Source organism: Ictalurus punctatus, chromosome 20 (genome assembly GCF_001660625.3).
Source record: "Ictalurus punctatus breed USDA103 chromosome 20, Coco_2.0, whole genome shotgun sequence".
Classification (NCBI taxonomy): domain Eukaryota; kingdom Metazoa; phylum Chordata; class Actinopteri; order Siluriformes; family Ictaluridae; genus Ictalurus; species Ictalurus punctatus.
Window position 1 is genome coordinate 6977172 of NC_030435.2, and position 72089 is coordinate 7049260.

General features: G+C 37.7%; 4 protein-coding genes across 11 annotated transcripts in view; 1 reads left to right on the forward strand and 3 right to left on the reverse strand.

Annotated features, from left to right (window-relative positions):
* The first annotated feature begins 4226 nt into the window (after positions 1–4226).
* Positions 4227–16737, forward strand: meis3 (myeloid ecotropic viral integration site 3). Its single transcript, XM_017495069.3, has 13 exons — positions 4227–4954; positions 5405–5498; positions 9219–9358; positions 9470–9644; positions 9727–9777; positions 10482–10532; positions 10625–10774; positions 10902–11010; positions 11783–11928; positions 12641–12717; positions 13297–13355; positions 13470–13556; positions 14425–16737. The coding sequence occupies exons 2-13, from the start codon at positions 5487–5489 to the stop codon at positions 14613–14615; spliced, it is 1248 nt and encodes a 415-aa protein (XP_017350558.2). The 5' UTR covers positions 4227–4954; positions 5405–5486; the 3' UTR covers positions 14616–16737.
* Positions 16738–22844: 6107 nt separating this feature from the next.
* On the reverse strand, positions 22845–46593 carry rinl (Ras and Rab interactor-like). Of its 5 annotated transcripts, none has more exons than XM_017495952.3 (12): positions 46286–46593; positions 42932–43064; positions 41215–41374; positions 36366–36474; positions 33914–33986; positions 32527–32615; positions 31976–32067; positions 31467–31689; positions 27780–28400; positions 26423–26740; positions 25204–25335; positions 22845–23538 (listed from the first exon to the last, which is right to left on the reverse strand). In XM_017495952.3, exons 2-12 carry the CDS (start codon positions 42970–42972, stop codon positions 23183–23185), a joined length of 2214 nt encoding a protein of 737 aa, XP_017351441.2. In that variant the 5' UTR covers positions 42973–43064; positions 46286–46593; the 3' UTR covers positions 22845–23182. The 5 variants fall into 5 exon arrangements, with proteins under 5 accessions (XP_017351441.2, XP_017351440.2, XP_017351442.2 ...); XM_017495951.3 differs by having other exon boundaries at positions 42932–43090; XM_017495953.3 differs by having other exon boundaries at positions 27780–28397; positions 42932–43090; positions 46286–46592.
* Positions 46594–49168: 2575 nt separating this feature from the next.
* On the reverse strand, positions 49169–65661 carry sirt2 (sirtuin 2 (silent mating type information regulation 2, homolog) 2 (S. cerevisiae)). Of its 4 annotated transcripts, none has more exons than XM_017495955.3 (16): positions 65537–65661; positions 63439–63485; positions 59872–59923; positions 59584–59694; positions 59415–59456; positions 59197–59303; positions 57970–58026; positions 57811–57879; positions 57602–57731; positions 57425–57484; positions 55616–55671; positions 55436–55512; positions 53583–53634; positions 53411–53478; positions 52227–52293; positions 49169–50249 (listed from the first exon to the last, which is right to left on the reverse strand). In XM_017495955.3, exons 1-16 carry the CDS (start codon positions 65601–65603, stop codon positions 50109–50111), a joined length of 1203 nt encoding a protein of 400 aa, XP_017351444.1. In that variant the 5' UTR covers positions 65604–65661; the 3' UTR covers positions 49169–50108. The 4 variants fall into 4 exon arrangements, with proteins under 4 accessions (XP_017351444.1, XP_017351446.1, XP_017351445.1 ...); XM_017495957.3 differs by lacking the exon at positions 65537–65661 and adding an exon at positions 64129–64202; XM_017495956.3 differs by lacking the exon at positions 65537–65661 and adding an exon at positions 63657–63928.
* The window catches only part of dmac2 (distal membrane arm assembly component 2), a 10986-nt gene continuing 1168 nt past the window's right edge, over positions 62272–72089 (reverse strand). The window contains exons 3-8 of the mRNA XM_053673505.1: positions 71232–71312; positions 68848–68987; positions 67258–67420; positions 65537–65813; positions 63439–63485; positions 62272–62740 (exon numbers count right to left, since the gene is read on the reverse strand). Coding sequence (XP_053529480.1) covers positions 65627–65813; positions 67258–67420; positions 68848–68987; positions 71232–71312 — 571 coding nt within the window. The 3' untranslated portion in view covers positions 62272–62740; positions 63439–63485; positions 65537–65626. The remainder of the gene's footprint in view (positions 62741–63438; positions 63486–65536; positions 65814–67257; positions 67421–68847; positions 68988–71231; positions 71313–72089) is intronic.

Below are 72089 nucleotides of genomic sequence, written 5' to 3' on the forward strand. Positions count from 1 at the left end.
TGAGAACGGTCTGCATGTAGCTTAATATAGCTAAAAAGGCAAGCTTGATTGGCTTCCCTCTGTCACTCCAGCCTGCTAAGCCACTAAAGTAGAACTAATTAGTACGTCACAAGCACAGACAATCGGGTTTGTTCAACTCAGTATGTAACAACACAGTTATAGAGTTAACAGTAGTGTAGCTTTCAGTCACTAGGTTAACTTACGGTCGCTTGGTTAGCTTTGGGTCAATAATTAACTCTCACTCACTAGTTTTCTCAGACTCCAGGGACTGTCCAAGCATGAATGTTTTGATAAAAGCTGTGTGGGTGAGACAGGCGAATCAGGCAGATGATTGGTGAGGGTCAAACTCATGCAAGCTTTAGCTAAGATTAACCACTTTACAGTGAAAGGGGAGATATTTTGCTGAAGTATATGGAAATATTGAAAAAGTCACTAATTCTTCTTCTTTTTTTAAGAGTAGATTGTGGCCACAAAACCAACATTAACTCTACATTCTCTTGTCAATTGTTTATTTGAAACCTCTGACTCAAGGCACTGATTGCATTACCAAAACTGAAACCACTGTAGTGTTACATATCATTCACTTGTATTGTATCTTTTATTTTATTAGGTTGTTCAGTTTGTCTTGTAGAGCACTGACTATAAAAGATTATGTATCGTTAGAATTTATACCACAGCACTGTTGAATTCTCGCTTCTGATTGTTCAGAAAGTGTTGATTCATTTTCTACAATAGCAGCTCTGACAATAGTGCTGTCCGCAAGTCAAATAACAGGTTTGTATTAATATGCTCCTTCTAAAATGCTATCGTTGTATACCAACTGATGATGCAAAGGCACGTGTATGGTGAATGCTCCACATAAAGGCAATTAAAAAATGTGTTTTTATTTAACAGAGAAAAACATATAACCATTGATATGATTAAGCTTTCTGTAAAGGAGACTTTTATTTAACATTTATGGAAGGCATCTACAGTGTCAGTACTTGGTGACAGTCAGTAGGTTTTGTGCTATGGAAAATGCCAGAGACCTTGGCACATTTTTGGTAATATGACAAGTTGCATAAAAAAGGTGAAGAAGAAAAAAAGGCTGGTTGACAAAATGTCTTTTCATAGCTGTTATAAGGTAAGTGATAACAGAAACTAACTTACTAACAATATTAAATGTAACTAGGAACTATGTTCAACAGCATGACATCTCATTCTTTAAAGTATACAGAATGTCAGCATACTGCTGTTGTATAAGAAGAATAAAACCCTTTGCGATGTGCTGTTGTAGGAAAATAATCAACTTGGTGCACACCGTTTAATTTATCATTCATCCATCCAGAAATACTGAGCAGGTTATATAAATAAGGCATGATGGGTTGCACTGTTATAGGAAAATAATCAACAACAGGATGGTGTAAGGCATGGAATACTCTTAGCACCCCGTTGTTGATTATTTTCCTATAACAGTGCATCCGATCATGTTTTATTCCTTATTAAACTGGATTATGAATTGTGTGAAATGTGGGCTATGAACATGGATATTGTAGGGTAAGTAGTCGTCACTGTAACCTGCTCAGTGTTGAGTGCCACTTGAAATGATGGTTCAAATAACTCACAACACTGAACTTAATTCATGTAGACAGGTAGTGAGTCAGTACAAAACATTTCTTCCTACCCAGAGAGGTGTGCTGCACTACACTCATAAAAAAGCACTCTACTTCTCTGAGTCAGTATTAACCCTGGCTCTTTGTTGAACACAGCAGCAGTTCATGGGCAGCCTGCTCGTCTTTGATGTCCTACAGTGTGCTGGGGCATGCAGGGGTCACGGCAACCATTAGAGTTTACAGTCCAGTCAACAGTGTCAAGTAGCCTGGGTGGCCAAGGTTAGCCAAGCTGGGACATGAAGAACTTACAGAACAGCACATGATCTGGGTGATATTATGAATAAGATTTTCATAGTAGTATATTTCATAATATTTAAAAATATTTTTTTCATATTTATCCTCTTAAAGTCATAGAAGTCCTCAGCTGATTCAGATTTACATTCCTCACTCTTGTAAATATATATATTTCCTATACATTGAACTATAAAATAAGCATTAAGATAACGTATTAGCAGTAAACTAACTCCTTAATATTTCCAACCCTGATCATGGTGATCTACTGGTCAGAATCCAACAGAGTTAATCTGGCTAATCTATGAACTGGGATTTGAGCTGAAATCTGAAGAAAGCTGAAAAAGGTAGAGCTCCAGGAACAGGCTGGGTGATCATTGGTGTAGGCCGTTCATCAGTTCCTCACTTTAGAACAGAGGTCACCAACCTCGTTACTGGAGATCTACCTTTCTGAAGACTTTAGCTCCAGCCATAATTGTACCCACCTGACCATCTAATCATTTAATCATTGCCATAAGAAGTTCTTGATCACCTAAAACAGGTGTGTTAGATTTTGGTTCTAGATAAAACCTGCAGGAAGGTAGCTCTCAAGGAAGAGGCTTGGTGACCACTGCTTTAGATGCACTCAAACACTTACTCTGGTACTAATGCTGTTTTTTTGTTTGTTTGTTTGTTTTTATCAAACCTAACAAAACACTCAGATTAACCGAATAGATAAAGAAGACAAAGATTGTGAATGCGAAAATTTAAGATGGATGTTTTCGTTTTATTTTGCACCAGTGTGCAAGTGAGAACATATACATTGATTCCTGTCATTTGCCTGCCCCTGTCTCCTTCGTTAGTGTACCTCTATAGTCGAATGTTAGCAAAAAGACACACAGTACTGACTGGCCAGTGAACAGAGAGAAAAAGGGGGTGCTCAGGCGAATACTGAACACTCCATCCAAAACAAACATTCACACTCTGACAGTGGCTGACAAACTGGCACATAAAAATAAAAGCATTCTCCATTTCTCAGACCCCTTTCACACCCACGTCCTAAATGGGTTTATTCAGTCACATTAGTGGCCTGCACCTTCAGCTGTGGACACACACACACACACACACACAAACACACACACACACACACACACACACACTCACTCACACACACACTCTAAAACTGGGTCAGTTCAACAGCATAAATATTATCCTAGCAAACAACTGCCCAACTGCCTCTGTTTAAACTATGCATAATGTATAGATGTTTGTGTTCGTTCTGGTTCCACTACCATATTTCATAATCTTCGACGTTTGCAAATAAAACCACCAGAGTGAATAGGTACACTTGGAAACAATGCTGTTAATCCGGACATTCAAAGGGCGTTGCTCCATTCACGTCCTTGTTAAATCGCCGTTGTTTGGCTATTAAAGGACCTTTTCTAGCTATGATCATCTCCATCGGGAAGCCGCCTCCCGGGGAGTTAAAGGGAAGCAGGTCGCTTGATCTCACTCAGCCCACATTGCGCATGCGTGGGCATGACGCGCATGCGCGCTGCACACCGGGCCGCGCGGTTAGTGACAGTCGCTCATGTTCCCCTGGTGTGTAAAATGCGTGTGATTGTGCGCGCCTGCCGCTTTCTGCTCATTGAAGTTCCGACTGCCTGCTGGTGTTTACCGGCGGGAGGCCAATAAAGGAAACGTTTTGAATAATTGTTGCGTTAGTTAGGGGTAATTTACAACACAACGCTGAGCTTCGGGTTTGCTACGACGCTGTCAAAGTGTTTCTTTCTCTTTTTTTCCCCTCATGTCAGACATAAACTGGGGGGGGGGGGGGGGTAAACGGGAGTTGACCTTAACTCAGATTCATCAGGCTGATTTGAGATAACAACGTAACGAAGTAACAATTTAGTTACTAGTTAGTTACTTAAACCTGAAGCAAACTTTGCTATGTAGAAATAGTTGCACTAATTTACATGTAACCCAATCAAATAGAAACAAAACAAAAACAACGAAGCAAAACAAAAACCTATGGCGTCGGTGGGAGCAGGTCTAGCTAATGTAGCCTCAAACAAACAAACAAATAATAAAAACAAACCCCAAACGTCATTTATGGCTATTAAGAGACAATTGCGAATGATAGTAGGGAAGGAGGAGGTTTTTTTTCTTCTTCCAGCAAATGTGTAATGAATGAGAGGCCATATGTTACTGTCACTGACCCTGACACATAACCGAGCCTAATGGAGTGGTGGAGTTAGAACAAATGGAGTGGTCTGTTTACATGTTTACAAACAAAAGTTGCGAGCTATTTAGAGTCTATATAGCCTAAAGGCTTAAGGGAATTAAAACAGAATAACAGTCTTGATGTGTATATGAAGTGTATATGTGAGGGTGTTTATTTGTGCAGCTCTTCAAATCCTCAGCAGGAATATTTCATAAATTTCAGGAACTATACGACATAAGGGTGCTTGCTATGTGTGTGTGTGTGTGTGTGTGTGTGTGTGTGTATGGGGGGGAGGGGGGTGCGCGAGAGCGTGCCGTTCAAGATAAAACGCAGGGGTCTTGCGTTTGTAATGCGCGAGCGTGTGTGTGTGATAAGAAGGGGGGCGCGAGAGACCCCGTCGCGTTTTGACCCCAGAAACGACTCCCGATCTCCAGCATCGCTCCCGCCTCCATTCGGCTTTTTAAACCGGGCCCATTGCTCGCTTCCCATACACATACACACTCGCGCGCGCGCGCACACACACTGTCTCTCTCTCTCTCTCTCTCTCTCTCTCTCTCTCTCTCTCTCACACACACACACACACACACACACACACACACACACACACACACATTAAGACACGCGCATATCCTTTTACAGCTTCTTGTCTCGGTCCATGGATGTAGTGATACACCGAGCAGATCGCTACACTGCCGCCGGGATCGGCGTCTCTCCAGCCCGCCAAGCAGCGCCGATTCACCGCGGAACAGCCTGAGATAGAGAGACGAGGAGAGAGAGAGAGAAAGCGAGAGAGCGAGCGAGAGAGAGAGAGCGCGAGAGAGAGAGAGGGGGAGAGCGCGAGCGAGCGAGAGGATCCCCGCGTCTCAAGGTTTGGTGCGATCTATAGGTTACACCACAGAGTCGAGTTAACGCGTACAGTAGCGTACAGTGAGTCCAGATGGGAATTTAAAAGCACTGAAGGTTCTGCTCTCTTCCATGTTTTGTTGCAAGCCTACATTATAATCAGAGTTATGCGTATCCAAAACGAGCAGATCACTTCAAAACTTCATTACAGTCAGTGCTTTAAAACACAGATTTTGCACTCACACTCACACACACACGCACACACACACGCACACACACACACACACGTGTTGGCAGTTGTGTTTTTGTAGATTACAGGCCAACACGCGAGATCTGATTTACTGAATCATCTCGCGCTTCATTGCGCTTCCAGCTCTCATCTACTGACGATCATAGGCTACATTTCGCTCTCCATGCTTGTACCTATTTTGATGTGCATTCTTTTTTTCTTTCCTTTAAAAAAATAATCTCTTAGTGATTGGGACTGGTGTTCTGTCCCGGACTGCCGGATCGGTGTGTGTCGTCTTCCGCGAGAAGAGCGCGGCTTTCCGTGGCGCATGGAGAAAAGGGTACGTTTCTGCTCATGCATGCTTGCTTTAAAAAGAATTAAAAACACAAATTAATAATAACAACAACAACAATAATAATATCTTTAAGGCATTAGTGTCTTCACTTGAAGCACGACTGTTGATCTCGGAAGCAGGCGGTGTTTGGGTGGGAGTGAGATCCCGGATCTCTCCCAGTTTTGTTCAGCATCCTTCCTGCTTTTCTCAGCGCGCGCACACGCGGAGCTCAGGGCCACGTCCCAAATCACATATTCCCGTATTCGACACTATGCCAAAATAGTAGGGGCGTGTTATTTTGATATCTAGTCTAGTACTGTACTGTGGTTCTTTCTAAGTGTAAATAGAATGGCAAAAATATTAGTGAAAAATATAGCCTAGCTCCTAGAATTTGACATCTTTATAGTTTGGACGCATGTGAGAGCAAATAGCTTTCAACAAATAAAATATTTACAAAAAAAAAAAAAAAAAAAAAAAACAAGAAAAAAAACAAGGGCTTTACAAGGCCTGTCTTTATGACAAAAAGTATATAGAAGTAAAAAGTGAATTCAGTTTAATGAACGATCCGTGTATGGATTTTTTTTTATGTAAAATGTAATTTTATAATGCATTATTGGCACTCAGAATATTACTGCATGACAAGATGGTAATATGAGCATTTAGGTCGTCCGGAAAAATGGCTTTTTCTTATAAAACCGCATTACTATATAGGCTATATAACCATAAGCAAACTGAAAACGAAGTGCACTCCTTTCTCAAAACCTCCCAAATATCTCTTCACAGTTTATAATTTAAGCTTAACCATCAGGATCAGAAATAATAGGCGCAAACAGCGGAAGGAAATAATAGACAGGGCCGAAGAAAAGCAGAGGAAGTCAGTAAGTAGGTCAACTTTTTTGCTAGACTGAGCTGGCGAGTTGAGCGGCTATAAGGGCGAATTGGCTCAGACCTTAATGCAGCATAATTCTGGCATATTTCCTTATTATCCATCCATAAAACATCTCTATATATCTCTAGCCTATCTATTGCCCTATAAGTATAATTTTATGTTTATGATGTCATATAAACTGCTAGGCCTACTTCTTCTGATCAGCGGGCAGCTAATTCATTTCCAAGTCAATCAAAATTACAAACGAAAGTTTCTACACATTTCTGTTCTTTCAATCCAAGTACAAATACGGATGTTTACTTTCAGAAGTGTAGCTGTCTTAAGCTTGGAAGGCCTGTGAATTTACAAGTAAATATTTGATCAGGTAGGCTACAGATCGTATCATTTTAACTTGGGGAATTTTTTTTTCTTGGAAATGTTGGTGCACAAGAAAAGGACGAGTGTTGTTACTGTTTTTTATAGTCTGAAATAGCTGTTATATAGACTGGATCATGGAAGTAAGAATTATTTATTTATTTATTCAGCTTTCTGCACAGTAAAACATGAAGTATAATTTATGATAATTTTGTGTGTAATAGAAAACGTGTAGTGCATAATAATAATAATAATAATAATAATAATAATAATAATAATAATAATACTCTAGTTATAACTATATATAGTGTCCAAGCTAATAAATAGCCTATATTATTGAACCCCCCCCCCCCCTCCATTTTTTGCCCTTTTGACTTGTATGCTATTGTGAATTTGTAATATCAGAGTTAGAAGTCGCGCATGGGTTTTTAAAACATAGTAGCCTACTAGCCTACTATATTACATAATAAGACTAAATAATAAAATACGTGTTTAGATAATTTTTTTGTGGATCTCTGTAGAATAACACACTATTTATACTCGTCTAAGCTCAAAACGTAGGAGCTCGTTTAGAAACGAAACCAATCAACTTTTTTTTTATTATCCACAAATGAAGTGAACTAATTAAAGCAGCAATACACTTATTAAAGAATGAATGCTCACGTGCATTTTGCGCACCGACGTTTAAGCAGTAGGCTACCTAAAGTGCGAAGGGAGTAAAATCAAACGCAGTTAAAGTGTATTTAATACTACTTATTAGCACTGCTGTTATTTCTGTGTAGTTGTCACTTTAACTCTGATTATTATTTCGTCGTGCATAATACAGGCTGCTGCGTATTAATGTGATTGCTGTCGCCTAATTATTTCAATTTGTCAGCCTTCAGATTGCAGATTGGTAACAAGCAGGCCTAGAAGTCATAATGATGATCAACAATTGTATCTGGATCAGGCTCAGCAGTTTATCTGAGCTTTGGTTTGATCACTTTATTTTAAAAAAAAAGGGCGCAGATTGTGAACTAATATTTATCGAATGATCAGATGATGATGCTCAGGGATTAGAGAGTGATTACAGAATATTCTGGAATAGCGATCCTGTTTATAGCTCACCATATCCCTAAACTATTTATATGTAGCCTATATTTAATTTAATTTATACCTTTTAAATAACAATCCTATAATCGGTCATTCTTTTATAGAGACTTTTCAGAAAGATACACATAGTCCAGTATGGCCTGTGACAGAATAACCATAGGCTAATATTTACTAAATCAGCTAGTGCACGTTTAAACCAAATGTCTTAAAGCGCCTTAATGAGGCTTAAGAGGCGAGACGATACAGCGCATGCGCAGATTTACATGTTTACCACGCCACATTGTCGTCGTCCCTCCTAAATGTTCATGAAAAATCGCACATGAAAGCAATTCCTTTAATCAAGTATTACTGAAATTTACCTACAAATATGATCTAAACAGTATGCATGGTGCTGAAGCGTTTATATATATATATATATATATATATATATATATATATATATATATATATATATATATATATATATATATATATATATATATATATATACATAACTGATGAATTACACAGAACATACCAATGAAGATCTTTCACACAATATAAACATTTATGGTAGAAAAAAATATTCTTTTCTCCTGTATGGTAACCCTAGAATATTTAAAGATTCCAGAGGTTCTTTAGATAACTAAAAATGTTTCTTCTATGGCATCGCTCTGTAGACCCTTTCCCAAAATCTTTCACGAGCATTTCATTATACAGTATATTTGTACGTTGGGTTTTACTTCTTATCATTTGTATTCTAATTTAATCGGATTAGTTTGAGTACATCGGCTTGTGTTTATTGTAATGTCTTTTGTACTCAATTACCTGTAATAAGCGTTCTATGTGCATTTTAATATACTGTACACTTATCCAGTGACATAAAATAAGGTACATGTATTCTCTGAGGTACAAAAAATGTCAATTTACTCAGAAAGGAATCTTAGTGGTCCTTAAGGTTCAATTATGTAACATAAAAAAAAAAGAAATCAAAACTAAACATCTTTTGTTGTTAGTTACTAGTTACTTCATGTCTTACTGTTCATGGTCCTCAAGTGTCAATCATTTTTACAGACAAATATTTTTTCATTGTACTTTTGCATCCTCACCTGTAAACATTATCAACACATCATGATGCACATGCAGGCTGGGGAAAATAATATTAACCAATTATATGGTAAACATATTCGGGTCTAAATGTATGTTTTGTAATGCTCACTTTTCATTATCTGGTCAAATTTCTATAGATAAAAGCTGTACATTGTTTCTCATCCATATATCTTATTTTATGTTATTTTTAAATGAATGTGTAAAAAGGTCTGTAATTAAAGGTGCAGTGGGTCAATATATTTATTGACAATATATGTAATCTGAAAGTTGCAGTTCAATACTTCTATTTCTTTTTTTCTCAGTATGAAGAGCTGGTGCAGTACCCAGGGTCAGAGGTCATGCCCATGGGGGGGTACGGCGAAGCGATGAGGTCGCTACCGCCACATCACTATGCCCATGGCGTTCCTGACTCTCTCAAACACTACCGTGATCAGATCTACGGGTGAGACATACATAAACATGATACACTTATGTCACATGTCACATGAGCGCTTCCTGTTTAAACACTGGGATGTTAGAGTGTACGCTCTAAAACTTTATAATATGTGTGCAGCCACCCTCTGTTTCCACTCTTGGCCTTGGTGTTTGAGAAGTGTGAACTGGCTACGTGCTCACCACGTGACTCCAGCTCCCTGTCAAATGCATCTCATCATCCCAGCATGACGGGTCACAGCGACGTCTGCTCGTCTGAATCGTTCAACGAAGACATCGCGGCCTTCGCCAAACAGGTGAATGGAAGCACTGACCGCCAATCGGATTCCTTGCACTTCGATAAGTAACAGACATCAATATATTTGTTTGTGTTTTTAGATCCGTTCAGAGAAACCCATCTTTTCATCAAATCCAGAACTGGACAATCTGGTGAGATGTACCGCCTTAACAAACACACCTAGACAAAGCAGGGTTCATATATGTTTACATTTTTTTAAATAGTAGCTTTGATTGGTATTTGCTCATATTTGAATTCCAGTGTAGTATTAAATGTGGTTGTGATAGTCTGTTAGTTTGTTAGAGATATTTCTAGTCTAGTTTTTGTATACTCCATGTTGGCTCTTTTATTTTATTTCATTTCATTTCAGAGGCAATGTTTCTTGTTTTAGTTTAATGGTAAAAAATTTTTGGTTCCTGAATGGTGCAATAGGAAAGCAGGTGCACTATTAGCTCATGCCGCATTTTGCTAGTTCAAATCCAGATGATGCCAAAGCTGTCCGTGACTGGGAGTCAAGAACGCTTAATTGGTGGAAGAGACAGCATTACTCTTTTTCTACTGTCAATCAGTGCGACACTAGCCAATTGAGCGTCTGTGAGCTCATTTATGTGGAAGAGGATGGATAGCGTTTTCCTCCGAGTGTGTTACGCTGCCCTATGACAGCATAAGCAGCAGTTTGAGATCTGGTGTCTCTGAGGAAGCATGTACCTGTGAGCATGTGAGCTTTGACCCATAGCTGGTAGCTGGCATGGGCAGGAATTGGGAAAGATACAGTCCCATGACTTGTGATTAATCAGATTATCAGAAATCAGAATTTTTTTCGAATTAGTACTTATATGTTTTTAATTTTCTGCAGATGATCCAGGCCATCCAAGTACTACGCTTTCACCTACTAGAACTAGAAAAGGTACAGTGATATTGCAGTTTTCTTTGTTTGTTATTAACTAGTGACTATTTTATTACTTTTCTCAAGAATCTGTTTGCTTTCTGATCTTGCAGGTTCATGATCTGTGTGATAATTTCTGTCATCGCTACATCACCTGTCTTAAGGGCAAAATGCCCACTGATTTGGTGCTAGAGGATCGCGAGTCCGGGTCCAAATCAGACATGGAGGATTTCACAGGTTCTTGCACAAGTCTTTCAGAGCAGGTGAGTGAATAGGATGGGCGGATGGGATTCTAAGTTTCCAATTCAGTTTTGCTCTCCTCTATAGGTGATTAGTGAAGATGGCTCTCAGAGTGTATATGTTTAACTGTGAGTCTTTTGCATAATCTAGAATCAGTCTTGGTTGCGAGACACAGATGACTGTTTGTCAACACCGTCAGGCACCCCGAGCGCCTCCTGTGGACTTGCCACACACAGTGTGGACACTTGCAGCGACGTTGGTATTTACAACACACAGAAATACACACACATTTCGAAAGGCTTTCAGTTCTCCAGAAATTTTGAATGTCTAATATTGATAATTCAAGGTGACCTGAATGTTTCACCACATTATTTAGTGTTTCTTTCTGATGTTGATCTAATGTCATCAGTATGCACCTTCAAATCCTGACATGCCTTATAATTTAATTACTGTACATTTAAACATTATTTGCACTTTCAAAAGTTTTCTATGGTTATTTTCTTCTTTCTCTCACTGCTATTATTTATTCTTTATTTTATATATATTACTTCACACTGCATTTAAAATGAAAATTTTTAAATTATTACTATTATTATTATTGTTATTATTATTATTATTATTACAGCTAAAAAGTAATGAGATAGAATGTCATTAGAATCCACAATTAAATCAATGTTAGCAATTAAATATTTTCAAGAGTTAGGAACTGAAATGTGGAGCTGGAAATGGGCTGGTAGATGAGGAAATTTAAAGATCTGGAGTGAGAGAATTCAGAGGGGCGCACTGATGACATGAGTAAAAGCAGTGTAGCTCCAGGAACAGAAAGATGTTGCAGGAACGTGTTCGACTTGCAGAAAACATGTTAACCTACATGAGATTTGACATAATGGCACTAAACACACACACACACACACACACACACACACACACACACACACACACACACACACACACACACACACACTTACTTCAACAAAAACAAGAAACTACAGCATTACAAAGACTAATTTTACCCTTGTTGCATCTTACAGGAGATGGACTGGACGGAGCTGTAGCATCTCCTAGCACAGGAGAAGAGGACGAGACAGACCGAGACCGAAGAAACAACAAGAAACGAGGGATCTTTCCCAAAGTGGCAACCAACATAATGAGAGCTTGGCTTTTCCAGCACCTATCAGTAAGTCAGACACGGAGGCACTGAAAAAAGAAACCCCAACAGAACTGACTTAGTGTTTATTATAGTAGAAAGACAAATAAGAGAAGTATATTAGGGGAAGATAGTTTCAAAAAGAGATGCTGGAGATCTAATAGAAGATTCCAGAGAGCAAGTCATGGCGTCTCAAACCAGTCGGTGTGAAATCTGAATTTTATGAACTCGCAGCCGGGGAATTATTGCACAGCTGAATGGAGTTGAAATGAGAGGTGCCGGCGCAGTACAGTAACGAGCATATGGTAATTAGCCGCTAATGAAGCTGCTGTAATTACGCACATAATTGAGCTCCGGCACATTGACTATAAATAAAGACAGGAGAGGCACTGTGCAGACACCATTGGCTCTGTCTAGATCGAAGATTCCTTGGTGCCTGTTCAATTATTACAGAGTCGGATTGTACTTTGTTATACGGTGACTTCATGTGCACTTTTAAAATGGTGCGGTCTATATATATATATATGGCATGAATGAGATTTGCAAGTGGTAGCATTTGTTGCTTTGGGTTTTGATGCTGCCTTCACATGCTTTTATGGCCAATACAAAACACATTTCTTTAATGTTTCATTCCAAAAATAAAGACCTACCCACTATTGACCACTAAACCTGTCCTTTCCTCTGCTGTCATGCCATGAAGTTATAATTACTTGTCGCGTAAAATTTTTTTGTCCCGTAACAGCATCCATACCCTTCCGAAGAACAGAAAAAACAACTCTCTCAAGACACAGGACTCACCATCCTTCAGGTCAACAACTGGTAAGTACACCTCTAACCTCAATCAGCAACTTCCTCTTTCACACTACACTTCCTACTGCGATTGTTGATGGATGGCAGCTGATGAACCAGCTACTGCACCACGATCAATACTCACTTTTAATTAGGATTTATGTTAGCTGTGGAAACATTAATAATGCCCATGCTTATCTGCGTATCTATTTATTCAGGCTTTATGAACATTTTCATTTACTCAACATCAGTTATGGATTTATTAATCCCATTCTTTCCAGGCTGGGCCTATGTATTGCATTACAAGTACAATATACTGTATAATAGCAGCGAGCCATTTTGTTTCTTATACAGAAACATCTTATACATGTCTATTATTTAAATCTGAGTAATGTTTATGAATCATTGAATTTCTTGTCATTCATTGTATTAACATAATGATCATTAGTGGTTCTTAGTCATGTTAAATGACCTGAACTACCAGTCTCTCTATCTATGTGAAATTGAATACTTAAAAAAAAAAAAAATCACCATTAGCTCTCATTTGCAACATATCTGCACTATATTTCTGTGTGTAATGTGTGATGTCTGTACTCTCATCTTGCTCAGGTTTATAAACGCCCGACGCAGAATAGTCCAGCCCATGATTGACCAGTCAAATCGCTCAGGTAAACAACAACATCTAAACTAAATAACTTGTATAGCATGCCATTTTATTTCAACTGGATTTGTGTCTAAGTGCTCTGAATCAATTTTGTATATATGTGTGTGTGAACACACAGGTCAAGGTGCCCCGTACAGCCCAGAGGGAGGCGCATTAGGAGGTTATGGATTAGAAAGTCAGCCTCACTTAGGCCTTCGGACAGCAGGTAAATGTGTATAGTGGCTAGAAGAAAACCATTCCCAGTGTGTTATAATCCATGTAATATATACGCCAAGGATCATACTGTGTTCTGATTGGTCTTATTTGATTATATTGGGATGCGGCTAAATTGAAGCACACATCTAATTCTAAGTTTTTGGACATAACAATGACAACGAGTGTGGTTTAATGATTTAGGCTGGACCTATATTTATGTCAGTGTAGTGTAGTAAATAAGGAGTTTTTAAACATTTCATAGACAGAGACCCCCTCAGTAAAGATTTATTTTATGAACATAATTCAGCGAATTATATATTAGGCTCATTAATCAAATGTGTGCTGAAATATTTTGGTGATTGATTGAATTTTGGCATTATTTATAATGATTTGGGGTATTGAGCTTTGGATTAAAGACATTCAATTCAAGGGAGCAGTCAAATAATCTAATATAAAAATCTAATAAGTTTAATAATGTTGGTTGCTATTTTCACCACTGCAACAAAATAAAACAAACAAACTAAAAAAATCACAGACTCCCTGACTTTGTGAACCATACGACTAAAAAGTGTAAAACACACACACACACACAAACACAAAACAAATGGCATGAATTTTATGTTTCAGTTAGTTTAAAGAGAAAACTTGGGAGGCAGCAGAGGCAGCTTTAGATATGTTCCACTTACCTTCAACTTTTTAGTAGACATATAGTTTTATTAATCATAAAATTAGCACTGATTATTAATTCTATAAGTAATGACAAAATGAATACAAATCAATTCAACAGTACAGGAAGGACAGCTATTAATACGAGTTCAGACTTGAATCAATAATTATAGACTCTCACCATCCTTCATCTTTCTGTTTCCATTCTGCAGGTCTTCAGGGAATGCCGTCTCTGCCTGCAGACTACCCCGGTGCGCTCTTGCCCCAGCCGGGTTACACCCATGCGGCACCGTCGCTGCACCCATACCCCGGCCCCCACCCTGCCATGCTACTGCACCCACCCCCCCATCCGCACTCCGCCGAGCCTCTAATTGGACAAGGCCTGGACATCCATGCCCACTGAGAGCGGGGGAGGGGAAGGGGTTAACAGGAAACTGGGCCCACGCACTCCGAGTGCACTAGTTTCACCTCAGTAACACGACGGCACGATTTCATAAACTTTGTCATGTTACGACACTAACCCTTTATAATCACCGTCTTAAAAACTGTCACAAAACCTTCTATGTCTTTTTTTTTTGTTACATTACAAACTGATATCAGCGTCAGCACAGTGGTATGGTTCAGGCTTTTTCCTACTGCACAAACGACTGGAAATTTTGCCAACACAAAACTGGATCTGGATTTTGCTCCATCAGCCAAAGTGCTGGGCCAAAATTTTCCAGCTTTATAGTTATAGATAAGCATCAACAAAGAGCTGATGGTACTCGGGGACGAGCTGTTCATTCCATGCAGAGTATTTTGTAGATTTGCCCACATTGTGCTGTGCTATTTCTTAACCCGTGCCAATGTTTAAGTTTAATTTCTTTTTTTTTTAAAGTATAAGCACAACAAATTTTTTTTTTTTTTTTTTTTTTTTTACAAAAAAATGAATTAAACAGAGGTTCTAATGGTGTTGCATATGTCCATTGTACAACTCTGTTTTCATCATATTTTTGTTGGCAATCTGGTGAAAGTTAATGAATTTTATCATAGTGCAAATTTATTGATTAGTTCTTATTGTTGATGAAATGTAATAATCCATCGGCAAGCCTTTTCAGGCTCGTAATTTCATTCATTTAATCATGTATTCCATGTTGAATTTGAGCGTGGTGCTGTTCACGCTCAGAAAAAAGGGTACAAACAAGTGTTGTTGTTGTTGCTAGGCTGGTGCATCTTTTGTATGTATCATTTACCTAGAAAGGTGCATATAGTGTATCTTTTATACACAAAAACTAAATACGGTTCATTTTATGTACCTTAAGTCATTTTAAAAGGTGCACTATCTGGGTGAAAGATACAAAAACATGCACCCTTGGTTCAGGGTACCACTCCTCCGACAAAAAAAAAAGGTAGTTTAATACTGAAAGTGTTGCACCATAAAGACAGAGTAGTCATTTTTATGTTATGTCTATGAAATTGGTAGAGAATGTCCCAGAATCCCAAGTTCCATTGGGTCATGGATTGGCTTGTCCTCATTTCAGATTGTGCAGTGGAAAAATACCCAGACAGCCACACTGCCTGAATGTTGCATTTCTCACACATTAACGTACACAACATACATGTTAAAAAAATCGTCTGGTTAGACTCATGTCTTCCTATGGCCTTCCTGCTTCCTGAACTGAAATTTAGGGGCTTTTGGAGCCTCTCTGCCTTGCCCAGAGACTGCTCATCCGGAACGTGAACAGAGGAGCACACCAGATATCTGCAGTCTGGTGCCTTCACAACTGTACCAAAAAGTCCTGTAACTGTCTCCTTGAACCAACGTATTCAAGCCTTCCCACAAACCCAAAGACTTAATTGCTGGATCTGTTCGACGAAACGAGAGCTTGAACTGTGAAAAATAGCTGGGTTCCTCAAGCAGTCCTATATGCTATGGACCAATCCTAGTCTTCCCATAAAGAGGGCAGTTTAACCCCTTGTCATTAATGGCACTCTTGTCATTTGTACACCATATTTAATTTAATTTTTCTTTAATGTTTAATCTATTTTTGTATTTATGTCTGCCAAAAACTCTGTATCACCAAACTTTGAGTTGATGTTAATCTTCAGTTGTTTTTTTTTTTTTTTTTTCTTTTTTTTAAAGTTTGTATTAAAAGTAGCATTCACCATGTCCTAACAGTCATATGTTAAGTTTGCTGTAAAGGATCAAACTAGTGCAGTGTCTTTGTTAATCACATGTATTCTGTGTTAACATTTTTTGGTAAAGTGTTCAAACAGAGTAAATTCTGTGATGAGTTCTGCAAGTACTGATGTCGGGTCCATTTGGTTTCTTATACAGAGGGATATGTTCCTGCCTGTTTTTAAGTAACTTGTCTAATATTTGGAAGCTATCTTGTCAAGACCTTGTCCCTCACGTCTGTAATAATAAAACAAACATAAACCCAGTGGTAAAAATGAGGATAATACTTATGATGATAATTTGACGATTACATTACTATAGACCAAAAGTTTCTTTCTCTTGTTTTAGATATAGTGAAATAACATACTTCCTGTTGAATATAATTATGTATTATATAAAATATAACACAGTCCTGTTGAATATAATTTATATTCTATTTGCATCCAAAGAAAACTAACTAAAGCCGATAGCAGCATAGTAATATTTATTTCTATTTTATTTCATATTAATATTTACATATTTATTATTTGTTGGTAACATACAACTGTCACAGTGATCATTACATGGGCTACAGAGGGTTGCGGGGGAGCCTGGAACCTATTCCAGGGTACTCGTTGCACAAGGTGGGGGACACCCTGGACAGGGTGTCAACCCATCGATAGGCACAATCACACAGATTCACACACCCATTCACACATTACAAACAATTTTGGAAATGTCAATCAGCCTACAACACATGTCTTTGAATTGGGGGAGGAAACCAGAGTACCCAGAGGAAACCCCCGAAGCACAGGGAGAACATGCAAACTCTGTGCAACCTCCAACCCCGGAGGTGCGAGGCAAACGTGACCAAAGCACTGTAGCACCAAAAACTTACACCATCCCACTTTCTCAACCACACAAAAACATTAATATTGCACAAAACATACATGACTAACATTAAAATAATCTTACATAATGAATATATATTTGTAATTAGATATATTCTTTATATTCACAGTATAAGTCGGTACAATAAAAATTCCATATTTGTTCATATTTTTGCTGAATCCATTAAAAAAGCTTAAAGAATCAAATATTAAAGAATGCAAATAGAATTAGTTTTATCTTTGTCTGAGACCACATTCCATTTAAAACTGAAAATAAACAGAAAGTTTAAGAATTTTCAAAAATGAGTCTGATCCCTGTTATGTTCAGATGAAACTCCATTGGACTTGACCTAACATGAGTCATCAGCTTTTACACAAACTTGTGGAGTCTATGCCAGCTCGAGCACATGCTATCATTAAAGTAAAAGAGCACTAGGAACTTTTGAAATGCATGTAAATACTTCTAAGAGTGCTCATTTCACTCACGTTAATGATGATAATATAATGAAGGATTTTGTATTGCATTTGAAAAGAACATAAAACAAAAGCATCATCACTACTGGTAGACTTGGACCTTGCTGTATTCTAATCAGAGTCCAGAATAAACTAACCCTAGACCCTAGTTACTAGATTTGTTATTTGGTTGTCTAAATTGCTTTGTTGTTCTGAGCAGGTTGTTAAACCCAAAACTCAAGTCTAAAAATGAGACTTTTAGTCTAAACACTAAGCAACATTACAGAAACAAAAGCATACCCATGGGTTTTTGCTTTACCCATGAGCCCTTGCAATCCTGGTTAAAAGTGAGACTATTCATGCCTAGCAACCTTCCCACTCTTTCTTTCATCCACTCGCTTCTGCACTTTTCATGCATTGCGACCCCTAACCATGCTAATGTGATGAATGCAGCTTGCAGCAGGGGTTAGAGTTCGTCCAGGGGTTAACAGGAAGTGGCATCTCTCTTTGACCCCTGCAGCTAACCCTGAGCCACTTTAGATCTTGGTTGCTTTCACTGTTTTCTTCTTGTATAATAATGGATGTTTACCCTGGGTGCAAGGCATTTTAACGGACATTGTGGACTTGCTCCATGTTGGACACAAAGCTTCGGAGGAAAAAGAAGAAGAAGAAAAGCATTCAGTGTTTTTGAATTTCCATGAATTAAAATGAAGATGTAGAAAAGATATGCAGACATATAAAAGGAAAACTAAGGGGTAGGGGTAGCCTAGTTCCCATCAATTGTATCCTATAATTGCCAGTGAGTGTTGAATGTTCACTGGTGTATATGGATGTAGTAACTTCCTGCAGCAGGGAGGAACCATGGACACACAATCTACGCAAATTCGCATTTATAATATCTCCAGCATCATTATACTTGTACAATGTGTATGTGATCATGTGTGCATGTGTGTGTGTGTAGCTTTGTGTGAGAGGAAGGGGGAGTGGGAGGACTGCGAACGGACATTAATCATCCAATTACACACCTGTCAGAATATAGACAAGGGAGCTGAGGAGGGAGAGAGGGAAAGAGGGAAAGCGAAAAAAGAGAGAGTGGGGTAAAATATGCTAAATTGCAAAGAACTGTGGTTTTGTTTAGAGAACGGTAATGGACAGAAAAAGCAATGAGTAAGAGGTAAAGCTAGAGATTAAAGACAGATAGTGAAGGCTCCTCAATATTACAGTGGAAGCGTTTTGGTCGTTCTTTGCTTTGTCTCAAATCACAAACCTACAGCAAAAACGTGAAGATTCTACTAACTGCTTTTAAAATGCAGGAGTCGTAAACTTATATTATATTTATACTGAAGTGATTTAGAAATTATCCATGTTATTGAATGTCTTAAAGAAAAGTCATATGATTCAAATATGAAATTTACACATGGGGCTTTTAGACATGTTCTGTTTCACACAGGTTTCACATTTTTATTTTCCCATATGATATTCTCCCCACTACATGATTCATTTCCATCCATCCATCCATCCATCCATCTATTTCAGTACCACTTATCCTACAAAGAGTTGCAGGGAAGCCTGGAGCCTATCCCAAAGAACTCTGAGCACAAGGCGGGGGACAACCAATCCATTGCAGGGCACAATCACACACACACACACACACACACACACACACACACACACACACACACACACACACACACATTCACAGACTACAGAAAATTTGAAAATGCCAATCAGCCTATACCGCATGTCTTCGGCCTGGGGGAGGAAACTGGAGTATCCGGAGGAAACCCCCGAAGCACAGGGAGAACATGCATGCTCTGCACACACAGGGTGGAGGCGGGAATCGAACCACAGCTGTGCAAGGCAAACATGCTAATCACTAATCCCCCGTGCCCCACTCATTTATTTTCACATGCAATTATTATTATTATTATATTTTACATGAAGCATACACAAGGTTGTTTTTTTGTTATTTTTGATGTGCAATTTCAGGGCATAAGATGGCAAAATGCACCGTTATTTGCTTTTCACATTTATTATTCACATAATAACATGTGAAAAAGATGTTCCACACAGAACTCCACGTGTAATTTACACATGTGGCGTTTAGGCACTTCACATGCTTTGTTTCACATATATTATCACATTATTAATTTATTTTGACATCATCGCACATGCTTTTTTTTTCCACATGATTCTTTGAATTTTTATTTCCCCTATGGGGGATCAATAAAGGTACATGTTATCTCTTATCTTATCTTTATGTTCACATGTGATTTTTCCCCCCACGATTTGTTTAGTTGATCACATCTAGGCCATGTGGTTTTATTCTTTGATCTGATTTCCTCATTCCTCATAATAATACCTCTTTTTCACGTGATCACATCTTGTTCACATCATGCCCCGTGCAATTTCTGGGCATAGCATGCTGAAATACACCTTAACATGTTTTTGATCCCAGGATGTGAAAAACTTCTAATCACACGTGAAATGTAAACAAAAGGCAAGAAAAAGAAAAATATGCACAGTAGATTGTTTATACTGCATCCACCAGATTAACTCAGGGAGTAAATTGGTTTGAAAGTGTTGGAGAAGGTTTAGCCACCGATGTACGTTTATTTATCTCCATTAATGGCAGCACAGTCATTAGAGCTGACACTCATTAGCGAGCTGTCAGTCAGAACTTTCCCAGCAGAGGAACGCACAGCGGTCTTTACTGATCCAAGCAAACAGAAGAGTGTGTGCAGGCGTGATCGGCGTGTGTTCATGGGCTCTTCTCTTTTCCCTCCCTGTAGGAACGCTGTCCCTATGTTTCAAACGCCTCAGGCCTCCACCATCTGTGTATTCACTAACTCACACGTGAAGGCCATATATCTAATTTACAGCCCAGCTGAATGCATAATATTGTTTTATACTGGAAATCACGTGTTCAAATGCACAATCATGTATGTTAAAAAGAAATGTCATGTTGTTAACTGGGTAGTTCACAGAGGCTTTCAGATTCCAGTTGGATTTCACATGAGGGGGGGGGGGGGGGGGGCAGCCCAGATGTTTTATTAGCAACGCTATGATCATAAATGCAGGCGGAATGCCAGATGCCTCATTAGGCAAATGTGATTAGGTTTGCAATTTTGACTTTTGACTTCCATATGTACCCTGCGAATGTGTGTGTTTGTGATTAAGGACGATGGATTACCGTGTGTGCATGATCAAGCATGTCTATGCATGTACAAGCATATGAGGGAGCATGCATGAGCAGTAGCATGTGTGCATTTCTGTGTACACACATGTATGTCATGCTCCTTGTATATGGCTTAACTAGTCTCAGCTACAGGAGAGACCTATTTATAGCATAACTACAGTTTCCTGTAATGACCCAGCTCTGTTCGAATGAACTGGATGGAAATAAAAGGACAGGTCAATAAAATTATCAAGATTATTTTATTTTAAACATGAATGCACCATAATAATCAGAAACAACAACAACAACAACAACAACAACAACAAAAACAACAACAACAACAACAACAACAACAACAAGGACTAGCTGTGACAACTTAAGTAGACTGAATTTGATATTTTCTTACTACTAGACATAAATATCTGAAACAGGCGCAACAGTGCCCCCTGGTGGTTTAAATTTTCAGCCGTGTTAATTTTTTTTAAAACAAAACAAAACAAAAAAATAAATAATGAGGTTTTTTTGTTGTTGTTGTTGTTGTTTTAATAAAGAAGAAAAAGTGTAATCAGTGACGGAAAGACTATAGAACACACTGACGAGTTAATATACTGCTACTGTAGTAATAATTCACTTGAGTAAAAGTGGATTTTCTCAAGTAAATCAGTCATCTGGTGAAAAGCTAAATGAGTAATTACTTTACAAATTACGTTATATATGTCTACAACTGACGCAACTGAAAATGTTTTCATGCTAACTAAACTACTGAGCTACCCTGAAGTGAAAACTATATTTATTCTGCTTTTATGTTAACTCAACAAGTCAGTTCACTAGCTGGCTAACTAACTAAGCCAAAGTACTGTTTGGGTTTCAGTAACTTGCTAGGTCTGTTAGCTAGCTCATTCGAATTAATGCATGTTTTAGGCTGTAGCAACACTTGCAGTAGATACATTAGCAGCACTTAGATAGATACACGACAGGCAATTGCTATGGAATATTGAAACTTTAATACAACGCGTTCATGTTGTAAAACATCCAAATATCTAGCTAGCTAGTCTAGCTCACTCTGCTTGCTAAAAACTAGCATGTAGATCTATCCACAAGTTAGACATTGAGCTGTGAAATGCAGATATCTCCACAGGTTTTTGGCTTGCATCATTTGCAGACCATAATCACACTGTTTATGTCAAAGCATTTTAAACTGAATTGGGCCAGGGATGCTCATCTGTCTCCACTATCTCAGACATTTCTGTGGCTAACTAAGAATTTGGTACCTGAAGTGAAGACTTGGGCGTATACAAGTCTGATCTGTGAAATTTAAACAGTTTCAGTACTGCTATGTTACTGTTGATTCCAGTATTACATGGAACAGTGTACAACGAATTACACCGCAGTGATCACATATCAGATTTATTTCAATTAGACTGTTGAAAAAAGCAACCCTTATTTATTATTTAGTCTGTATTGGAAAATCCTAATAAATCTGCAATTCTACCTAATAGACTTATAATGAAAAAAGTGTAGCCTACTTGTACAAACAAATACAATGCTATAAAATGTTTCTATTTATCCAGAGCAATTTCTTATCTCAAGGAATAGAACTATCAATAGAATGCTATCAATTAGTTTTCTTAGGATTAGGTTAAGTTTGGTTTCTCACCATTATTTTCCCACCTACCTCATTATATTGCATTTTATTTGTATTATCATCTTCTAAAATCACGCCCACCCCAACTAGTAAGTTGTGTGCCTTAAAGGAAGATAGAGCAATTCAGTTACATCTAATCCAGGATGTGTTCACACTTCAACAGGAAATTACATTAGATGTGGGTTTAATTGCGCAGACTAAAATAGTTGGTAGTTGTAGTGCACCATCGTCTATAGTGCATGGGTTTAAATTCTGTGATGCATCGTGGTAAAATCCTATGTATCCTATGCTGTAGCTCCTTTTCAAATGATACAGACTGTAGATGGAAATCGGTACTCAATTGTGCTTGGTTTATTCAGCTTTTTGATTAGTTCTGACTCTATTACTGCTACAAATTAAATTAAGACACTTTAAGACACATTTGAATATATTACACAGCATTAAGTCTGTAGACTTCACCAAAAGACGCATTAAGGCCTCAATAAATTGTGATATTGAGACACACAATAAGAAATAAGAACCCCAAGACCAACAATTGTGTAGTTTTGGACAGGGGGATTGTCCACATTTCTGGTAAGTTTTTCACAAACTGTTAAGGCAAAAGTGCAAGGCAGTTTTAATGTTAACATTATTCCTCTATTACTCAGCCTCAGAGGTTTTGTTTTTGCTATGAATCCTCTGATTTTCCATTTTGCTCCTCTTCTTTTTCCTCTCCAGAAATCTCAGTCAAACTCTGCAGTGTCTCTGTCACATCACCAACATGCATCCAGTGTCCTTCTCTTTCTTTGGATGCACTTGCATTCACTTCCTCTGAGTCCTCGTCAACTCTTTCACTACTTCTGTGCCTCCTGATGGTCCTGCGGTTCTTGCTGCGCCGTGATTGGTTGCAGTGGAGCGTGCGTCTACGACGCCATTGGCTGAGGGACTCCTGGGCTTCGGCGCTCAGCTGGCGTGTTACCAAACGAGACCGAAAGCTGCTAATGTAGAACAAGGAGGCATAGAGGGACGTCAGGTAATATCCACCTGGAGCAAGAGAGGCGGGTTTTAGCAGACAGAAATTACCAGAAAAGATTCAGTCACTTTTGACTCGTTGCTCAATGTGGTGAACTGCCGGAGTGTAACAACAAATACAGTTGTGCTCATAAGTTTACGGAATCTGCAAAATGTTAATAACAATATTAAACAAATAAGAAGGATCATTAAAATTGCATTTTGTTTTTTTATTTAATACAGCCTAGAATAAGATATTACACACAACAGATGTTTACATGAAGTTCACAAGACACAATAATAACTGAATTTGCACAAATGAATCCGTACAAAAGGGTACATACCCTACAGACCCTTCATTCTTAATACTGTGTGTTGTTACGTGGATGATCAACGACTGTTTTTATGTTTTGGTATAGTTGTTCATGAGTCCCTTGTTTGTCCTGATCAGTTAAAATGCCCACTGTTCTTCAAAAAAATCCATCAGGTCCTGCAAATTCTTTGCTTTTCCAGCACCTTCTACATAACTTACCCCTTTCCAACAGCGGCTATATGATGTTGAGATCCGTCTTTTCAGATTGAGGACAATAGAGGGACTCGTACACAACTATTGGTGCAAACATTCCCTGATGCTCAAGAAGGCAACACAATACATTGAGACCCATGGGGGGTGTAAACTTTTGAACAGGATGATCTTTGTAAATTGTTATCATTTTGTTTTCTGGGAAACATGTAAACATCTTATGTAGCTTCAGCAGGGCACAATTAAATAATAATAAAAAAAGATCTTTAAACAAAATAATAACAATTTACACCGATCATCCTGTTCAAAAGATTACAGTGGCAGTTTAACTGTTCAGGACAAACAAGGGACTCATGAACAACTATCACAAAATATAAAAACAGTCATTGATCATCCAGGTAACATCACACAGTATTGAGAATCAAGCGTGTATAAACTTTTGAACTGATTCATTAGTGTAAATTCAGTTATTATTGTGTCTTGTGGGCTATATGTTCTGTTATCTGTGTATCTGTTAGGTGTAATAGCTTATTCAGGGCAGGACTAAATAAAAAACAAAGTGCAATTTTAATGATTCCTCTAATTATTTCTTTGTTTTATTATTAATTATTAACATTTTGCAGATTCTGCAAGGAGTATGTAAATTTATGAGCAGAACTGTACATCTCAAAAAGCATACATAAAGACCTTGACTAGCCCAATAAGTTCAGGTATACTGGAAAAGAGAGACACATGCGTTCTTCTTTTTTCTCAGTCTTTGTTGTGGGAGATAAGTTCAGCATGGTGCACTCAATTTTTTTTCTCACTCAATCTTTGCAATATATTGTACTGTATCTTACAACAGAAATGTTTCTGTACATCATAGACACACTGCACTTACACGTTCTCTTTGTTTTCATGAAGCATATTTTTTGGGGAAATTGATCCGATTTAATTCTGCTTTAAAACCTAATTAATTCTAGTTGCATTTTTTTTTTTTTTAGCTAAATTTAAATTCAAATACATTTGGCAGTAAAACACTGAATTACACTACAGTTACTTTATATACACTTTATTCTTTTCTATTCTATATTCTACTTGTAAATATATTCTAAGATGGCTAAAGGGACTCCCCCCAGGGGAAAGTATGACGTTTAAAAATAGTACTGAAACACCCCCTTAGTATGGCCTCCTACCTTCTCCCTGTAACTGAGAAGGGTCCAGCAGCTCCATCATGTAGTCCGTGTCTATTTGCAGAGTAACAACATCGCTGCGAAGTAACACCCACGTCAGACAGGGCAGGAAGTCATCTGCTCCGAAAACCACACCTGTCAGAAAACAGTGGCATCAGCACACACACATGCATACAATTATTTGGTTACAAATTAATGAAATAGCCAATAGGTGTAGATACACGGTAGGTGCATCTAATAAACTGGCATATCAGTGCATATACTTAGGGTGGTATTCAGAGGCGTGCGAAATAAGTCCAAAGGTTTCTTTAATATTTACGCGGCAAAGTTACACATATTCAGACTCGGGTTATGCACATACTACTTAAGTCGATTTTCTGGGTGCGGCATTCAAATTATGCCAATTACCTGCTTGCAGTTCATGACCATATTTTTCCTGAGTAGAAGAAGGGTTTTGCAGTAGTGCCTAGACCACCGCCTTTAAAAACAATTGCCTTTAATCCATGAAAAAAAAAAAAAAAAATCAGGGATAGAAAATTAAATGACTGAAGGAGGAAGTAGCATTTTTTTTTTTGCTTTGGTATCAATATATATATATATTACTATATTATATTATATTATATTATATTATATTATATTATATTATATTATATTATATTATATTATATTATATTATATTATATTATATTATATTATAATAATATTAATATTATTATATATATACATTGCCAAGCTACCACTTTTGGGCCCTTAACCCTGAATTGCTCATTTGTATAAATGGGATAAATGTAAGTTGCTCTGGACAAGGGCATCTGCCGAATGCTGTAAATGTAAATGTAGTTGCATCAGGTGTGCTAGAGACAACACCTGTTTTGCATATTTGTGCTGTTGTGAAGGATTCTACTCGGAGGGTTAGATAATTTTGAAACTGGAGAAGTCATTATAAGCTGCATTTTCAGTTGAATTTGGGGAAACTACTTGAAGCATTCATTGAGTTGAATGGCAAAGGAATGCCATTGGCAAGCAGAATTGCGCATAACTGAGACACGCCACACATCTGTTTTAGGCAAACTCCACCCTGTGTGCGTAACACTTGCATAACCTCTGAACAACTAAGTCTGAGGTCTGATTACCAATGTGCACAATTAAATCCTCACTGTGCATGCTTAACTCAACTCTAAGTATTGATTTCTGATGTAGTCCTTAACTCTACTGTACTCACCAGGCTTGGCGTTGACAGTCATGCTGTGGTAAATGTTTTTGCAGACTTTGAGCAGCATGTCCACCTTATTTTGGGGTGAGTATTGTTGGTGCATGGTAGCCCAGCGTTGCTGGATCTTCTCCAGCATGGCAGCATCAGGCACACCTGCACCCGCTGTCCCCTCCAGCTCCTCTAGGCTTCGGTCCTTCAGCGTGTGCTGGTTTGCTTGCAGCTGCTGCAGACTGCCATCGTTCTGCCGAGCCATCTTCATCCACTCGTACAAATGGGAATACAATGGCTTCAGGGCCACTTTATGTAAGGCTTGCTCCAGCATGACATCTAGCGTGGAAGAGAAGATGGTAAAGAACTGAAGTGTGTGAGGCAGGAAATTAGGTTTCAGTGTGGACATGCATTTAATTAAATACAATTTTTATCTCTGTGTTGGTTTAAGGAAGTTTAGACAGTGGTTCTCAAAGTGGGCTCTGTGAAGCATAGCTAGGGGGGTCCATGATTACTTTAAAAAATGTGTTACAGTAGTGGAAATCATGACCCACATTGTCACAGTTATCATATTTAGGGGTCCAAGCACCAAAGTCAACTCATACCTAATGTGTTCTATCTGTGGAAAGTTATATCTATATGTGGAAACCCACATATTGGGGCATCTGTGTAAGAACCACTGGTCTAGAACTATCACCGCTGAAGACTTTTAAATGTTTACCTGTATGACAGTGTATTTTGCTTAGGAAATTATATATATATATATATATATATATATATATATATATATATATATATATATATATATATATATTTTTTTTTTTAAATGTGTATACCATTACCTTATGTTCTGATCATGAACAGAGATAACAAATCTCATCATAAAAGATGCTACAATTTTTTAAAGGGTCTAATATATAGAGAAAATGAGAGAGTTCTTGTCACATGTAAATTTAAACAAAGATTCCCCACAGACTACTAACTAGTCTGGTGCAGTGCCTGTGGCTACCTGGTTCACACCCCATGCCCAAGTTACATATTAGTATGTGATATGTTGACACAAATATGTAGTGCACCAATTTGAACCAAATCCCACCCACTTGCAAGCATCTAACATCCTGCCTGAGGTGCTCTGCCCATACTTGGCCAGCTGTGGTTAGGTAAAGTGTTTGACGAGGTTTGTAGCAGGGTGCTTATATACTGTGATGTGCTGAAAACCACAATATTTTGGTTGTATGGTCATCATACTGTAAATTTTCTCTTTTGTCTCAACTGTACTAATTCTGCTGAAACAAATGCACTGTATATCCATTGCAGAGATTGTTCAAATTATGTGTACAAGTGTGTGTATGTGTAATTCTGCTAATTGTATTCTTACCCAGCTCAAAATCAGGCACATCTCCCAGGGAGTCTACGATACTTTGGATTTCAACAGAGTCGTACAACATTTCCCTCAGAGCCGTCAGGGAGGAGCGCACTTCCTGCAGCATCTCTGTACTTGTCACACCACAAACAGGTCTCATTTTCAGAGTCTGCTCCACAAATCCCCTTAGAGCCTCTGCAAAGGAACCGCCCTTACGTTCACTCATTTCCTGCACACGCTTACTCAGTCGTTTCTGTGGATTCATTAAGCCACCTAGAGCCTGGCCAACTGCTGAAAGTCTGTTCTTAACCTTGTCAGCCAGTGGGAGGCGTGGTGAGTTTAGTACTTGGAAAGGGCTTACAGATGGCTCAGGATCAGGCTCCTCTTCTATGCTGCTAATTGACAGAGAATCAAATTCTAGGCAAGGAGGGTGGAGCAGGGAGGAAGGAGCAGGTGGATTCATCCATAGTTTATCCTCAACCCAAGACACTCGGTGCGGAGACTGAGGGATGGGGCTGCTGATTGAATCCGAACTCTCCCTCTTTTGAGGATCTGATGTCCCAGAGCTGCTTGCTCTGCGCAAAATGACTCCAGTTGGAGTCACCGGGGAAACCGGGTTCTGAACAAGAGAACCTGCTGGAGAGAAAAAGTCCATTAGTGGTACTGCAACAGTATGTGAAACTAACCTAATGTATTGTCTTTTGGTTTATGACAGTACCATCTTCAATGCAGATGACTTTAAAAGCTACAAAGCTATGACTTTAAAGAGGTCGGAGTTAGGAATACTTAGGGGTATTGGTTGCTATTAGCAAGAGCCTTAACCCTCTCTGCTCCAGGGATGCCTTGTCATTGCTGACCCTGTGCTCTTTCATTACCTTCCAGTGTCATGGTACTGTACTTACTATGGTAAGAAAGTCATGGTACTATACTTGTATATATATGTGACAATAAAGGTTATCTGTCTTCTATTTTCATGATTCTATGGTGAATTTACTATCGACTGCAAAAAGAAAGGATGGCTGCATCATTTGAGAGATTTTTTTTTATTATTGTTCCCACCAAATTCTTATGGCCAGATTGATGTGGACATGGCAATATTATTAGTAGGTGGCATCAGGTAACGCTAAATAAAAACTAAACTGACTTCTTTCCTGTTTACTTGGGCTTGAGCACCCACAGTCCAAACTGTATATAGCTAGCATTTTTCGTATTCCAAACACACTATTTTCAGGGCAACTGTTTAAACATGGTGTGACAGCATAAGCACAATTTTCAGCAACCTATACAGTATGTCTATGCTCAGTGCTGTAAACCGTAAATCTCTTGACTGTTAACATGTAGCCAATGCAGTGTGTCAATTAAATGTGAGGACAGTAAAGCTCATTTTAAGTTGCAAACACTAAAAGTGTTGCTGCTCACATTGGCAGACCCGGGTGCAATCCAATACTAGTGTAGATTTTAAAACCAGATTGATATGAGCACACTAAAATGTTAAATTGTCTGTATTTATAGAGCACCTTTTAACCTTAGTGGTTCTACAAAACGCTTCACACACACTCACCCACAATGGCAGCAGAGCTGCCATTCAAGGCGCTAGCCCACCATTGCGGGAAATTTGGGGTTCAGTGTCTTTCCCAAGAACATTTCGGCATGTGGAGGCATGTGGGCAGGGAATCAGACCACCAACCCTGCGATTAGTTGACAACCCACACTGCCATCTGAGCCTGAGCCACTAGCACCAATCAAGTGCATAAATATTTCCTGTTTGTTATTTGGAAAATTTATTTTATTGTTTCTACCATTTCTTATTTTCTCCCATTTGTGATGTCATTACCAGTCATTGTGCGTCACCGGTCACAGTTCTGATTTGGTCATAATTTCTATTTTTTGTAGAATGTAACTCAATTTGTTTGGAATGGGGAACTATTGATATTTGTTAAACAGAATTGTTTCAACATCGCCCTTAGCATCCAGTAGTTTATCAAAGAAAAGTTTTATCTAGAATCTCTTTCAAGACAATTTCTAGCAATATTCAAGGAAAATGTTGCAATCATATGCCTTCTTGACATCTTTATGCCGACTGTTTCACAAAACTGCAGCACAGGGAAATGTTCATGATGTCACATGGGTGAATCATACACAGAGTTTAAATATCAGGGAATTCCCCCCTAATCAGTAGAACTGCTGGAAGATGTGTGAAACATCTTAAAAGTTATGACCCAAGTTCAGTTTCCTAGACTTGAAAATACGTCATACAAGGTGGCAAAAAACATTTAACAGAAATATAGATGCTGATATACAGTTCTGTGAAAAAGTATTTGACCCCATGGTGTATATCTTATGCTAAGTAGTTTTAGATCTTTAACCAAAAAACAACATAAAACAAATGCAACCTGAGTAAACACATAATACAGTTTTTATTTGTTTATTTGTTTTGTTATCCAACACCTATCACCAATGTGAAAAAGTAATTGCCCATTAAACTTAAAATCTGGTTGTGCCACCTTTAGCAGCAATAACTGTAACCAAAAGCTTCCGATAACTGTAGATCACTTTCACTTTCACTTACTTCTAGGACTAGGACTTACTCCTATGCCTTGGATCACTGTCTTGCTGCATAATCCAGTTGCACTTTAGTTTCAACTTACGGATTGAAGACCAGACATTCTCCTTTAGGATTTTCAAAATTCATATTTCCCTCAATTATTGCAAGTTGCCCAGGCCCTAAAGCAGCAGAGCATCCCCACACCATCACACTTTCACCACCATGCTTGACCGTAGGTATGATGTTTGATGTTTTTTTTTTTGTGGAATTCTCTGTTTGGTTTACGCCAGATGTAACGGGATACCTGTCTTCCATACAGTTCCACTTTCAACTCATCAGTCCACAGAAGATTCTCCCAAAAGGTTTGAGGATCATCAGTTTGTGTTTTGGCAAAATTCAGATGAGCTTTAATGTTCTCCAGGGTTAGCAGTGGTTTTCACCTTGACACTCTTCAGTGGAAGCCATTTTTGCCCAGTGTCTTTCCGATAGTGGAGTCATGAACAGTGACCTTTATTGATGCAAGAGAGGCCTGTAGATCCTTTGATGTTGTCCTTGGCTCTTTTGTGACTTGCTGGATGAGCAGTCCACTAGTGGTCGGCCACTTCTGGGAAGGTTCACTACTGTGCCGAGTTTTCCAGTTGGAGATGATGGCTCTCGCTGTGGTTCTTTGGCATCCCAGAGCCTTTGAAAAAGTTTTGTAACTTCCCAGACTGATGCATTTCAATCACCTTCTTCCTCATCATTTCTGGAATTTCTTTAAATTTTGGCATAGTGTGTTACTGGGTAAGACCTCTTAACCTCATGCTGTTGAAAAAGTTCTATGTAAGTGTTGATTTGATTGAACAGGGTTTGCACTAATCAGGCCTGATTGTGTCTAATCCAGCTGATATCCATTATGAATAATGGGGTTCAGTAAATAACATTATTAAATAAATAACATTATCATATGAAAAGTGTAAAAATCTTGCATTTTGTTTTAATTTCTGAAAAAAATAGTATGAGGTATACACTTTTGTGTACAGAAGAAATCAGGCAAATACTTTTTCACAGCACTGTACCTTAATGTCCTGAAGATTAAGGTCTGCTAAATGAACATAGTAAATTTGTAATGTCCCTACAATGCACAAAGAACATTGCTGCCAAGACGTTTGTGTCACCTGAGCTGTCCAAACTGGCAGATGAATCTTCCACTGACTCGGTTCGCTTCTTAAGCCCCGCCCCTGACCAAGCTCTTGCTGCACTCAGCCGCCTGTCTCGCTTGGAATGGAAGGGGCGATTGAGGAGATTTGGGTTGACCGAGGAATGTGTCAGCCAATCATCTCCATGCTCTTGGAGATACAGAGGGTTGATAAAGCAGAGTGCACCATTGGCTGCTGTTAACTGCAATAAAACATAAGGGATCTTATGAATGAATTCATGAAGGACAAAAGGATGCTTCTAACAGTAATTTGTAAGAACTGTTTCATAACATGAGGGCTGTGGTAGCTCAGTGGTTAAGATGTTGAATTACTGATTGGAAGGTTGTGAGTTCAAATCCCAGCACCCCGTCTGCCAAAGGCCTTAATGTAATGTAAATGTAATAACATAACAACCTATTGTATATAGTATATCTGTATAATAAGCCAATATAACATAATGAATGGGAAACAGGATGACAGCAGCTCACCTGTATGGTGCACATTACAGTGTCCTGAGTGTCTGGTGTTCCTGGACTCATTGTGTCTGGCAGCAGATCTGATGAAGGACAAAGCCAGGCCTCTAAAAATATCACACATACGTTTGTATTACTATCCGTGTGAGGACCTTCCATTGACATAATTACTAATGCAGCTAATTAATCCTAGGCATCCACCTAAATCTAAACTTAATCTCAGTAACCAAAAGGAAACCATTAGGCTCATTTAGAAAAAAATGGCTGCAAAATAATAATAATAATAAAAAACTTTTCTTCTGGAGACCAACATGCTTAAAACAGTCAGTTATTCCTATCTTTGGGGATATTTGGTTCTTTGGGGACAATGTTTAATGCAGTGACAACATTGACAAGATCAGATAACGGAGATCGGAAAATGTTAAAAAATCTTTAAAACCATATGATTACTACAGGTCTAAAAACACTTTTATCCAATTCGTTACATATTTAAACATTACATACTGCACCCTTAAAAGACAAACAGTAACTGAAATCAGATTGGATGATGATATGAGAGGACTAACTTGGACCGAGTTGTGAAACAAGATGCTCTGGTCCTTTAGTTAAACCCCACACCCATGAAGGAATCGACAAACACAAAGGCAACACATCCCTGTGGGAGAGACAGAAAAAAATGTGATAATACATTACTAATAATAAACACATGTTCCAATAATAATAAGTTCAGTTCCGTTCAAGTTCAATAATAATAATAATAATAATAATAATAATAATAATAATAATAATAATAATAATAATAAAAGCTGCAAGCAGCGTTTAAAGGAGCCAAGCACCAAAGGCACAGCAAGCACAATGCAGAGCCTGAAGAACATGAAGAGGAGAAATAGAATGTACATGAATGAATAAAAGATTCAGAAACACACCTGAGAATAAGATTGAACAGGAAATGAACCGAACAGAGGCATTTATTTGCATGCCAAGAAGTTGAAAATTTAGTGCAATGCTGAACCACAAAAGAAAGGAACAAAATGACACAAGATTACAGACACTTTAAAGAACTTGAACCACATGGGAATCAAACCCAGGCCCTTTATAACTGAAGCTTGTCATTTATCACAGTGCGATACACAGAAAACGCAGGTTTGTTTTGATGCTGAGGAGAGCTTCCAAGGTGAGATTGAGCACACAAACACATTAGTTAGAATATTAAAAGATACTGGATCATAACTTTTGAACAAATATGAATATCAAAGTTCTATTCAGTCATTTTTGTGTGGCTCTGCCCACTGGTCATCTGAGACAATTTTGTTAAGAATTGGACAACATTTGAAAGAGGAATAATGAAAAAAACTGTATACTATATTTCAAAATGTTAATGAATGGAGTCTTAATGTAAGATATGGCTTGTGATCAGCATGAGGAGAGTGATCTGATTAACTAAATTTATTTTCTTTGGAACAAAGTGTTCAACAATTATAATCATTTGAAAAGTGAATATTTGAACTAGTGGTGGCGCTATAGAGTTGGTCCTAAAGATCCCATAATTGGTATAGATACTATTCATGGTCATATTCATGGGTGTGCCAAATTTCATAATTTTCCTTCTTATGGGGGGGGGGTTATAATAAGAAGCGGAATAAGAAAAGGAAGTAGATGAAGAAGAAGAGGAAGAGGAAAAAGAAGAAGAAGAAGACGACTGACAGAAACAATACGGGCTACAGCCCTGTGGAGGGCTTGGCCCATAATAATAATAATAATAATAATAATAATAATAATAATAATAATAATAATAATAATCAAGTTTGTGCTTGAGCACCTTCTTTCTTTTCACACTTTGAGCATTCAATCCTTGTCCTTACAATAATTACATGCCTATACATACCCAACTTCATAGAAACTGAAGTTCACTGATCGGAAAACAGAAAGCTACTGTAAGTGGATATGCATTACCTGCTTAAAGTGTAGAAGATCACCAGTTGCAGCAGGTCAGAGAAGGCCAGGTGAGATGTATTCAGGCGCTGTGCTGAGAAAGAATCAAAAGGAAATGAGAAACAGGATGAGAGCTTGCATGTGAAAGGCTTAGGAAACCGGACAGACTGGTTCTGACTACAGACTCATACACGAGGAAGTAGGAAGAGTTACTGGTGGTTAAGTTATATGAAATAATTAACATCATTAAGCTTGTATGAGTACAGGAAGAAAAAAAAATGTTTTATCATTAATGGGACATTGTTTTAACTTGCATTGAACTGTAATGGTACTTTCTAAACAGATTCAAAGTTCACTTATGCTTTTGCAAGCATGCTGACAAAGCTATTTGTGTTTTTGCAAAAAATTTTTCTTCCATTTTCAGTTTCATAGAGAGCCATCATGACCACCAGTGACTTCTCCTTCAAACTTAAGTAACTTGCTTCAAATTTTTATGTTGAGACGGACAGACAGACATGTCTATGTTTGTAGTGTGTTTAAGTAATTTACAAAAGTGTGTGTCATACAACTGGTAAAACATATGCACAAAATAAATACCTCATGCAATTACTGATATTTAGAGCTTCAACATATACACTGTGTAGATACTGTGCTATCATATTTTTTTTAAAAACAGATTTTTTTTAACACTGTGCTATACAGTGCCAACACTGTAGAGACTAACAACACTGAGTCTGATTACTAGGTTCAAAATCAAACACTGCAATCACTCTTGCCAAATGCAACTGGATTTTCTACCCTTATTCTATTTCAGTGTTCATTTCTATGTTTGTTTCGGGGTTTATTTAAAAATTATGTTCAAATGACAATGATTTATTGATTTTTTGTTAAAGGAAACGTAAGCAGTAATTTCCTTTACATTATTGTTATGAATGTTTTTTTTTTGTTGTTGTTGTTTTAATCAAGAATGTTGTGTGTGAAATTCCCAGGAGATCAGCAGTTTATGAAATACTCAAACTAGTCCTTTTGGGACCAACATCCATGCCACAATCAAAGTCAAAGATATCACACATTTTCTTAATTCTGATGTTTGATGTGACAATTAACTGAAGATCTTGACCTGTATCTGCGATTTTTTTTGCATTGCACTGCTGCCACATGATTGACTGATTAGACAACTGTCTGAATGTGCATGTGTACAAGTGTTCCTAATAAAGTGGATGGTGATGGTATACATACACACTGGTGTAAAAGAAGACCTGCTCATTCATGCAGTTATCCAATTAGCCAAATGTGACAGCAGTGCAATGCATAAAATCATGCAGATACAGAAATCACCTGGTCTTTTTCCAATCTTCACTTTTTCCAATCTTCCAATCTTCAGTTTGAATGAGCCTGTGACAACTGTAGCCTCAGATTCCTGTCTGACAGGAGTGGAACCTGATGTGTTCTACAGCCTCGAGGTTTGACAAGCATTCTGATGTGCTTTTCTGCTCACTACGCTTACTGTAGACTTTCTGTAATTTCGAACCACTCTAGCCATTCTCCACTGATCTCTTTCATCAACAAGGCAGAACTGCCACTTACTGGATGTTTTTTTTCTGGGTCAAATGTAAAGATTGTTTTATTAAGGAGCCCAGCAATTTCTGTAACACTCGAAATAGCCAGTCTGGCAACGACCAACATGCCAGTCACTGAGATCTTCATTTTTCATCATTAAGTTCTTGTTTTTAAAACTCTTAACACAACAGTGTTCTATTTAAACTAAAAAAAAAAAAAAATTTAATTGTTTCACAGAAATGCATTTAGTGAATACAAACCAAAAAATGTAAATGAAAATTGATGGATAGCAATCCTTAAGTAGCAGAAACTATACTGATCAATCAAAACCTTAAAATATATAATGAAATATGGCCGGAGTGAAAGTTCTGGAGAAAATGTGCAAAATTACACAAGAGATTTCTCGAACACAAATCCCAACTCGGCTCATTTACAACCCTGAAAGTCTGACTTTATCCTAAGGGCATCTTTATGGAAGTATAAAACGATAAATGGATGTGGTGTGATATTAATTAAATGAGTGAAGAAACATTTGTTAAACCTTACAGCAGTTTCGCTTCTAGCTATTTTATACCGTGGTCCATTCTGTACAGCTCTGTTTTTATCAGTTGACTAATTACAATACAGTATAAACTAGAGAGAAAAATACTCACTAACTCAAACATTTATATAAAATATCTACTTTAATGATTCCGGTTATTATTGTTTTTAGTTCATTGTGCCAGCAGTTGTGATTTGTTTTTGTTTTTTTAATAGATGTATTCAGTTTCAGTGCATTTTGGACTTTTGTTTCAATCTGTGTGTACAAAGAGATGTGTGTACAGTCACGTAAAAGTGAACTTGAACGTAATGAATAATGCTTGCTAGGAAAGTTTTTTCTCTTTTATTTTAAAGAAGTGTGTGTTTTACTTACCTGAGCCAGTGTGTATGATGGGAAAGTCTTGTACTTTTTTGCCTTGGTCATTGACAGACACACACAGGAGTTTATTCTGAGAAGAAGAGTCAGACACCACCAGGAAACTCTGTTTGGAGTGAAGTGTTCAGGTCACTAAAGATGCATGACATTTACTGATCGGCAATATTGATATATACTGTAGAGGAATCTGTAGTTTCATTATTTTGGAATTTACTTAAATTAAAATTAAAATACAGTATAAATGCATAAATATTAGATGCAATAATTACTTATAGATTTGTAAGTTAAACTCCATACAGTTTATGAGTGAATGATTCCATGTGCTTCTACAAAAAATTTCAAAATGTAAGCTGGATGCAAAAGTCTAAAAATACACACACATGCAAAGTGGTAGAGAAGAAGGCACAGACTATACATAGATGTGTAGATTGGCCTCACACAAAAAGGAAGTTGACATGCTCGGCAGTAGAGAACTACACGAAAAGCAAAACCAAGAAAGACTGACTAGCAGAGAGAGAGTGAGCGAGAGAGAGAGTGAGAGAGAGAGAGAGAGAGAGAGAGAGAGAGAGAGAGAGAGAGAGCGAAAAGCTTTAGAAGTTACTTGAATTCAAACGGAAAACCACACACCACGGCCACTGACTACGCTCACACTGGTGGTGAAAGAAATTCATTTTCAAATAGAGAGTTATGTATGACATGTCATCATATGTTGAGATATAATGTCTATTCCTTAACATGAATATAATAATATATAGGAAGGTATCAAGATTTGGAAAGAACAAAAACTAATCTGATGTGATTTATTCTACCTTCCTGGAGTGCATATATCTTATTTTGGGAAATGAAAACACAATTTGTCCACCTTTTGACCGACACACAGAATTACCCTTTCAAATTTAAATGTGAGTAATCCAGTAGGAAAAACATTAGCCCCTTTGTTCAACCGTTTGCTGAAAATAACTTCCCAACAATTGTAAAAATACATATTTTGTTGTGTACATACAAATTCAAATCTGCTTTGGTCGCCTGAACCTAGGTTACAATGGTGTGTTTAAACACCAGCGTTCTTTCTGCTTAAAATGAGTAAATAAAACATTACAAAAGGCAATTCATGTTTTTAAAGCTATCTTAACTATTCACACCAATTAAAAACTTAAATTATGAAATTCAAGCCGTATATCTTACCACCAGATGATTGCTACACTCGTCCTGCCTGATGCTTAGCTCTCACTACTTCTGCAATTATTTTTTTGATGAAAAGGGAAGCAGACAGAAAAGGAACAATGTAAACAGCAAACGGCATTCTTCTCAACCACATACAGCTGTTATCACTTAGCATCTTTATTGAAAACAGTTTCATATATTAATATGAATCTTTCATATTTTCATAAGTTAGGATATTCATAAATCTTTATGACTGTGCTTGTTATTCTTGAGTTATCTGTAAGTGTTTTTTATAAAACAGTACAACAATTAACGAAACAATTACTTATATACAGTGCTGTGAAAAAGTATTTGCTTTCTAAAAAGTATCCTGATTTCTGCTGCTTTTGTGTATATCTCTTCCTAAATAGTTAGTGAAGATCAGACATTCTCCTTTAAGATTTTCTGGTAGAGAGCAGAATTTCCCTCAAAAGTTTCCCTCAATTACTGCAAGTTGCCCAGGCCCTAAAGCAGCAAAAGCATCCCCACACTATTACACTGCCATCACCATGCTTGATGTTCTTTTGTGGAATTCTGTGTTTGGTTTATGCTAGATATAACAGGACCCCTGTCTTCCAAACAGTTCCACTTTCAACTCATCAGTCCACAGAACATTCTCCCAAAAGGTTTGAGAATCATCAAGTATGTGTTTGCAAAATTCAGATGAGCTTTAATGTTCTTCTGGGTTAGCAGTGGTTTTTGCCTCGCCACTCTTTCATGGATGCGATTTTTGCCCAGTGTCTTTCTGATAGTGGAGTCATGAACAGTGACCTTTATTGATGCAAGAGAGGCCTGTAGTTCCTTTGATGTTGTCCTTGGCCCTTTTGTGACTTGCTGGATGAGTCGTTGCTGTGCTCTTGGGGGAATTTTGGAAGGTCGGCCACTTCTGGGAAGGTTCACTACTGTGCCTTTTTCCTGAGTTTTTCCAGTTGAAGATGATGGCTCTCGCTGTGGTTCTTTGGAGTCCCAGAGCCTTTGAAATAGCTTTGTAACTTCCCAGACTGATGTATTTCAATCACCTTCTTCCTCATAATTTCTGGAATTCTTTTAACTTTGGCATAGTGTGTTATTGGGTAAGACCTTTTAACCAATTTCATGCTGTTGAAAAAGTTCTGATTTAATGTGTTGATTTAATTGAACAGGGTTTGCAGTAATCAGACCTGGTCGCTTCTAGTCCAGCTGAACCCCATTATGAATGCAGACATAGATTTGGGGAATTAGTAACTACGGGTCAAATACATTTTCACACAGGCCCAGTTGTTATTGGATAACTTTTTTGCTTCATTAAATAACATTACCATTTAAAAACTGTATTTTGTGTTTACTCAGGTTGCCTTTGTTTTATCTTAGATGTTGTTTTAATTTCTGAAACAATTTAGTATGAGATATAATGCTATAATTTTATTCCTCATTTGTAAGTCACTTTGGATAAAAACGTCTGCTAAATGAATAAATGTAAATATACACGTATACATATACGTATAACATGTAATACATGATATTTGTTATGTGCTATTGAATTCACCTTCCTAATTTGTCAGAAGTTCCTGATTAATTTTCTATAACATCAGCTCAGACATTGCCAGCTGCAATTAAAATAACAGGATTATATGAATGTGCTCATTCTAATATGTTATCATTTCCATAGTAACAGCTTACACAGGGACTTGTATGGAGGACGTTCCACATAATCAGATAAAATTGACAAATTGTCAACATGGTGAAGTTTTCTGCGAGGAGAGTCTCCATGAGAGGTAAAACTGTAACTGTAAGTCTAACAAGAAAAGTCTTCACGATGGATGGCTTTGAGCTTTGCGGTTTGTTGTTGCAGCAACATGACAAGCTGTTTTTTTTCTTATTAACTTCAAGAGAGAGACAAAAGACAAAAAAAAAAACATCTGGTGCAGGAGCAACTATTATATATATATATATATATATATATATATATATATATATATATATATATATATATATATATATATATAACAACTGCGATAAAGTAATAGCACGAACTAATTAGCCTCATGGATATTCCATAACATTAAATGCAACCATGCATGGACAAAAAGTTTTGCATCCTTCTTTAATAGATAAAAAAGTGTTGGCAAATGCTACAGGAACGTAATCAACATCAGTGTGGTAATGGTAAATGGCACACTTATGTAGCACTTTTATCCAAAGTGCTTTATACTGTGTCTCATTCACCCATTCACACACACACCAATGGTAGCAGAGCTGCCATGCAAGGCACTAACTTGCCATCAGGAGCAACTTGGGGTTCAGTGTCTTGCCCAAGGACACTTTGGCATGTGGAGTCACATGGGCCAGGAATCGAACCACCAACCCTTCGATTAGTGTACAACCCGCTCTACCACTTGAGCCACAACGTAATGGTTTCACACCTCCCTGTTATTGATTGTTTTTCTATAACAGCATGCCCTGAAATGTTTTATTCCTTATATAGTCATCATAATGCCATGTGACATTTGTATTATTGTTATGACTGATCACGGCTTGTGCATAATTATACAATTTGTACAAAGACATCTTAATTTTGTACAATCCTTAATAAGGGATTCATCAGGGTTCTTAAAGTGAGTGATATACATTATATTGCTAAAAGTTTGTGGACACCTGATCATCAAACCAAAATGTGGTTCTTCCCTAAACTGTTGCCACAAACCCGGAAGCACACAATTGTATAGAATGTCTTTGTATCATGTAGCATTACAATTTCCCTTCACTGGAACTAAAGGGCCCAAACCTGTTTCAGCATGACAATGCGAGTACATGAAGACATGGTTTGCCAAGGTTGGAGTAGAAGAACTCGAGTGTTCTGCACAGAGCCCTAACCTCAACCCCACTGAACACCTTTGGGATAAACTGGAATGCAGACTGCACTCCAGGCCTAATCACGTAATATCAGTGCCTGATCTCACTAAGGCTCTTGTGGATGAATGAACACAAATCCCCACAGCCACACTCCAAAATCTACAGGGAAAGCCTTCACAGAAAAGTGGAGGTTATTATAACAGCAAAGGGGGACTAAATCTGGAATGGGATGTTCAACAAGCACATACGAGTGTGATGGTCAAGTGACCATAAACTTTTGAATATATAATCTATTACGTTCAATCACTATTTAATCATATTATGGTTGTAATGTGTTACAGTAGAAACATAATTTTCAAGTATAAAGTGTAAACATTCAAGCCTGAACTAAATGGACTGCAAATGTTCAAGAATGCAAGAATCCAATTACTGAAATACTTACAGTTTACTGTCAATTACCAAAATTATAAGCACAGTTACAATGATGTATGAGTACATCCTTCATTAAGGAGTTAATAGGATCATAGAGAGTAAGCTGTAAAACATAATCATTGCCATAATCTAGATTAGCATCATCCAAGCAGACAGACCAAGAACCAAACCAGAGTTTCGTAGGAACTAACAAAATATGGAAATACTGTAACTGGGAAACTATGAGACTAGAGAAACCAAAGAAACATGGCTTAGAATTGCAAATACAAGATTTTAAAGATACCTCCACATGCAAACACCTAAGACTGCATATGCACAAGCCGAAAACACAAAACAGGACACAGGTGCAACAGTAGAAATATAGTGACTGGGACGTTACCCCTGGTGGCCTGCCCCACAAAGCAGCTTGGGCTCCCTGTCTGTCCCACGGACTTCCTGGGTTCCAAGCCTCCTGACACAGACGTAACCCCTGCAATAAATCCACAGGGCTTCTCTGAGTCACCGAGTCACCATTGGTGAGCTTGTCAGAGAGGCTCGTCCTGCAGGAAACAAGAAAATTTTATATAAATGTAAAAGTAAAGTGGAAAAAATCGAAATGATTTTATTAACAGTGCACAGTTAACCCTTATGTCTGTTTAAATGTTTTCCAACATGAAACTTCATGTATTTCTTTTTTTCTAATGCAACACACTGAGGTTATTTAACCTTCAAACCACAAGGTGAATTAACCATTTTTAACAATTTCCAAATTAACAATTTAACAATTAATATGTTTTTTTTTTGCGTGTGTGTGTTTATTTACATTAAAAATGTATGTGGTTCAAGAGACCAGTGGCCCACGAAAACAACTACACAACATTGTGGAAAACCAAAAAATCCAAACTGTAAGTCTCTATGCAATGTGAAAACAAAATAAAAGAGTTGATTTAAACCATTAAATCACAGCTTGTTGCTTAGATTGTATTTTGGTAAGATTTTTTTTTATATATCTGGAAACATTTGCATATGATTAAGTGACTAGCTAGCTCTGATGATCTGTTCTGGCACAAATCAGGGCCTACTCTTTCTTCTTATTTCTTCCTGCAAACGTGTTGATTAAATGTGTCTTGACTATGTGACTCCAACCTGCTCCCCAGCTGTGGTGGACATAACTGCTCTAACAAATTAGAAGTTAGATAAAATATTATTAATTAAATAATTTTGTAGTTAAAATAAAAAGATCTTAACTGGGACAATGGGACAGCCATTGGTAGTGAATAGAACATATTATGCATAATAGAACATATTAAGCACAGAGTTGTCGGGTGTTGTGGATAAAGAGCACAATAGTGTCTCTATGGTCATCCTGTAATTTGAACTGACATCTAGCACGGAACCTTAACCACTGAACCACCACTGCTATTTGAATTGAACAGTCATACCAAACATGAACAAACTGGTTTGGGAAGAGGAACAGTTGAGAGGAGAGTTGCTTAACACAGCAAAAATATGATCTATGTGATTTAGCACTACCCAAAACTCACAGATGTTTAAAAATGCAGATATTTGGACCCCTAAACCAAGGGTTCTATTAACTGCATAATACATTTCACAAACCTCCTGATCTTTTATTTAATCAATATACAGTAATCCAATTATGAAATATCATAGAATCATTGCTTAAATGTGTACAATAATATGTTGGCTATTTATTGGCACTATTGGGGTTTTAATTCCAGAACAATCCTGAACACCAACAGAACACAATCTTTCAATATATGTATTACTGTTTGATTTAACAGTATATAATTGTAGAAGAGTAATTTATATTTATAATCCCAGTATGTCAGGTGTCAACCAGAATTAGATAGGTTTCCTTTTTCCTTGACACTGTTGCCTCTGGCTTGTTCAGTCAAGATCAAAATATAACTCTACACCCAAAATTCTGTAAAGCTCCTTTGTGACTATGTCTATAGTTAAAAAGTGATATACAAATAAAACTAAAAATGAATTAAAGTTCATATAAATGTAATTGACTGCTGTTCACCATTTATTCCAATTGTGGGTGTATTAGTCACACTTTCAGATAATATGGAAATGCAAATTTGGTGTCTCACCTGTTCCTACTCTTTGTGGGCTCATCATCCAATCTCTTCATTGTATCTGATCAACTCTCTGAGGCCATGACCTTTTCAGGAAGTCTTACTAAGCCACTTTCTGTGCACTGGTGAAGCTTCTCCTGTGGTGTTTCTGTGGCAGAGGAAGCATTTGCTTCCCTTTATAGTGTATAGAGATACAAAAGTACAGAAACCATACTAAAAAATCAAGCATACAAAGTTTCCAGAAAAACATGACAAAACTCCTTCATCAGCTGTTTCACATGTGAAGCACATGCTTAGCTAATGAAGGATGTTTTTATGAATCATCCTGTTTCTCTTTCAACATTTAAATTGCAATGTATGCAATGTTTCAAAGACAAAAAAAATTCAAAAAGGAAAAAATGCTATAATATGCATCAGGTGTGGAGAATACTTTGTTACTATACATAAGTATTGTTTTGGGGTGGTTATACTTTACTTGAGTATTTATTGAAATTGAAACCTTGGGTTTTCTCCTTAAATTTTTATGTAGACCTTCAAAGTATTACAAATCTCAAAGGTCTCTTCTTCTCTCATCCATCCAATGACATAAATTAGTCTTAGATTCTTAGAAAAAACTTTGAAAAGTTTTAGAGAAGTAGTTATTATCACATGAAAACATTTAGTCGATTACAAACATTTATTTTTTAATGCTCCATTCCAATGGATCATTCCATCTCAAGTGGTCCAATACAGGTTGCTTCACCATTTTTAACTTTCCTTATTTTATAATTATTATTTTTAAGTGATTATCTCTATATATTGGCATTGCAAAACCACCAGTTTTTTATTATTATTATTATTATTATTTTACTTGGTTTAACTAGGACAGCCATTACACAGCTGTTTATGGAATCCTCAATATCTCAGCTCAAGATGGTCCTAGCTTCTTGTAACCAAAACAGACCTCTAGAGAACATTACACGGTACACGTACATATATAACATTCTGCACATTCTTGATCCTTAGAACTTAAGACTTAGACTTAGAACTTAAGTACTAATTGTGAGTTTGGAGGTTGGAGCTAAAAGATTTGATGAACCCGGTGATCGATCATGCTTCACTGTTGCTAATATCAAACGTAGTAACATTTTAGACATCAGTGACAAGCAAAAGCTATTGTATGTAATCATAAACATAATTACTGTAAAATACTATACATTTTTATTATTTGTTATGCTTAAATTACATCTGTTCATTTCTTAAAATGCATGAATAAAGTAGGCTTTTCCCAAGATTTCTACTGGCCCTAGCTCTGTAACCAGTCGAATCTCAAACACAATTTTTTTATATAGCAGAATAATATAGAGGACTTATTTCTGTGAAAATTTCATGTTCGTATCTGGTCCCCCACCAGAGATATTCAACCCGAAACTGAGGGGAATTTTTTTTTTTTAATTGCACTTTCTCGCCGCATTAAAAAAAATAAAATAAAAAATAGAGACATTTCAAAACTGAAATGTTCTGCATGCACACATTACTTACCTAGATACTCCCTAAAAAAATTAAGATTGAAACTCTAACCCTTCTCATTATAAACTAAATGTGGAACTGTGAGAAATCTTGAGTATTACACCTGGACTTAAGTTCTAAGTCTAAGAACATGAATGTGCAAAATGTTTATTTATGTAGCCTGTAATGTGCTCTAGATGTCAGTTTTTGTTCCCAGGAGCTAGGACCATCCTGAGTCGAGATATTGAGGTTTAACCAAATTTTAACCAAAATTTGTTGTGTGCTATGACACAAAGGTGGCCATCATCGTTAAGCCAAGTAACATCATAATTTTTTAAAAACGTGGTGGTTTTGCAATGTCAATACATAGAGGTATTCTCTCAATGGTGAAGCGACCAACTTTACAATTATTGGACCACTTGAGATGGAGTGACCCCATTCAAAATTAATAACTTGAATTTCACTTGAATACATTTTTGGCTGGATAGACTATATGGCCAAACACCCATATGTGCTTTTTGAAAATACCACTCCAGATTTAGTCCCCTCTGTGCTGTTATAATAACCTCCACTCTTCTGGGAAGGCTTTCCAATTCATCGCTTTGTGCACAGGGACATTGTCATGCTGGAACAGGTTTAATGTCCATTAGTTCCAGTGAAGAGAAATTGTAATGCTATAGCATACAAAGATATTCAATACAACTGTGTGCTACCAACTTTGGGAAAGACCCAAGTATCAGGTGTCCGCAAACATTGGGCCATATAATGTACTTCCGCTTTTAAGTTATTAATGTTATATTAAGGATTTGGACATAATATTGTATATTTTCATCCAAGTAGATTTCTCAGGACTTTTCCTCCACCCCTGCTTTGCATATTTAGTCATATTAAAATTTTCAATAAAATGAGCAGACATTAGAAAAATGAAAGACACATAAATACATTTCTGACTCAAGGTAGACGTCCCATGTTGCAGACTAAAAGCAATTTGGTATCAGCCGAATTGATATTCAAAATTATTATCTGTTGAAAGCATAAAATTCATTGTGCATGAAGTTATGACATTGTAGAAACAATTAAGTTTCCTTATTTTTTTACGGCTTCATTAGCAACAATTAGCAATTCTAATTACTAAATGAGCCCTTTGGTTGAACATCTGATGACGGATTTTTGTGTGAAATGTCTTGCTTTTCTGTTAACTGTGTGCTACATGCAATTCACTACCTCTTTAACAGTACAAAATGCCATGGTTACAAAAAAGATTAAGACAAAATAGGAAATGAAGCAACAGTCTGACAACAAAAGCTTGCATCCTTTTCTACTTTATCTGTTCTTATCATAGGTTTCATTGTATTTCCTGCTATGTTGCAGTTATATCATGCATGAAATCTTAACTGTCTCCAAAAAAGCAGAAATTCAGACTGATAGATGGAGCCACGTTGATGATGTGAGTGCCTGTTACTTCTAAACATCTCTTGGTGTCTTTTAGATCACCCGATACACATCAATTAGCTGAATCATAATCCTAATCATCATTATTTTCTTAGATATTAATAAACTTTATAGCAAGAACAGATGTGGCCTCTCCAGTGGTGTGGCGTGGCGTGATCGTCCACGATCTCTATCGCAAGAGTGATGGTTCTTCTTAAGTAATGAACACTTAAAAGCTTCTTTAAGTAATGGACACTTAAAAAGCAAAATAACTCATTCATTTAAAAGGTATCAATAACAGTTCATCAATGAACTCATGCATCCAGAATGCCTTTGAGCATAGTAATAAATCCAGCAAGAAGTTTAAATCTAACATACACAACTACCATGTCATACTAAAAAAAAACAAAAAACAACCCGACTAATGATGTGTAATAAAATTAAACTCACTCATTAATTGACTCTTCTGTTCGTTCTTCTAGGCCTCGCTGTTCAGAGTAATTGCTACCCGCTGAGTGTCACGCCTGCACCTCCTCATTGCACAGCTCATCTTGGTTTTAGACCTGTTGTGAAACTATGCCTTGCCACTATGAAAACTTAACTTTCAGACTGCGTCACACAGCTCAGCTCAGGTGATTCTATTACTGGACTTCTCTAAAAGTCTATCAGACCTGCCGTGACATTTCACAACACTTTTTTGCTCTCTTTTTAACCCTGTGTATGCTTTTGTTGAGTGTGCTTCCTTTCCCTCCTCCCTTTGAAGACTGTGGTAAACCTCTCTGTCTCTCTCACACTCTCTCTCACACATACAACATGCATTTTTACACACAGGCGGTGATGAAACACGCTGTGTTCAGGAGCAACTGCTGCTCGGCTTCAGCCAACGCTTCTCGAAGTTGAATGTGTGGAAATCACAACCTCCAGTTCTTACGGTTATTAGTCAGTTTGACTGGTGAGATGAATTCAGTGGGTTTTCATCCAAGACCTATAAATAATACCAAGTTGGATCTAATGTGTTCTTTCAGCTAATGGCTGCAAAAAAGTTTGAGAATCCCTGTTCTAGTCAACCCATGCTTGCTACACTGTCAGGAAAGTTACAGAAAGGCATAATGAAAGTCTTATTTTGAAGTGGCCCAAATCACCTAGGCTAATGGTACACATGCAGACGAGGTCATACGTTTGTTTACATATGCCTTGCAGAATCTGGGGTGCACAGTGGCTCAGTGGTTAGCACGTTCGCCTTACACCTTGGTTGGGGGTTCGAGTCCCACCGTGGCCCTGTGTGTGCAGAGTTTGCATGTTCTCCCCCGTGCTGTGGGGGTACTCCGGTTTCCTCCCCCAGTCCAAAGACATGCATGGTAGACTGATTGGCATGTCCACAGTGTCTGTAGTATGTGAATGTGTGAGTGTGCCCTGCGATGGATTGGCACCCTGTCCAGGGTGTACCCCGCCTTGTGCCTGATGCTCCCTGGGATTCAGGTCTCCCTGTGACCTTGAAGGAAGGATAAGCAGTATAGAAGATGGATGGAATAGTTCTGCCCTCAATAAGTCTATTTCACATAACATATGTTTACATATAGCTCACAAGATACAATAATAACTGAATTTACACAAATGAACCAGTTCAAAAGTTTACACATGCTTGATTCTCAATTCTGTGTGTTGTTACCTGGATGATCAACGATTGTGTTTATGTTTTGTGATAGTTGTTCATGAGTCCCTTGTTTGTCCTGAGCAATTAAACTACCCACTGTTCTTCAGAAAAATCCTCGAGGTCCTGCACATTCTTTGATTTTCCAGCATCTTCTCTATATTTGAGCCCTTTCCAACAGTGGCTATATGATGTTGAGATCCATCTTTTCACACTGAGGACAACTGAGGGACTCATACATGGCTATTACAAAAGGTGCAAACATTCACTGATGCTCAAGAAGGCAACACAATACATTAAATTTTTCAACAGGTTGATCGGTGTAAATTATTCTTTTGTTGAAAGATCTTGTTTTTTTTCATTTAGTAATGCCCTTCAGAAGCTATATAAGATATTTACATCTTATGTTTCCCAGAAAACAAAATAACAATTTACACCGATCCCTATTTTTTTTCCCCTATTATTAACATTCTGCAAGGCATACATAAACTTATAACCTCAAATGTATATCATACATTATGATAACACAATATTAGTAAACAAACAAAGAATAAATATATTTCATCTCACAGTACAGTTACACCTTACGTTTCTTAAGTACCAAAAAAAATAATAATAATTATCGTCACATGAAGCTACATTTTATCTTTTACATTTATACCACAGTGCTGTTGAATTCTCGGTTCTGATTGGTCAGAAGGTGTTGATTAACTTCTCTATAACTGCAGCTTTGGCAGTAGGTCCAGTTGTAAGGTTTATATTTATCGTTTCTATAATTTAAGTTACATATACATATATACACACATATATACTGCTTACTGTAATGAATGAATAAGCAGTTACACTGTAGCTTTCCTATCTGGGGAATTATGATGATATCAGCTGATGGTAAGTTGTGTTGATCCAGGAAAATATCCTACCTGAAGAAATAATCATTGCATTAATACCTGATTAGAAATGATACACCAAACATCCTGTTGTGCAATTAACTGAACTGGCTACTGGCTTCTCCTGAGAGCTAGTTGGGTAACTACCGTATGAGCTTTCTTAATAGCTAACAGCTTATTTCACAATCAGCCGTAATACTTTAAACTGTGATTATAAGCAGGAAGAGGCTCCTTACAGTCAACTTAGCTCTAATTACAAACAGCATTATACCACAGTTACAGGACATAAATCAACATTATACCATTAGCAACACTTAACAATTAATCATACTTGGTAAATGGTCTGCAATTATATAGCGCTTTTTTAACCTTAGCGGTTCCAAAGCACTTTATACTACGTCTCATTCACACTCGCACACCAATGGTAACAGAGCTGCCGTGGAAGGCACTAACTTGCCATTGGAAGCAACTTGGGGTTCAGTGTCTTGCCCAAGGACATTTCAGCATGTGGAGTCATGTGAGCCGGGAATCGAACCGCCAACCCTTTAAAAAAATGCTAAACAAACATCTCCTCACAGAAACCTACTGGATAATCCCTGGGTAAGTTGTTATTATAGAACGCATTAGAACAAGTGCACCGATATAAACCTGTGATTTGCTTTGCAGCGGAACTACTCTCGGAGCCACCGTTATAGAAAATTCATCAACAACTTCTGACCAATCAGAAGCAAGAATTCAACAGTCATGTGGAATAACAGAATGCAAATCTCTTTTATAAAAACAATAATTAATTCATTCATTTATGTAGTGTTTATTTCCATTTCTTGCTGGTTATTGAACACATGATTGATGAAACATTTTTTAAATAATATTTTTTAAATAATCTCAAGTCTTGCATAATCATGGCACAGATAGGAAACACTGCAACATTAACAAAAACATTGCAAATTAAGCAATTTAAACATATCAGGCTATATTATTATAATGGATACCTCAATTCATCAATGGAAATATTTTTTAAATGAAGAGGAAATTTGATTAAACAAAACAAAACAAAAAAGAAAAAGACATCAGTCAATGAGATCAACTCTAACTATACTTCCCATCAAAAAGCCCTCCATTATATCATCTAGCGACTATTTATTTGGCTGAACATTGACTGAACTTATTTAATTAATATATTTTCTTTTTCACTCTATAATCAGTTACAATCTTTTGCCTTAGTAAGGCTGTCCACAAAACCACCAAGTCCATAAGTTTTGATATTCTAAGCATTAACAAATACCTCTACCACCTTCGGCAAATAAAACACATTCAGCTCATCAGTCAAGATAATAAACAGCCTCCTGTACATATACCACCATTTAATCTGGGAAAGTATGCATAACTACCCCTTAATAAAAAATGACAAATTGTTGTTAAAAGCCTTATGCATATCAGGATTACAGTGAACCAGACAAGGTCACGCAAGATTGTTTGGCTTATCTGTCACCTGCATCCGTCTCGCCTCAATGTGTACAGTACAATTCGTAGCTTACGTGATAAATGTTGCTGCTCTGGGCCTAGTTTTCCTAATTTACCATGATATAAATATCCAAGGAGTGAAATTCTAAGCCCGTTGTATATCTAGTATGACAGAAATTTCAAAGAGACAGAGAGACGAGGGACAGCAGTCTCCGAGAATCAAAGACTGGGAGTCAAAATGGACGGGGCTTTAATTTTTCACTCCGCTTGACTACTTTGTCTTCTCGGTCTCTGTGTTTTTGACGTCTTTCTCTGAGGCCGTAGAGCTCTGACTCGTCTGCTCGCCTTTCTTTTTCGCATCTTTGCTGTCAATAAGAGCGTGTTCACGCTTCACCAGCTCCTCCAGCTCAGCCTGAAATGGAAGAAAGTGGAATAAAGGAAGCACAATTACCAAACTGTGGCTTATTTACACTCGCCGGACACTTTATTAGGAACAGCTGCATATTTTATCCAGTGCATAAAATCATAGATACTGTTCAAGAGCATCGTTTAATGTTCAGATCAAACATCAGAACGGGGAAAAAGATGTGATCTCTGTGACTTTGACTGGCAGATGGGCCAGTGTGAGTATTTCCAAAATTGCTATTCTCCTGGGATTCTCTAAACAAAAAAACACCACTGAGCAGCAGATTTACTGGTCGAAATGTGTTGATGAAAGAGGTCAAAGAAGAGACTGGTTTGAGCTGACAGGGAGGCTGTGGTAACTTAAAAGAACCGCGTTTTACAACCATGGTGAGCAGAAAAGCACCTTAGACCCTGTAACATGTCGAACTTTGAGGCAGATGGGCTACTCCTGTCAGTCATAAACAGGAACCTGAGGCTACAGTGGGCACACACTCACCCTCATTCAAACTGGGCAGTAGTGTTGGGGAGGAGCTAACTAAAAGTAGTGACACTACTAACTTAACTACATTTTTCAGTAGTGTGACAGTAGCTCTGCTACTGTACAGCTACAAAATCATGTAGCTTTTCCAGTAACGACATTTTTAAAATGAGTAGCAATGTAGCGCAAGCAGTCGTTACGTGTTTGTCCAATTATAACAGTGTACTTGATGCATATCTGCGGTGCCTGCTTGTGTCACAGGAATTAAGAGCCTCGTTGTAGCTCACATGGACAGGAAGTGACCGTCTGATGGACACGTAACACGGTCAAAAACAGTTTGCTACATAAATGATAATACCAAATAAACTGGAGAATATTCTCCGATGCAGAGACTATTACTGACGCTTTGATGTTAACTCGTTTGATGCAACATGACATAATGCTTCATTTACTTACAAATAAAATAAAATTAAATAATTCAATACATTTATCAGTGCATGCCAAGGGATTTCGTTTATGTACTCAATACAACAGTCTGATTGTATTTCTCAGTATCTCGTTTAAGGGAGCAGCAAGAGAAAAACTTCCTATCTTAACATATTTATTATAATTTCCATGATTAATTCATTAGTTAGTGGTAAAAAAAAAAAATTAGAACACAAAAAAATATACTACTACTAATAATAATAATAATAATTTCTTGTTGCATGTAGTATTATTGGCCTATAAAAAGTATCAAATATTCAAGTCCGAGACACATCCTTATCATCCATGATAGAGCGGGAGATGGCAACTGATTCCGATGAGGAAACCAATTACCCGTGGCCTTATTTGTTGAAGTTCATGTGCCTTAAGGAATCAAACAATAAATCTTAAACCTTTATATGTAATCTTTGCAAACCAACGATTAAAATACTCTATCCAATACTTCGATTATAATACGACGTCCAAGAGTTCAAGCACAAATTTAAAGACGGATACAGAGGGGAATGCAATTGTCATGTTAAATTGATAAGTAGCCTAATGTGCACATTATAAATCCATAATTGTTCCGACTTATTTTTTTGTTGTTGTTGTGTTTATTTTATTTAGCAAATTTATACACAGTTATTCACAAGCTGATTCACAATCATAACATACAAAAAATGTAAGTAGCTTCAATGTAATTAGCTACTTTTTATTAGTAACCTGGTAGTGTAGCTAACTACTTTTTTAACAGGGTAGCTTGACTGTAGCTTCAAACTATGAGTAGCTTGTAAAGCTACAGATTTAAAGTAGCTTCCAGAACACTGCTGGGCAGTTGAAAATTAGGTGATGTTTTTGCAATCTCTGATTCCTTTTCAGATTCTATGGTTGAAGTCCACTGAGATCACATTTCCCCCTGCCATTCTAATGTTTTGATAAGACAATTAACTGAAACTCTTGGTTAGTGTATATTGCAGATGAATGAAATTAATACGACATATGGTAGCATGCTTGTATGTGCAAATGTGCATGACACTTTACCTTCCAACCCAGCAGCTCTGCTAGAGCCAAGCAGCCATCATCACACGTACTCAAATGTGCAACATCCCTGTGATCAAACATGAAAGTGCTGTCACAATAATAAACATCTTTAAAGACAGCCTGATCTTTTAGACTTGTTAGCTCATATCTTTGAACAGATGAGTCATCTGTACTAACCACTTAATAAACTGCAGTGACATTTTTGTGCTTTTAAATACATTTCTTCACTGTCACTAAGAGTTGTTGGTGGTTTAAAAAAACAAATCAGCAAAGACATGACAAGATGTTCATGGGGGTGAGCATGAGCTTTTGCTATGGCGTTCAAGTAATACATATGGCCTCACTCCTGGCATGACATTTTCTCCAATCTTTCTTCAGTAGAAGGATTTTGTCCTCTGATGAGTATGCCATTTCTTTCAAGCAAGCAATTTTCCACTTATGACTGGATGTTGTTAGATTTTAGTTCTGACTGCATGTTTACTTTGGAAGAACTGCTTTTCATAAACCAAAATTGGACTGGAGTTTCATTAGGGGAGTTTTCCTGTAATAGGCTCCAGACCCACCACAAACCTGACCTGGATAAAGCAGTCATTGAAGATGCATGGAAAAAGAAAAAAGAAAAAACCCAGAACTCCTGTCTGTCCAATTATGCAGCTCTGAAATAGGTTACAGTCCATGAAAAATGTGCTTGAATTTCCATTGCGTTGTCCTTAAATCAAACTCATTTTCTCATAAAATTTAAAGAAATATTGTGTAAACCCAATCTTATATGCGTTAGCTGAAAACAAACTGATCTGAGAACTGTCTGGGTGTGGCCTAATAGTCTAATGTTCATACTTGAAACTCCCAGCCTGTCATTTAAGCAGATGGAAAAACGTAAGACAGCTGAATCATAGGTGTACCAATCTATCCAATAATACAGTTAGCATTGTAAGCTAGCTTTCCTTTGCTAGGTTGCTCAAACTTGAAGAGGCACATAATTTTCAGAAATGCTATGTGGGCATTAGTCCTGTGATTGGCAATGGAGGACCTTTCATATCAAATCATATATAATGTTAAGTCACATAGTTATTCAGGTTACTGTGGGCACAAGAGCAACAATAGCCTCATTTGAATGTATGACAAATTGAACAGTATGACAATGTATGTTGAAAACCTTCCACAGAACAGCACTTAGCACTCACCTGTATGCTTTATCTGAATCAAAATCCATTCCTCCTCCAAATCCCAGAAAGCCCACTGCGAAATCCGACTGTTAGCGATAAATAGCAAATAAAACATGCTTAGCAGTAGTTGGCGGGAAATATTTCAAATGTAAAGAGCATGTGACCTTGCAAGCACACAAACAGTCAGTACCTGTCCTGACTTCTCCATATTGATGAGGAGCCGTGGGCAGCTAGTGGGAACTCTGTTGAAAGACCACATTAGTCAAATTAATGAAGGCTGTGGAAATGATTAATGGTCACTGAATAGGCTAGCCCCTTCATACATTTTGGACTGGGTACCGGAATATCTACTCAGTATCATATTATTATATACTGTATTTATGATATTTACATCTAGATGTGTTAAACAACTGAGAACATGGCACCTTTGGTGGAAGACCACCCAATTTTTAGGTGAGCAAAAGTATTGGAAGAGATAGTCTTGAAGTAAATAACACTTAATATTTGGTTGCATATACCTTGCTTGCAATAACTGTATCAATCTGATGACCCACTGAAATCACCAAACTGTTGCATTCTTCTTTTGTGTTGCTTTTCCAGGATTGTACTACAGCTTCCTTCAGTTGTTGTTTGTTTTGAGGGGGGTTTCTCCCTTCAGTCTCCTCTTCAGGAGGTAAAATGCATGCTCAACTGGCGATTAAGGTCTGGTGATTGATTTGAACAGTTTAAAAGCAGCTACTTTATCCGCCTGATACAGTCCTTTGTTGAGTTGGCAGTGAGTTTTTGGTTATTGTCTTGCTGCATAACGAAGTTCCTTCCAATCATATTGGATGCATTTCTCTGTACATTCTGCTCACAGAATGTTTCTGTAACTTCTGAATTCATTCTGCTGCTACCATCATGAGCCATAACACTACATCCACCATGCTAGAACGGTCAGCTTGTATGATTTGGATCATGAGCAGATTCTTTCTTTCTCCACACTTTGGTAGAAGTTAATCGTGGTTCCAGAACTTTTGCAGCTAATCTCTGTATTTCTTTGCAAATTCCAATCTGGCTTTCCGATTCTTACTGCTGATGAGTGGATCTTGTGGTATGGCCTCTATATTTCTACTCTCAAAGTGTTCTTCGATTCCTAGATTGTGATACTGTCACCCCTGCACTGTGGAGGATGTTGATGTCGTCACTGACTGTCGTTTTTGGGTTTTTCTTCACAACACTGTCAATGTTTCTGTCATCAACTGCTGCTGTTTTCTTTGGCTGACATGTTCCATGTCTGGTTGTTAGTACACCAGCAGTTTCTTTCTTTTTCAGGACATTCCAAATTGCTCCGTTGGTTACGTCCAATGTTTTTGCAATGCCTCCGATTGATTTTCCCTTCGTTTTTTTTTTCCTCAGCTCCAAAATTGTTTGCTTTTCTCCCATAGATAGCTCTCTGGTCTTTATGTTGGTTTTTCCTTTTTATAAACAAATACAGTCTTCACAGGTGAAACCCAGGGCTAAAGTAGGCCAAGAGTAGACATTTAGAGCTATTCATTGTTTAAACAATAAATCTAAAAGGACACCCCCGGGCAACAAGAAACACCTGCCAGTCACATGTTCCAATATTTTTGATCACTTGAAAAATGAGTGGATGCAAACAAAAGATGCCAGGCTCTAAGGTGTTTAACACATCTAGATGTAAATGAGGAAAAGGAAGCTGAAATTCCAATCTATCGTCTCATTCATCTTTTGATGTCAAGTACAAATGTCTTCAGTGTATAGAAATACTTCTGGAAGAGACTGTATATCATTACAATATGCTAATATGCTGGTAAAAGCGAATATTGCAATTTTGGGAGAACTTGCTTTTGATTTTAAAGTGTTGGTTAGTGCTTAGAGAATAGTCCGGGAAATGTGGGATATTGAATTTTTTTCTCCAAGTACATAGGATTTAGTATGCTGGATTCTAAATTACAGATCAATTTGAACATCTGAACAAATTTGCTGGAGAACGTAGAAACATTGCAGTATATCTGATAAAGATCATTATGGTTTTCTCACCTGCTGACAAGAGACGCAAAAGGTTGAACCTGCAGTGATGTGCCCATTACGATGAGAAGATCACACTGAGGAAAATCCTGTACACATAGAGAACAGGTCAGTGGAAGACCAGAATGAGTGATACTGTTCAGAACAAATAAAATTTGGTATTTCATTTGGCTGACTTTCTTTCTTACGGACCTTTTTCATTGAGCTGAAGAATCGAGTTGGAAGATTCTCACCAAAGAACACAATATCTGACAAGAGCCAGAATACAGATGTGAGAAAGATTAAAAGTAGGTGATTTACATGTTTACATAAGTTTAACAACCTAGATTTTTTTAAAATTGCAGTTTGAAATGTTTAACATGTTTATGGACTTGTTACTAATAATTATTCAGAGATATCTCCAGAAAACTGTCACACACAATATTCTCATGCAATTTCTTCATTTCTGGCATCAGTTTACATTTTTTTCCCCCAGCCTGGAAATGAACCCTGCCCCCAGCTGGATCACAGCTGTTGAGCTTCTCCCCTTTTCCTTAAAAGGCAACTCACAGTTTTCAATGCAATTGCAATTTACTTAACATGCAGCAGAGCTTTAAAAATTACAAACATCTTTTAACAACAGCTAATAAATCATATTGGACAGCAACATTTCTAAAAGTATGGAACAGCCCATACGCCTTACTCCCTTCTCCTTGACTGGCATGTCTCCTTCACACACACGATGCTGATTCCACTGATAACTAGTATCAGTGCTATCATTATCACTCATCATATAAACTACTCGAGTACTCGATTCTCTGACATGATTCACAGCGCCAGCTGGAGGAGGGGGAACCCTTCTTGCTGAGTCTAGTTTCCCTTACAAGGATTCTTCCTCCTTACAGTCATCTTATGGAGTTTTTCTTTGACTTGTTGGCCCTCAGCTTGGCGGTTAAGCCACTCATGTCAGTCATGTTGCTTTTGGATAATATGCACTATGCAAAGCACTATAAAAGTAAATTCCTAAGGAGATTAGTGCCTCCTCCAGAAGGTCTTGCAGACATTGAACTCTCTTCTCCTCACAGTTAGATGATCTTCAACATTCTCCATCTTTAAACTATCCTTACTATAAAGGTCTTTTTTGTTTGCTGTTAAGCTGTCATCTCTGATCATTGCATTATTATTGTGGTATAGTCACAATTTATGTGTTTACGTATTGTAATGTGTTTTGCTTCAAAAGTAATTTGAAAAGTGCTAAATAAATCATTATTATTATTATTATTATTATTATTATCCATCTACCCATTTCCCATACTGCTTATCCTACACAGGGTTGCATGGAGCCTGGAGACTATCCCAGGGGACTCGGGGCACAAAGCAAGGGACACTCTGGACAGGGTGAAAACCCATCACAGGGCACAATCGCACACACATTACGGACAATTTTAAAATGCCAAACAGCCTACAACGCATGTCTTTGGACTTCGAGAGGATACCGAAGTACCTGGAGGAAACTCCAAAACACAAGGAGAACATGCAAGCTCCACCCACACAGGGCAGAGGTGGAATTCGAGTCCCCAACCCAAAAGGTGCGAGGTAAATGTGCTAACCACTAAGCCATCGTGCCCCCCTTATTATTATTACTATAATTATTATTTAGTAGTAGCAGATGGTTTCAAACAGAGCAAACACCTTAACACATTCATTAAATTTAAATACATTTCCACAAAGGTCCAGCTTCTTATTTAGTTAGTAAGATATCTTATGTGTTTAGATATATTTTAAGATATGTAATATATCATTATATTCTATACTTTGGAGACGTCTGATCTTGGAAAAAAGATCTAATTTTATCTAGACAAAGAAAGTGTGGAAAACACAAGTCATGTATTGAAATGTTAGCCAAACAAACATTATTCTGTAGAACATATAAAACCCATCAAAAATAGTGCACACTTTCTATTTCTTTATCATAATGTATCAATAAATTATCAACGTTTTACAACTGAAATCTGAACTCACCAGGTTTGACCAGACTGTTACAGGCTTCACACTTAGGAATGTCCTCAGCAAAGATCTTGTCTATCAGTTGGATGTATAAATAAAAATCAAAAAGCATTAAAAGCACATGAAATCACTTCTGTTCTGCAACAAGCAATGGACTGAAACTTCAGCTGTATGTGAGAAAGTGTCCCGCACCTTTCATCCACTCCATGGTGTACTCCTTCCGGCAGAGGAAACTCACACAGTGTGAAGTGTGAAAGGTTCCATGGGCTTCAATCAGGTCCTCTCCTTCCAGTCCTGCCACTCTCTCTAATGTATCAATGTTCTAACAGATACAGAAACCTGGATTGTACAACCATTAATGTGACAATACACACACACACGCGCACACACACACGCCTGACCTGTGAATAGCAGCGTTTGAGAAGGCCTTTATCCTTCAGCATCCTTATGAAGTAATGACACACAGTGGGCTTAATAAAATAAAACCGAGACAGTGTTATAAGTAAAGACAAATACCACCAATATTCTGGAATCTATTTGGGGAATTAGAGAGTTCCTACCTTGAACTGTCCTGGGTAGAGCTCTCTGGCCAAAGCAAAAAAAGGTTCTGGATGTTTCTGATGGGAAATTAAAAAAATATGGTAGGTTGTAGTCACACCACTCATGTTCAAGTCATGTTCGATTTATATTAATCCATTTTTTAAATGTAAACTAAAGCCTGGTTTACACTGTGTAATTTCAGCAGGTGTTTTAAGAATATTATTATTATACGATGAAGATTCTTTAATAACAGACTGCATAAAAGTGAGCTTGGGGAAGTACGATTATTATCTTGTCCATTTGCAAATTTTGTTCACACTTTGCTAGTGCCTGTGTCGCTACTGTATTTGTAGCGGTCATATGTGTTCTGCGTCATCTTATACTGTCCTCCAATTGGTGACTTTCAGACGAGCGTCTTGGCAGCGGTCACACTGCAAGATCTGAGCTCATCACATTACGTGTTTTAAGACTGCTGATCTCAACTCCTGACCAATGAATTCTTTTACAACGTGCAATTTTTGCCTGTGACGGCAAAACGGGGCTGAAAATTACACAGTGTAAAGCCTGCTTTAGTTGCCCAAGCTGCCACTTGAGGTGCAATGTCTGCAGATGACGTTCCCACTATATTAACATGAGTGTAACCCTGTCCCAAGCTGCAAAACTTTTGGACCTCTTTCTTCAATAATGTCTCCGACATTCTTAAAATCAAATTAGATGTCTGTCATTTAATTGCAATCTTTGGTGTTCCATCACAGCATCAGCCTCTGAACCATAAAGAAGTTGGTGTTGTGGCTTTTGCATCGTTACTTGCTCTGTGCAGAATATTGCTGTCTTGGACCTCTCCACAATCTCCTTTTATATCAGTCTGGCTTAAAGATTTAATCTTCTTTTTAAAACTTTTCTTAAAAAATCAAGTATAACATCAGAGGCAGGGGTGAATCATTTTTGGGAAAGTGGTAACATTTTATTACCTACTTCAATGATGTATGCACCATGGAGGTGGATTAAGGGAAGGTATACGGTAAATACTAATCATCTTACTTTTTTGTTTGTTTGTTGTTTCCTCCTTTCTTTTGGTTTTGGCTGTGATTATTTTGTTGGGGCCAGGTATGGTGGGGGTTGTTGGATGGGGTGTTGTAAAATGAGATTTTTTTACATACTGAAATTCTGAAATTCTAGGGCCAAAAAGGACAAAAAACATGGGTGTAACCAAATAAAAGTTTTTAAAATGACACGAAGACACAGACCTTGAAGTAGTCGATCTGAAAGATGGCCTCCGGGTACGGCAGGTTGTATTTCTGCAGATTGGAATAGAGGCCAGTTCCAGGAGAGCGGAAGTCAGGGATGCCGGCCGCTGCATGGGAGACAGAGAGAGAGACCTGTTAATATGCTGATATATTACTATTCATAAGATTATGCCAGAGAATAAATGGCAAGACATTGAATGCAGAAACAGTGTACTTACAGGTCGATATTCCTGCACCCACCATACAGATAACATTCTTGCCTAAAGAACACAATAAGACAAATGTACTGGAGTTAAACAAGGTGCTGATTAGTTATGGCATTTTATCTACATTACTTAGAAGCGAGGAACGTTGAAGAGATTACATAACTCAATGTGTAATACTTACATTTACCACTCTGTATATAACGAGCAACTCCGTCAAGGCTCAGTTCATCAAGGACTTTCTCTCCAGGGCTCAGGCCGAGAGTCCGAGAGAATAGACTGCGCAAGAAATCCACTTAAAAACAAACAAACAAACAAACAAACAAACAAACAAACAAAAGGAAGAGAGGGAAGTTAAAAACCTCAAGTCTACTCACAGATCGATATGTGAAGACAAACAAATATTGTAATAATGTATACTAGAGTTACTGATGTTTTGAACTTTATTTAAAAAGGAAACACTGATATTTACTTTCAGTGTCTCCAGAAGCGTCGCCTTCCTCGCTGCTGTCGTCTGACTCGGCCTAGAGAGTCATAAAAACATCGAGAAAACAAAAGCAGTGACGGACTAATCAAAATACAGGATGGTATGGCTTGGAGAAAATGTTCATATTTGTGTGCTTTTTGAACAATAAACAATTTAGTCCCCCTTTGCTGTTATAACCACCTCTACTCCTCTGGGAAGTCTTTCCACTAGATTTTGTAGTTTGGATGTGGGGATGTGTGTTCATTCAGCCACAAGAGCATTAGTGAGGTCAGGCGTTCAGAGGGGTTGACCTCAGATCACTCAAGTTCTTCTCCTCCAACCATGGCTAACCATGTTTTCGTTGACTTCGCTTTGTGCACAGGAGCATAGTCATTCTAGAACAGGTTTGGCCTATTTAGTTCCAGTGAAAGGAAATCGCAATGCTACACCATACCAAGACATTCTATACAATTGCTTTTAAATGCTTTTGGCCTGATGTGTTATGAGACCCTGAGATGCATTTCTGCTCACCATGGCTATAAACAGTGGCTGTTTGAGTTCTTGTAGCCTTTGAACCTCAAATCAGTCTGTCCATTCTCCTCTGACCTCTCTCATCAACAAAGTGTTTCTGCCAACAGTACTGCTGCTCACTGGATGTTTTCTGTACCGTTCTGTGTAAACTCTAGAGACTGTTGTGCATGAAAATTCAAGGAGATCAGCAGTTTCTGAAATACTCAACCTAGCCCATCTGGTACCAAAACCATGCCACGGTTAAAGTCACTGAGACCACAATTGACCAATTTTAATGTCTGATGTGAACATCAACTGATGCACTTGATCAGTATCTACATGAGTTTATGCATCAGGCTGCTGACACGTGATTGCCTGATCGGATAATTGCTCGAATAACAGGTGTAAATGTATTTTATAGGTATACAATCATCCAAATGCTGAATGTAAGTTGAATCAGCACTTGGGCCTGATTTACACACTGTACATGCAAAAGATGAGTCTCTAACCTATAAGGTGGACTAACAAGCAAGATGCTTGAGTAAGAATACAATAGCACCGTTGCTTGTTGTCCCTTTAATCCTAAACCTAACTCCAGGGGTCAGAATCTGAAGTGATTTGAATATTGAAGTGAAATAAATGTTTTTAGGTCACTAATCAACCTTAAAAAGGTTATTTCTTGATCTTTTGTAACCTGGTTTGCAATAATGACAAGAAATCCAGCTTAGCCCCTTTGTTTCTGTCCTATATTTAATACGTCACACTTGAAGCAAGCGCTGCAAAATGCCACTCTCATCACAAGTTTTGGTTTTACTAAACAGTTTAACCTAGCTAGTATTACATGCTAACCACATCACAGAACTCACTACTGTGTTCTGTTTTAACTGTGAATCGGAAGACATTTTCTCACACTTGTGTATGTGTGAGAGAGTATTTGGAACATTTGGACAATCATTCTGTTTTTGATTGCTGCCTTTGAATTGATTTCAGAACAAATGTGCCACTGTATGTGTCTGTGTGTGAGAGAGTCAGAGAGCGATTATCATGATCAAGGCAATGTAGCAAAGAGCTTCTGATGGTCAGGAGTTAATTAAATTTCAGTCAGGTTTATATTAATGCACTTGTTTTAATACATTATCATTTCTATAGTAAGAACTCACACAGGGACTTGCACAGGGGATGCTCCACATAAATAGATTTTTAAAGGGTGTAATGGTTTACTGTTACATGTAAATTAATTGATGTTATAATCATGATGTTGTGATCTTGTATTCGCATTGTATATTGTATCTGTACCCGTATATGGATCTGAAGGCTTTAGATGTGACTGCTGCGGTTAATAAGAGTAACTTTCTTGACTGGTGATGGCAAATACTGCATGTGAATGTTGTCTTACTGTGCAACTAGACTATTAAGACATTAATATATCAAATTCAGTACAGACAAGATGTCTGTAGTTTAGCTAGCTGAGCATGATATTAGAGGGGAAGCTGAAATCTATATATGTCGCTTGACAGTTAAACTATTAGACAATTCATGAAATTCATAATTATACAAGGTCTCGTTGGTGGAATAATAAGGATAATGTGATGTAAACACTCACACTCTCTCTCACACACACACACACCTACAGTTAGACTTTTAAGTGTTTCAAGTCCATAATGCTCTACTGGGTACATGCTGCCTTGACTCAAAATACCAAATTTAGTAAACAGAGTCACAGCAATGTTTTAACCCTTTCATTTAAATGAAACAAAAACCACTCCACTAAACCTACAGCTGTCTTCCGTCTAATTTTGTATAATTTGTACTTTGGCCAGCGCTTGCTTAGTCGATTTACCCTTATTTTCTCTTCCAAAAGGAATTTTCAGGGGGAAAAATGACAAAGTCAAACGATCCACTTAATCTGCATTCATTACACATGTGCATGTAAAGTCGAGGTCACACATTTAAATATGCCTTTTTTAAAAAATAAATAAATAAAAAAAATAAAATAAAAAAAAAGGTATCATAAAAATATCATTTTTTACATTGATTTAGTACTGCCCTAAAACTATTACACATAAATATTTACATAAAGTCCACAAGACATAATAATAACAGAATTTACACAAATGAATCAGTTCAAAAGTTTACATACGCTTGATTTTTAATACTGTGTGATGTTACTTGGATGATCAATGACGGTTTTTATGTTTTGTGATAGTTGTTCATGAGTCCCTTGTTTGTCCTGAGCAGTTAAATTGCCCACTGTTCTTCAGAAAAATCCTCCAGGTCCTGCACATTCTTTTCTTTTCCAGCATCGTCTGCACATTTGACCCTTTTCCAACAGTCGCTATATGATGTTGAGATCCATCTTTTCACCCTGAGGACAACGGTGGGACTCGTACATGACTAGTATAAAAGGTGTATTCACCGATGCTTAAGAAGGTAACACGATACATTAAGAGCCGGGGGATGTAAACTCTTGAACAGGATGATCGGTGTAAATTATTATTTTGTCTTCTGGGAAACATGTAAATATCTTATGTAGCTTCTGAAGGGCAGTACTAAATAAAAAAATATCTTTAAACAAAATACATTTCATTAAATTATTAACATTTTGCAGATTCTGCAAGGCGTATGTAAACTTATGAGCTCAACTGTTAAGGCACATGTGAAATACACTCACCGCTGATGACGTGTTATATGTGTGTCAGCAACATGCATTGAAAAATATTCAAGAAGTCCAAAATAACCAGCTTGAACACATTTGTAAATAGTAAATAATCTGATGTGGATGCCAAAAAATGAACCTTATATGTAATGTCTCTTCTTTGAAAGACAGGAGGGTTTATAGCCCTGCTAACCCATTTACACCCCCTCCTCGCGCGTAACACCCTTACTCCTTAAAACTTGAATTACTTTACAATTACAACCACATTATATTGTAATTTCCTGCGCATGCGCGATTGTGCACTTCACATTTAAACTAAATTTCAGGGCACATACTGAAAACTAAGTGCCCACTACTCTTCATCAAAACACTATAAAACGAAATCCTTGTGCTTAGTAAGGTGTTACCTCGTGGTCAGGTGTATCAGGCTCCTCCTCAGCTTTTTTAGTTTGTTCTACAAAACAAAACAAGCAATATTACAAAGATTCAGTGCTTACTTGTTAGCTAGCCATCTTCTTAACTGCCTCGGTAATACATAACTGTAGACATAGCAAGTAGGTTAGCTAAATATTTTAATAACGTGATTATCAAGAGACATCGAGCTACTATTTAATTAGAGTAATACCTTGGGAGTCAGACATCTATCCGTCTACCTGTAAATAAACCTAACCGCCCTTTGTATACGTGAACAAAATGTTTAAAACAACAGCTATTCGGTTAAAGGGACAAGTGCTTGTTGTTGTGCGTCGCAATAAGTCGTCCGACTGGAAACAAAAGCCGCGTTGAAATAAAAATAAAAAATTATCCTGCGAACAAAAAACTCATGTTTACACACCAAAACGTTTCACTGGTTGAACTATTACGCTACCATTAATATTAGGACCAAATACTGAATCTGAATTTAGCAGAATAAGATAAACAGAACACCCCAAATGTTTCCCTTGCGGTTTGGTTTGGTAATGCAGTATGCCACTAATGACATTTTAACATACGCAGCATTTTAAATTGTATTAAAATGTTGCATTTGGTTAGTGGAGAAAGCTCTATAATTCAGAACGTGTCAAGTATGTAAAATGGCTTGGTGTAAAATAATATACCTCTCCTGAAAGGCCGTTTTCATCTTCATGGACTCATGAGCTCCCTTTACATTCTCACACCTCTGTAATAAGGCTTATGGGATTTACCACATTCTCTTAATAGATTTATCACCTGAACACGTGTTGAACAGATGAACATAAGGAATAATACGAAGCACTTTATATTTAAATTATTATTTCTTCATAGTGTAATACAACATTTTCGTTTACAACTTCAACTGATCATCAAATGATTACACATCCCTGCTGAAAACGTCCAACTTGGTCTGACCAGCTACCAAACACAGACCTAGCTGGTTAAACTGGTAGACTGTCTTTGCCAGCTAGTAAATTATTTTCCAGCTTCCTTATTACTTCTTTAAACTGAACAATAAATATTTGAGAATTAAAAAAGACACCCCCCCCCCCCCCCAAAAAAAAGGCTTATCTACAGTGTAGCCTTAGTAGCAGTAATTCAGACACTGTTTCCTTTCTAATAACACCAGCTGGGAAACATGGTCTACTTGTGTAAACCAGAAGTCTACACTGTCTGGAAAATTACTGTACCACATACATTGATCAGCCATAACATTAAAAACCACCTGCATAATATAGTGTAGGTCCCCCTGAACAGTGATGCACAGTGTGTTCTGACACCTTTCTATCATAGCCAGCATTAACTTTTTTTGTTGAGGAATTTGCACTACAAATTTCTACCGGTGAACCAGCGACAGAGTCATGTGACTTTGACTAAGGCCAAATTGTGATGGCTAAACAGCTCCAAAATGGCAGGTCTTATGGGGTGTTCCCAGTTTGATTAGTTCCTACCAAAAGTGGTTCTAGGAAGGACAATCGGCTGACAACCGGTGAACCAGCGACCTTCTGTGGGATCTGACCAGACAGGCTAGCCTTCGCTCCCCACGTGCATCAATCAGCCTTGGGCGCTCATGACTCTGTCGCCGGTTCACCAGTTGTCCTTCCTATAACCACTTTTGGTAGGAACTAACCAAACCGGGAACGCCCCATAAGACCTGCCATTTTGGAGATGTTTAACCATCACAAATTGGCCATAGTCAAAGTCGCTCAGATCCTTAGCCCATTTTTTCTGCTTCCAACAGAATTTCACTTGCAGCCTAATATATCCCACCCCTTGACAGGCGCCATTGTAACAAGATAATCAAGGTTATTCACTTCACCTGTCAGAGGTTTTAATGTTATGGCTGAACGATGTATGACCCAGGCAAAGATACAACAATACATTTTAAAAGTACACTCCTGTCCTAGGTCCTTTAACTAAAGACACATAAGACATACACACACACACACACACACACACATTATATATATATATATATATATATACATACATACATACATATACACACACACACACACACACACACACACACACACATTATCCCTCACTCACTTGAATTACATAAAAGTATTGTCAAGCTTGGTGCCATTAGATGGCTAAGCATCAACAGGAGCGGCATTTGTATCTGTGTCCCCAGTCCTGTTATGTCTGAGCATGTCTCAGTGAGTCTGCATCTGTGGGCTCCCGATTGTCTGTTTGGATCTGGAGTCCCTGATCATATTCAGCACCGATGACCTTGCAGTGAGGCAGCATCTCCTCAACGAGGATGTGCACCAGGCCTGGACTCTGCACCTGCGGGAGTGAGGATATATCTAGCTGCTGCAGCTGCCTGAAAGAAGAAACACACAGAGATTGAAATCCATCCATCCATCCATTTTCTGTACTGCTTATCCTACACAGGGCTGTGGGGAGCCTGGAGTCTTTCCCAGAGGACTTGGGGCACGAGGCGGAAATCAGACCACCCATCGTGGAGGTGCGTGGCAAAGACATTCTAAATGCAACAAAATCTGGTATCTTTTATGACAATGACCTAACAAGCAGATTGAAGCAAAAAAGTGAATAATTGATCAAATTTGTAGAAATAAGCACTTAATGTTGTATATAACACTATACTAATTTTATAATACCATACATGTCCAAAATACTATTTAGGTGCATATTCTGCATGCCCTGTCAAGCATTCTTCCCCTTGAAGCTTTCCATTCTGTAGTGTGAGAACCAGAAATTAAAATGGATTTTCCATTTGATTTACACAATACATCTAACATTTAAAGGTGCAAAAAATATATTTTATTGTGACACAAAGGTTAATTAAACCCTTATCATGACAAAAGCAGGCATTTGTTGATTGCATAAGTATTCACCCCTGGGCCTGTACTTTGTAGAGTCACCTTTTGACTGCAATTATACCTCAAGTCTTCTGGGACATGTCTAGCAGCTTTGCACATCTGGATCCTGATATTTTTACCCCTTCTTCTTCATAAACTTGCTCAAGCTCTCTAAGATTAGATGGAGACTGTTGGTAAACAGCAAATTTCAAGTCTCAGAGGTCTGGGCTTTGACTGAGCCATTCTAACACATTCTTGGTTTTGAACCTCTACCACAGTCATAATATGCTTGAAGACTGGAACAGACTTTCTTCTAAGATTGCCCTGTATTTAGCTCCATCCATCTTTCCCTCAACCATGATCAATTCCCCAGTCCCCACTGATGAAAAGCATAAAGCCACCACCACCACCATGCTTCAGTGAGGAGATGGTGTTCTCAGAGTGATAAGTAGTATTGGGTTTCTACGAAACATAGCACTTTGTGTCAAGGAAAAAAATAAAAGGTCAATTTTGCTACCATCAGACCAGAGACCTCTTTTCCATATGTTTGCTCAGTGTTTAACATGCATTCTATCAAACTTCAAACATGATTTTTTTCCCCACTCAATAATGGCTTTCTTCTCACCACTATTCCATAGAACCCAGCTTTGCGGAGCAGGTAGATATACTACATATACTCCCATAAGTTAAAGGTTGTAAATACAAAATGTTGTAAAGTTCAAAGGGAGGGTCCTTATGCATACTAATGCTAGACACTTGCATTCTGAACCTCTTAGCCTTTTGCAACAGCTTTGCTTATTGATCTATTACTTCACTAACAGGTATGTGGAGGTACACAGAGTTTGCATACATGTTGTATTGACTTTCCGTAGCTTAGATAGCGTTAAACACTACTTCATAGTAGTGAACATTTTTAGTTTGCATGTTTACACTAAATTGATTTACCTGAGGTGTTGCAGTGCAGCTAAACCTCCCACAGTGATACGAGGGCAATGGGATAAGTTTAACTCCTGAAGGGTTTCGCTGAAAACATGTAAGCGAGCAAGGAACCAGTCATCGACCTCTGGGCAGCCCTGCACGGAGAGGGAACGCAGCTTGCGCTGACTCACTGTGGAGAGAAATAGATCGTAAAACTCATGTCAGGAGTGGTTCAAAAGGTCAAGGAATTGGTCTCAGCTGAGAAAAACCACTTAAGCTCAACTTTACTTCAGGGCCACCATAGCAGCAGAAATGCAATTTAAGTTTTTTAAAAGTTGCTTTAAAATAATTAGATGTAACAGAAATTGATTTATTAAATGAATATACATATCTGCACATGTAATTGATTATTTTCATTTAACAGCATGTCTCAAAGTGTTTTATTCCTCTCATAAGACAGGAATTTGCCACGGACTTAAATTAATAAATAAATAAATGAATGACATTGTACTTTTTATCCATTTGTAGTAATATAATGTATGCAACAAGTTAGTTCCTGTTATTACTGTGCAGCTTCTTACTGAGAAATCACAAAACGCAATATTCGCTGTCTTGAAGACTTTCCCTCTGACACTTACAAAGAACTGAGATAGGAGCCTCCTTCTATAAATATTAAATAAATATGTCCTCACAGAAAATATCACCACAGCAACGAGTACACATTTGTCTTTGTTAAATACTGCACACTTATTAGCCTTAATCTTGAGTCTGAGTATTGAGAATCTGCCATAAAAAGTCCCTGTGTATTAGCTGTTAAAATAGTCGCTATTTATAATACAGTGCAAAGCTGTCCTGTTAACCGACAGAGACAGCCATGACCTGTAGACCACAGCCATAACTATAGTACCTACTGCTGAACTAAATAATATACCACAACAGTATAACGCAAGTAATGATGGGACATGTGTACACAAGGCGTTGGAGCTGCTTTGAATAGAACAAACTACTGCAGTGTAGTGTTTCACAGCATGGTGAAGCTTGTACCAAATTTAGATTGCTGACACAGGAAGCTTCAAAATCCACTAAACACAGGAAGGAGGGGGGCTGTTTCAAAGTTTTTGGTCAAAGATAAGACACATGACGTGTATTAACTGAACCATTTTAAACAGTAGAATTATCAGAACATCAAAATTAACAGGGTTTTTTTTTTAGTGCACATAATAATTAGGATGAAATTAGCTTCATCCACCCATCACTAACACAGACGTGCCAACAAGAAAATAATCACCTCCTCCTACATTATTTGCATTTGGTTTGACCACCGCTTTACCTGAAATAACAGAAAAACTGCATTTTCAAGTGTCTCCTGTATTAGCACGGCAAGTGGTCAAAAAACATAAATGCCTTCGATATACTGTACTGTTGTTGTGTTTTGGACCTCTGCCAAAGATTAATATATGCTAGAACACTATTTTCATGTTCAGTATAGTTTGAATTTTAGAGATATCTCGCGTGACAATAACTCATTTGCATTTTGTACTTTCATGCCTTCCACGTAAAGTGTTTCTAGGTTTGTACAGTATTGTGTGGTGTGTAAGAATGATGAGAGAGGATTACTGAGGTTGTGCAGTCCAGCCTGGTTTATCAGAGTCCTGCTCAAGTCAATCTCCTCTATAGTGGAGTCTGGTGTGTTTACAAAATCAAAACTAAACTTCCCCTTTGAATCGGTGCAAAACCACTCAGTCTGTCCAGCAAACCTGCGAACAACATCAAGCAGTCAGTCGAGCATGCACAGTGCTTTGCATAAATATTCACCCCCACCCCTTTTCCTTTGCTATATTTTGTAGTGTTACAACTTTGAACTGAAACAGACATTAACTAGTATCATAGAACAACACAAAAAATGTAAGATTGCATAAGTATTCTTTCCTGCTGCTGTGAAACCCCTCAATAAGTTCTTAATTAAAAGATAATTAGGTGAGTGAAGTTGGCCTGTGTGCAAATAAAGTGTCACTTTGTGTATAATATACAGTAAGTACACCTGTTCCTGGAAGGGAGGTCCGGTTTGTTAGAGAACGTATCTAAATAAATGAAGACAAATGAGCCATCAAAACAAGTCCAGGACAATGTTTTGGAAAAGTATCAATCAGGATTTGGTCTTTTAAAAATAAATAAATAAATAAATAAATAAAAATAAAATAAATAAATAAAATAAAAATAAAAACTATACAATAATAAAAAAAAAAACATCCCAAACTTTGAACATCTTGTTGAGCACCATTAATTTTTTCCAATGAAGAGAAGCAGCCAAGAGGGCAAGGGTAACTGCAACAGAACTAGAGAGACCCACTGATACAGAATGTGTAGCAAGACTTGAAAATTGCTGTTTAACAAAAGGTCTCATTAGAATGTGACAGGGCTTGAGCAATTTTACTAAATAATTTCAGAATACAGACGTTAGAAGATGATAAAGACATATCCCAGTTGTAACTGCAGGCAAAGGTGGTTCTACCAAGTATTGACCCAGAGGGGTGACAATAAAAAAACATTTTGGACTTTTAAATGTTAGGCATATTGTGTAACACAAATTAAGTCCCAATTGAGTCCATTTTAATTCTACAAAACTAGGGAAAGGCTGCGAATATAAACTAGATGTAATTTCCCTGAAATAAACATTTATTTCTCCAATACAGTGTGCTGTGTACAAAACCAAAAAAGTGCTACATATAAACTGCACTGTTTACAGACCAACATGTGATCCATACTCTCACCGTCCACTTTATTGGGAACAAGTGTACACTTGCACATTCATACAGTTATCTAATCAGCCAATCATGTGGCAGCAGTGCGATACAAAAAAAATTATGAATGCAAAAAATCAGATACAGTCAAGAGGTTCAGTTAATCTTTACATCAAACATCAGAATGGGGAAAAAGTGTGAGCTCTGTAACTTTAACCATGGCATGGTTGTTGGTGTCAGATTGGCCAGTTTGAGTAGGTCAAAAACTGCTGATCTCCTGGGATTTTCAACACAATGGTCTTTAGAGTTTACACAGAATGGTGCAAAAAAATAAAACAAACCATCATGTGTGCAAAGAATCTGCAGGCAGAAACATCGTGTTGATGAGTGAGATCAGAGGAGAATGATCAGACTGTTCTGAGCTGACAGGAAGCATATAGTAGCTCAAATAGGCACTCTTTACAACCATGATGACCAGAAAAGCATCTTAGGATGCACAACAGATCAAAACTTGTTGTGGGTGGGCTACAACAGCAGAAGACCACATCAGGTTCCACTCCTGTCAGCCAAAAACAAGAATCTGAGGCTATCATGCTCACAGACTCACTCAAACTGGACAGTTGGAGGCTGGAAAAAGACCAGGTGAACTTCAGGTGAATCTTTAGCAGTGCAGTTTGGGTGAGTCTGTGCCCATGACAACCTCGGATTACTGTTTTTGGCTGACAGGAGTGGAACCTGATGTGGTCTTCTGCTGTTGTAGTCCATCCACTGCAAGACTCAACATTTTGGGCATGGTGAGATGCTTTTCTGCTCACCACGGTTGTAAAGAGTGATTATTTGAGCTACTATATCCTTCCTGGAAGCTTGAACTAAATCTGGACATTTTCCTCTGACATCTCTGATCAACAAGGAGTTTCCACCCACAGAACTGTCACTCACTCAATGGTTTTTTTGTTTTTTGCACAACTTCTAGAGACTGTTGTGTGTGAAAATCCCAGGATATCAACAGTTTCTGAAATACTCAAACCAGCCCATCTGGTACCAACAACCACGCCACGATCAAAGTCACAGAGATCACACTTTTTCTTCATCCTGATGTTTGATGTGAGCATCACCTGACGCTCCTGACCTGTATATGCATAACTTTTTTTGTATTGCGGTGCTGCCACATGGTTAGCTGATTAGATAATTGGATGAATGTGTAGGTGTGTGTAATATATTAATGTGTGGCTTATGTTATGGCATTTTCTGTAAGAGTACCTGAAGGCTCCTCCCAGTTTCAGAATGGAGTACGCTGCTGCGACATTGACACCGTATTTCTTTTGTGCGTAATCATAGAACCTGCATAGGAGACATAGTATATAACTTGTCATGGTATAACGTATAACCAAAAGCACTTTCAATCAACTCTCGCCAAATAGGTAACAAGATGATGTTCCTAGGAAACCTGGCCCATACTGGTAGATTTAGTTTTTTTTTAACCATTCTTTTGTTTTTAACTCAGTATAGAAGGCAAGTGTAATAATCAAGGAATAGCAACAGAGAAGACAAAAAATTTAAATGTTTTGATTTGTATTTGATGGCTAAGAACTCAAACACTTACATTCAATACGTGTCAATGAGTCTCATAATACTTTCAACTCCACTGCAAGTCTGTGAATGCGTGTGATTGTATCTAGCTCGCCCTTGTGCCTTATAAGTTTGTGGAAACTTCCAAAATTGATGCCTCCTCGATACTACCGCCTAAAGCCCATGACCCGGAAACCGATCTTTAAAGAAGTACCCATTCTAAAAATGCGCTCAGAGGAATCATGCATCAATAAGAGAGAAGACTTTTGGAGCATAGATCATCTGGTGTGTGATGCTGTGAAGCCTAAACTTGTGTTTGTGATAAATGATACAAAAATAAGAACCACAAAAACAAGTGTAATAAACTTAATTAAACAAACATTGGCTACGAATACAATCCTAGAATGAAAGTCAGTTAATATAAAAGGTGAATATATGGCATACTGGCATCCCATCCAGGGTGAATTCCTGCCTTACACCCGGTGTTCCTGGGACAGGCTCCAGCCCTGATAAAAATTAAATAAAATAAAAAAAACCAATAGTAACCCT

Coding starts and splice junctions, on each gene's coding strand:
- meis3 (XM_017495069.3), top strand. Junction 11,011..11,782: donor GGACACTTGCAGCGACGTTG/GTATTTACAACA, acceptor TGCATCTTACAG/GAGATGGACTGGACGGAGCT. Junction 13,557..14,424: donor CTTAGGCCTTCGGACAGCAG/GTAAATGTGTAT, acceptor TCCATTCTGCAG/GTCTTCAGGGAATGCCGTCT.
- rinl (XM_017495952.3), bottom strand. CDS start 42,972: ATGAAGAGATTGGATGATGAGCCCACAAAGAGTAGGAACAG. Junction 32,616..33,913: donor ATCTTCTACACTTTAAGCAG/GTAATGCATATC, acceptor TCTCTCCCACAG/GGATGTGTTGCCTTTGTGTT. Junction 28,401..31,466: donor TGCCAGTTTGGACAGCTCAG/GTGACACAAACG, acceptor TTTTCTCTCCAG/CAGGTTCTCTTGTTCAGAAC.
- sirt2 (XM_017495955.3), bottom strand. CDS start 65,603: ATGCCGCTCCTGTTGATGCTTAGCCATCTAATGGCACCAAGCTTGACA. Junction 59,924..63,438: donor CTGATACACCTGACCACGAG/GTAACACCTTAC, acceptor ATGACTCTCTAG/GCCGAGTCAGACGACAGCAG. Junction 59,457..59,583: donor TTATATACAGAGTGGTAAAT/GTAAGTATTACA, acceptor TGTGTTCTTTAG/GCAAGAATGTTATCTGTATG.